The sequence below is a fragment of the Zootoca vivipara genome, chromosome 5 (assembly GCF_965207765.1).
Source record: "Zootoca vivipara chromosome 5, rZooViv2.hap1.1, whole genome shotgun sequence".
NCBI classification, from domain to species: domain Eukaryota; kingdom Metazoa; phylum Chordata; class Lepidosauria; order Squamata; family Lacertidae; genus Zootoca; species Zootoca vivipara.
The window spans coordinates 89,004,368-89,071,207 of NC_142588.1; the positions used below are offsets into that span (position 1 = coordinate 89,004,368).

Genomic DNA, 66,840 nt, shown 5'->3' on the forward strand with positions numbered 1-66,840 from the left:
AAACCCCCGCAATTTTTTGATTGACTTGCCTAAGATCAAGGACAAAGCACCACCTTTCAGAAGTTCCCCCCAGACATCAATTCCACCTTTGAAATCCCAGTACAGTGGAACCTCGGTTTATGAACACCTCGGTTTACGAATTTTCGGTTTACGAATGCCGTGGACCCATCTGGAACAGATTAATTCACTTTCCATTACTTTCAATTGGAAGGTTCGCTTCAGTTTATGAACGCTTCAGTTTATGAACAGACTTCCAGAACCAATTACACTCATGCTTCGGGTTAAGTACGCTTCAGGTTGAGTACTCCGCGGACCCGTCTGGAACGGATTAATCCACTTTCCATTACTTTCAATGGGAAAGTTCACTTCAGTTTATGAACGCTTCAGTTTATGAACAGGCTTCCGGAACGAATTGTGTTCATAAACCGAGGTTCCACTGTACTGTAATGTCCGGGAAAATCTGGACATATGGCAGCCCTACCGGAGTCACATTTCATTGTCTTTTGAGACAGATGGATGCCAGCATCTGAGAAATGCTCAGGAGGCGTCTTATGGGTGTAGAAATACAAGTTCCAAAACACAATGCCCAGCATCTCCTGGGAGAAAACCCTGCCTGAAATCCCAGAGAAGTGCTGCCAGTCAGTGTTGACAATACTGAGCTGGATGGACCCAACAGTCTGATTCAGTATAAGGCAGCTTCCTATGAGGAATCACTTCGGGTCACCAAAATCTAACAAGTTCCGAGCACACGGAAATTGCTTCCAGTGGAGGTCCACCTCTTCCTTCTATGGTCAACTGCCTGACCACTGTAATCCATGTCCTGGCAACCTTGAGGCTGGATTACCGCAATGCTCCCTCCATGGGGCTGCTCTTGGGTCTGGCCTGGGAACTTTGGTTGGTGCAGAATGCAGTGGTTCATCTGCTGATGAGGGCATGTAGCTGACAACATGTGACTCCATGGTTAAGGCATATGCCTCAGCTGCCCTCATGGTTTTTGTATTCAGTCTTCAACTTCCTGAACAACTTACACCCAGGGTCCCTTAAGGGACCACCTGATCACTGAGATCTTCTGTAGGAGCATCTTTGGTTGTCCCCTGCGGCTCATCTGACGTCAACGCAAAACGGAGCAACCAGTGTTATTGGCCCAGTCTTGCGGAACATTCTTCTGATAGAGATTCAGCAAACATCTTCAGTATTAATTTTTAAATGTTTGCTGAAAACTTTTCTGTGCCGCTAGGCTTATGCAGACAATTAAAGGAGGGGAGGGAAATTCTGTTACAGTTAGCTGGTGATCTATGATTTTGGTTTCTGTGTGCTTATTAGTGTGTACATATTTGTTGAGCACCGCTTTGATATTTCGCATGGAATTGCAGTGCATAAGCATTTTTGGAAATAAAAGAAGTAAGTAAAACACACACACACTTCCAGACTCCAGCCTTAGTTCTGGAGAAAGAAAAGCTGTGGGTTCTAATCCAAGAAAGCTGCCGCTACCGTAACATGACTAGAAAGATAGGGTTGTTGTTGTTGTTGTTGTTGTTGTTGTTGTTGTTGTTGTTGTTTAAAAAAAATAAAATCTGAAAAGTTCTAAGGAGTGGCAAATGGGGCACTGCCCCACCAATCTCAGCTTACTCTCATCTGACCTCCACCTGCCTGCCTTCTTAGTCTTAGCCTGTGGCCCTAATATCAGCTTCCTCTCTTTCAGTATCAGTGTTGCTCCTTGTAGAACTTCATAGATGAGCCTTGGGGTGCCTTCCAACCCTATAATTCTATGAATAATAATGATAGCCAAATGGATCAGACCAATGGCCGATCTAGTCCAGCATCCTGTTATCACAGTGGCCAAGCGATGGGGAACCGGCAAGCAGGACCCGAGCACAAGAGCCCTCTCCCGGCAAAGCAGCTGGTTTTCAGCTGCATTCCTGCCTCCGAACCTCAAGGCAGAGCCTAGCCATGATGGCTAGTAGGAAGTGTTCTTGCTAAATAGGAACAATTAGAGCATGCACAGATTGCAGGTGGGGGAAGATGGGGGCGAACAGAGAATTGTTTTATAGTGTTTTTATTTTTTATTTAATTTGTGTACCGCCCTATACCTGCAGGTCTCAGGGTGGTAATAATAATAATAATAATAATAATAATAATAATAATAATAATAATAATTTATTCATACCCCGCCCATCTGGCTGGGTTTCCCCAGCCACTCTGGGCAGCTTCCAGCAGAAAATTAAAACAAAATAATCTATTAAACATTAAAAGCCTCCCTGAACAGGGCTGCCTTCAGATGTCTTCTAAAAGTCTGGTAGTTGTTTTCCTCTTTGACATCTGTTGGGAGGGCGTTCCACAGGGCAGGCGCCACCACCGAGAAGGCCCTCTGCCTAGTTCCCTGCAACTTGGCCTCTCGCAACGAGGGAACCGCCAGAAGGCCCTCGGTGCTGGACCTCAGTGTCCGGGCAGAATGATGGAGGTGGAGACACTCCTTCAGTTACAACATAAAAAGACAATGTAAAAACACAAAATGCATAATAAAAACAAAAAACAAGAACAGCCCGATAATCCCCTCTCCCAACACATTTAAACGGGCATTGGGTGTCAATCAGCCAAAGGCCTGGCTGAAGAGGAACATTTTTGCCTGGCGCCTCAAAATACATAATGAAGGCACCAGGCAAACCTCCCAGGGGAGAGCATTCCATTAACATGGAGCCACTGCAGAAAAGGTACGTTCTTGTGTTGCTGCCCTCTGGACCTCTTGTGGAGGGCCTTAGAAGAAGGGCCTTAGAAGATGATCTCAGGGTCCAGGTAGGTTCATATGGAGAGAGGCAGACCTTGAGGTGTTGTGGTCCTGAGAAGCTTCCATTTGCTTCAATAGCACATTTCAACAAACCAGGGCCGTTTCTGCACTGCAAGAGAACTCTCACTATCAATAATTCTCTCCCACATACTTCTTCCCATGCTCTCCCCATCCCAATTTCTTCTGACTAAGCACCCTTGTTTTGCCCCCTTTCTGCTTGTGAGATTCCATTCTTACAACGATTGCAGGCTGAGCTTTCTTTCAAGCAGCGTTTGTGTAGGCCGCAACCCATTTTTTCACAAAGATTTCCTGCCAATACTTGCAACCTCTGCAGGCACATATATATATATATATATATATATATATATATATATATATATATCCTGTTGCATTATTTATCTTATTTTCTTTTTCACTGGTGTCTGTAACACCTCTCAATTTAATGTCACCGGAACATTTAATTAATGTGCTGTTTGTTCCCTCTCCTGGATAATTAATTGGAGGCGTGCGATAAAGGCAGGCCCTGACAGAGAGAGCTGGCGTTCCCAGCTGATGCCTCCCTCCATCTCCATATATTATTGTTGCCTTCTAGTTTACGGCCCTTCTGCTGGTTTTCGGTCCGTATGACAAGGGCTTTCAGCCAAACCAATTTGGATTCATTTGTCAAGCGAAGATATCGGGAGACAGACATGCACCCTTAACCACTTTGCAAGGAAATCAGGGGGTGATTATGAGGCATTTTACCACACTCTATTAATCTATTAATTCTGCCCCCTTCCTACCTCCAAGCGGTCTGTTTATCTGGCATTAACTCCATCCCTATAAATCAAAAATGCCGCGTGTGGGTTGGAGGCGAGGGACAGCTATTTACAAGAGGCAGTGTAAAGATTGAAGGAGAGCTGAATCAGACCAAGGACCCATGTGGTTCAGCACCCTGTAGCGTGATGGGTGGTGGTTCCCCTATCTCTCATTCTGAATGGGTGCTTTTTGAAAAGAAAAGAAAAGGAGGAGGAAGAGGAGCAGCTCCTTTGGAGGGTATCCAACCGCCCACCTGCTGTTAAACCACTTTAATAGCGTCTATTCCAAATTGGTATAGTCTTGCTTTACAAAGGGTGGTTCTCTATTTCAAGGGGTCCGTTTGCCCTCCTCAAGTGGGCGGCTTTGCAGGTGGGCACCGCCTCTCCCCCTATTGCTGGCCAGATCGTCCTCCTGCCACCAAATTGGCCAATGGAAGCAGGAATTTAGGGGCATGCCCCTGGGCGTGGTGCCAACCCACCAGTAGCGGCGCTTGGCACCACAGCCAGGACAAGGATAAATACCCGGCCAGCAGGGCCTTTGGGCCTCTCTCTTGCTGTGCCCAAGTTCTGGACATGGGACGATGTCGGATCGACACTGTTGTGACGTGGGGTTTGTGATTTCAGCTCTCTTGACAAAACATGCTGGAGACAGTTCTCTAGTAACAGCTCTTTATTAAAGTGAACAAGACTGACTGTGAGGGCAGGAAGGCTACATTTATAGGGACAGGGGACTGGCTAGGAAGGGATACATTTTGGAGGGAACAATATCAGGCAATCACAGTGCTGCCTTTTGGAGGGAACCAATAAGACAGAGGATCCAAATACAGCAGCTTAAATGAACCAATAGTAGCTGTACCCTCTGGAACAAAAGGCAGTTACTTTATCCTAATGCAAATACAGACAATAATAATACAGATATAAAATCCTTTGACTCAATACACAACACCCCTCCCCCCCTAGTGAGCACAGCAGACGTAATCCCTCAGGTACTGTGGGGTCCTACAACTTCTACTTGATCTCCTGACAACAGGTGTTGCAGGTTCTGGATTGGGTGTTACCTGTGGTGGAGGGGCTGCTATAGGGGTTTCGTCAGGAACAGATGGAGTCCCAGACACCTCAGGGTCCCCTACCTGTACCTCGTCATCCTGAGGACTAGCAGACCCTGGTTCATTTGCTGAAGCCCCTGGTGACTGCACCTCTGGACCATTTTCACTCTGGTCTCGCAGCTGTGCATCATTAGCCAGGGATGAATTATCTGACTCCTCCCTGCTGAGCGCCCGGCGCCTCAGCTGATCTATATGTCTCTTCCAAACTTGCCCATTTTCCAAGGTCACATAATAGGACACAGGTCCACTAGCCCGGGTGATCACACCGGCCACCCACCGCGGACCTCGTGAATAGTTCCTCACCCAGACCAGATCTTCAGGGGCGAGATACCTTGTTGTGTCAGTCTCAGCCTGGGGGGTTGCTCTTGAATTACGGTTTGGCATTTTATCTGGGTGGACATAATCCAGCACCGTTACCAGTCTTCTACCTAAGAGCAGCTCGGCTGGCGACTTGCCCGTCGCAGTACACGGCGTCGCATGCTGCAAAAATAACATTCGTGCAATGCGAGCCGACCAGTTACCCTCCATTAAGCGCGCAATGGATTCTTTGGCTGTTCGTACCATGCGCTCAGCCTGCCCATTGGAGGATGGGTGAAAGGGCGCGGATGTGACCCCTCTTATGAAGTTATCAGCCAAGAATGCCCTGAATTCTTGGGATACAAAAGCTGCCCCATTATCTGATACAATGGTCTCAGGTAACCCGTGGGTTGCAAACAGCTGCCTCAACACCTTGATTACGGCAGCTGATGCCATGCTAGGGACCATCGCCACTTCTAACCATTTGGAATATGCATCAACGATAACCAAAAAGACCTTCCCTTGGAATGGCCCAGCAAAATCTATGTGCAGCCGGCTCCAGGGAGTCCTGGACTGCTCCCACCAGTGGACTGGTGCTCTGGCCACTTCTGGCCGCACCTCTTGGCATGCCTTGCATGTTCGTACCCATTGTTCTATGTTCTGGTCCATTCCAGGCCACCACACATAACATCGGGCTAGCGACTTCATCCTGACCATTCCTGGGTGTCCCATGTGAAGCGTCTCAAGAACCCTGTTTCTCAGTGGTGCTGGGATGATCACCCTATCTCCCCATAGGAGACAACCCTTATGCATGGACAATTCGTGCTGCCTTGTCGCATAAGGCCTGAATTTTTCTTCATGCGGACCACCTGGCCACCCCCTCCCCACCCAAGTGAGCACACGGGAGAGAACAGCATCTTTCCTCGTTTTCTCAGCTATATCAGTAGCTGTTACAGGAGCCCCCGGAAGTGTTTCTAGCATCATAATGTGCTCCGCCGGAGCAGGATCCTCATTGCTCCCGCCAGGAAGGGGCAATCGACTCAGCGCATCAGCGTGGCACAACTGTTTCCCCGGCACATGGGTCAAGGTGTACTGGAACCCATTCAGGAATATTGACCAACGCAACATTCTGGGGGAGAGAATTTGTGGCGTTTGTTTGTTTGGGTTGAACAACCCTAACAGTGGTTTGTGGTCCGTTTCAATGGAGAAATGGCGACCGTACAAATAATCATAGAACTTTTTGATTCCTGACACAATTGCTAGTGCCTCTTTATCAATTTGAGCATAGTTGCGCTCCGTGGGTGACAACGTACGGGAATAGAAAGAGATGGGCTTTTCCGACCCATCCGGATCCCTATGACTCAGCACAGCCCCCAGGCCGTATTGAGAGGCATCACATGCCAGGACCAGCGGCTTCGACTCATCATAATGAGCAAGGACGCTCCTGCTACTCAGCATTTCTCGCAAGGAGTCAAAAGCCTTCTGCTGCTCCCGCCCCCATCGCCACACAGTCTTTTTCTGCAAAAGTCTATGTAATGGTTCAGCTACCGAAGCTTTCTGGGGTAAGAATGAATGATAAAAGTTAATAAGTCCCAGGAATGACTGCAACTCCGTCTTGTTCTGTGGTCGTGGTGCCTCGATGATGGCCTTAATCTTAGCATCTGTGGGGTGGATGCCTGATGCATCAATTTTAAACCCCAAGAAATCCACAGTTGGCACCCCAAAACTGCATTTTTCTTTTTTCAGTTGCAACCCCACCTCCTTGAACTTGAGCAACACTGCACGGACACGCGCAACCAGTTCCTGTGGGTCTTTTCCAGCAATCAAAACGTCATCAAAAAATGGCAAGACCCCCGGCAGACCCCTTAACAGGCGTTCCATGAGCCCTTGAAAAATCCCTGGGGCCACACAAACTCCAAACTGTAATCTGTTAACTCTGAACGCCCCTTTATGTGTGACAATAGTCTGTGCTTCCGCTGATTGTGGGGTTACTGGCAGCTGTTGGTAAGCTTGTGCCAGGTCAATTTTGGCGAACACCTTGCCCCCAGCCAGTTTAGCCAACAGATGTGATACGACTGGAATGGGGTATGAGTTTCCCCTGAGTGCCTTATTGATAGTACATTTGTAATCTGCACATATCCTGACTTCCCCATTTGCTTTAAGGGGCGTGACGATTGGAGTCTCCCACTTAGCAGAGTCCACGGGTGAGAGAACTCCCTGCTTGACCAATTTATCCAGCTCTGCCTCAATCTTGGGTTGCAGTGCAAATGGCACTCGCCTTGGTTTGAGTCGGATTGGGGCCACCCCGGGGTCCAACTCAAAGTCAACTGGGGGCCCTTTATAACAACCCAGTTTTCCATTAAAGAGACCAGCAAATTCCTTGCATAATGCCTCGCTCATCTCAGGGCAGGTTTGGATTGAATTAAGCCCTGAGATACTCAGTCCCAGGGCGGGGAACCAGTCAGTGCCCAGGAGACTGGGGCGACTGCCCTTCGCAATCACCAGTTTGAGTACAGCCTGTTTGTCCCGGAACTGTACTCTCACGGCACACATTCCCATAACATGGATGCGGCCTGCTGAGTACGACTGCAAGGTTGCCGGGAAGGGCTCCAGAGGGGGCAACTTACCCCTGGGGAAGAATGTCTTCGCAGTCTGGTCCGACACGATGGTGAATGCAGATCCGGAGTCCACCTCCATGTCGCACTGCTGACCCTCAATCTTCACCTTGACGTGTGCCTTGCCTTGCGCTGGAAACTGCACGGCCCTCCCGTTGATCTCCGTTACGTAGTGGCAGTCCTTTAGAAAATGAGGTGCTGTGGGCGGTCTGCGATGCTCCAGTCTAGGTGCTCCTGTCGCTCCCGACACCGCCGATCTACAGACCCTGGCGATGTGACCCGTCTTTCCGCACGTCCGGCACATAGCATCCCTGAAACGACAACTCTTCCGCTCATGGTTTCCGCCACAACCTGGGCAACTGCCTCGGCGATCTTTGTGCACTGTGCAGGCCTGACGCACCAACTCAACCCCACGGACTGGGCTCTGGCTCGGAGTAGCCTCTAGCTCGTCCATGGCATGCGCAACTTCTATCTGTGGCTTAGTGGCCTTGCGACTGGCATCAAGCTCCTCTCTTTCATAATTCTCCGTGGCGGTGGCCTCCTTCAAGGCTGAAGCAAGGGTAACCTCTTCTTTAGCCACGATGCGTCTTCTGGCTTTCTTGCTGCTCAGACCACCAATAAACCGATCCAGGAGAGTCTCTTCCAGATTTTGGAAGCCGCAGTGCTGAGCGAGCTTCCGGAGTTCAGCCAGAAATGCGGATACAGACTCCCATCCGCCGGGCCATCTTGGTCTCAGTAGGCGCCAAGTGGCTTGTTAGGCAGGCAAGAATATCTTTGAGAGATGTCTCACTCAGCTTCGCTGGAGCAAGTAATGCCTTGGCCAGCTTGAAAGTCTCGGGCCCACAGTAGCTCAGGAATGTGGCCCTTCTTTTGCTGGCATCGGTGATCCCTTGAGCCACTGCAAAGAACTCGAAGCGTTCGACGTAGTCTTCCCAGGTGTGGGGCTCTGATGGCTGGAAGGGCTCCAATACCCTTGGACTCTCCATTGTCCTAGCGGGCAGGGTCGTCTTCTCAGCTGGCCAGTGAGTCTTGTTCTCAGCTGCAATCCGGACTCTGAGGCAGGGCTGTGTTTAACCGCTCCTCAGCATTCCGGATCCCATCCTCGTCGCCAGTTGTTGTGACTCAATACACAACAGACACCTCGATACCTACCACAAGCACTGTGTCAGGAAGATTTGGGGCATCACGTGGCAGGACAGAGTCTCAAACAAAGATGTGCTCTCCCAAGCCCACATTGCCAGCATGTTCACACTCCTGTCTCAGCAATGTCTATGCTGGCTTGGTCATGTTCAAGATGGCAGGATCTATGGGCAGCTGGCTTCTGGCACCAGGCCAACTGGCAGGCCACCTCTGCGTCACAAAGATGTCTGCAAACGTGACGCGGAGGCTTGGAGCATCATCCCTTGCAGACAATTGCAGTGCCTGGAGACAGACAGGTCATGTATTGGCAGTGGTGACCAGAGGAGGAATGACCACTGGCAGAAACTCAGGGAGAAGAAATGCCATGGTGCATCTGCAGCAGCACAACAACTGGATGTGTTCATCTGCCCCAGCTCCCATATTGGTCTCTACAGCCACCGCAGGCACTGCAAGTCTCCAAACGGTTGACTTCATCCCTAAAGGCACGCTCTTCCATTTTCCCCTGAGCTAGATGAATCCCAAACAAGCAATAATTTTAGAATTTGTATCTTATACATATACATTGCTGCAACTCTGTATCAATAGAAGACATAACTCATGTACTCCTTGAGTGCCCTTTCTATGATGATCTCAGAAACAATTACATGCACCCATTACCAACATTACAGAAGGGAAGGTCATCTCTTGCAAAGACCTTTGTTTGTTTGCTTTTGCTGTCAATGTTGAGAGATATAACTCCTATCTAAATTTCTTCTTAGGGCTTTACAGATTCGTGTAACAAAACTTGGGGGGGGGGGGAGGAAAATGATTTATCCACTGGGGTTGGGGAGTAGAATTTATTATTAGTAGCAGTACCGGTATTCCCGTTGTTGTTGTAGTTGTTGTTGTTGTTGTGATGATGATGATGATGATGATGTGTAACGACTGCTTGCTAAACACAATAAACCAAACTGAATGACTATACATATACATAATTGCATGTACAAATCATGTCCACTCTCCCCCCCCCCCTTTTGGCACTGCATGTCTTTCTTTTCTTCTTTTTGACATGGGTTAATGGCCACCCTGCTCATGTCATGATTTGCGCTGCAGCAAAGCAAGGTGGAACTCAGGCTGCTCATAGGAGGGTTTCAGGTGAATGCAGGCAATCAGGGAACACAAAGCTCGTACGTTGCTTCTGCAGGAAAATTAGTGAGTCTTAGAAGCACCAAATCCACGGCCAGGGCCGTCTCAAGCAGGTCGGGCGCCCTGGTGCTGAGGCGCGGAGATTGCGCTGGCGTCCCCGCCCTCGCAGTGCGGCTTCGCAGTGCAGCGCCCCCCCTGCCGGCCCGGCGCCCTGGCACCCCGCGCCACCGGGACTGCACCTAGAGCCAGGCCTGCCCACGTCTGCCTCCTAACTGGGAGCTCTGCACAACAAACATGCTGCTGTGCCTAAGAAGGGACCCAGACCCTTACATGATAGAGCAGGGAAGACTTGACTTGTACTGGGTTGCCTCCCAAGTCAGCGGCCGGGTGAGACAGTCCCTGAGGTCAACATCAGGTTGTAAGCACTTTCCTCCTCTCTGCTTGCAGCTTTTGCAAAAGCACCACCTCCATCAGAGCTGACTTGAGGAAAGCCATTGCCGCATGTGTGGTGGGGCGCTGGCACTGCAAGGCTAGGACTTGCCTTCTGCTAAGTTCGGAGTTCATCTTGCCAGTATAGTGCCATGGAGAAGGGACTCACAACCATAGATGCCCTCTCTTCCCCACCTTAGACCAGGGATGAGCAAGGCAAAAGAGATGCTTGCCTGTTCCACAACTGGATACTTAAGAGTGTCTCATAAGAAGATAAGACGAGCCCGCTGGGTCAGGCCAATGGCCCATCTTATCCAGCATCCTGTTCTCACAATGGCCAACCAGTTGCCTGTGGGAAACTGCAAGCATGATTCGGGCACAAGAACACACTCCCCTCCTGCGGATTCCAGCAACTGGCATTCAAGGGCATTTTTTTCTCCAGCTGTTTAGCCATTGATAGCCCTCTCCTTCCATTATTTGTCTAATCCTCTTAAAAAACCATCTAGGTGGGTTGCCATCACTTCCTCCTGTGGGTTGTGAGTTCCATAGTCTACCTATGCTTTCTTTTGTCTGTCCTGAATCTTCCAATATTCAGTTTTGTTGGATGTCCACGAGTTCTAGAGTTATGAGAGAGGCAGAAAAACATTTCTCTAATCACTTTCTCTGTGTCCGGCATAGTGTCCTGTGCCCCATACAGCAGCTTCCACATTTTTCACAACAGTGGATACATTGATGTAGCATTGGCTTTTCTCACAAAGTGCTGTTCCCAGCCATCTGCACACAGGTGTTGAAACACAGGTATGTTAAGTACCTGGGACGTGGGTGGCGCTGTGGGTTAAACCACAGAGCCTAGGGCTTGCTGGTCAGAAGGTGGGCGGTTCGAATCCCCGTGACGGGGTGAGCTCCCGTTGCTTGGTCCCTGCTCCTGCCAACCTAACTGTTCGAAAGCACGTCAAAGTGCAAGTAGATAAATAGGTACCGCTACAGCGGGAAGGTAAATGACATTTCCGTGTGCTGCTCTGGTTTGCCAGAAGCGGCTTAGTCGTGCTGGCCACATGACCTGGAAGCTATACACCGGCTCCCTCGGCCAATAATGCAAGATGAGCGCCACAACCCCAGAGTCGGTCACGACTGGACCTAATGGTCAGGGGTCCCTTTACTTTTACCTATCTTAAGTGCATGGGTCCTTCAGGGCACACAGTTGTGGTTCACTGCATCATGCAGGGAACCCCAGACCACCCATGCCAAAGACAGTCGCCATGCAAATAGGCACACCTGAGGAATTGGGTATTTGCAAATTCCAATGCAAGCTGAGCTCAACTGCCCCTCCAGGATTAATGCGTGGATCAGAATTTAGAGATCCATCTGCTTCTTCTCTCCCTACAAGTCCTGTGCACTTCTTTGCTCAAAAGAAAATGCACTGTAATTCAATCCACTGTTGAAATGCATCACATCTTTCCTAAAAAGGGATCCATGATGGACTCAATGAGATCTGCCTGTTCAGGTCTTTCCTGGATTGAGGTTAGGATGCATATAGTGTTTAGTGGGTTCATAGTGTTTTGTCATGGACTGGCTGGATGCTGAGGGTTGGTGGGAGACACCAGCTTGGGAACCTTTAAGGCAGGCATGCCCAAACTTCGGCCCTCCAGATGTTTTGGACTACAATTCCCATCATCCCTGACCACTGGTCCTGTTAGCTAGGGATCATGGGAGCTGTAGGCCAAAACATCTGGAGGGGCGCAGTTTGGGCATGCCTGCTTTAAGGGAACTCCCAAAGGAAGAAGGCTCAGAGCCAGGGGACTGATGGTGGGGCGATGATGAAGGGAAAAGAGTGGGAGGACGAGGTGCCAGAAACGGAAGGGGCAACAGGGTTTAGTGAGCAGGGAGAGTCTGTGGCAGAGAGCAGTCCAGAAGCAGAGGCAGAAGTGGAGGCTAGAGAGGAGTCAGGCTGCTGAAGATGCAGCGATGAAGCAAGCCGCTGAAGAATCCAGGGAGTCTCCTTCTCCTGCTGCGACCAGAGCCCCCTCCTCCCGAGTCTCCTAGAACACACAGGGAAATGAAAAGTGCAGAAGAGGGATCGGTTGTGCATGCGGCAGTCTACGATTGCTTGGGGGGAAATGGGATGGGACTTAGGCAGCCGTGGGAAGGCAGGGACCATCAGTCCTCGCAACTGCCTGATTGGGGCAAGAGTTGCTGGGCTTGCTAGGCCTGCACTATTTCAATTTCTTTGAATAAAGAGTGAACTTCGGTGATTCTGGTGGGTTTTCTTCTTGCTGACTTTCACCTGCCTCTGGCTCCTGTCCTTTTTCACACAGAGTATCTTGACAACCAAATAAGCCAGGCCAGTGTCATATTGCACCAGGGCAGGGACTGAGGCTGAGTGACACAGTGCCTTCCCTATGGCTGCCTGGTGAGCCCAAAGCAGAAGGGAGGCTGTGTTTTTGGGTTTCCTGTTCCAGAGCTGAGCCTCCTAGCAGCCACATGACCCGAACTGTAGTCAAAATGTGATCGGCTTGCTGTAAAGTGTGTGTGGTGGGATTTGTGCAGTGTGCAGTCCCCGCACTGTGGTATGCAGATTAGGCTCACCATGCTTTGGAAACTCATTTAATAAACTTATAAATGTAGTAAATTATAAATAGGCATGAAAGATGCTTGAGGGAGGAAGATGAATCCGCGTGGCTCTCCGAGGGGAGGAAGAGGCAGGCGGGGCGTGTGTAAACCGGTTAAACTAGAAAAAGGGAGCTCAGGAAAGGCTTCTGAATGAAGGGAAGAGAGGAGTAAGTTGTAGCCTCAGGCCCAGGGTGTAGAGGGACTAATAAAGACACACAAAACAGTGAAATGTATAATTGGCGTTTTTAGAAAGGGCAACTGGAAAACTTGGTGTAGTGCTGGAGCATCTTCCTTAGGAAGAAAACTGTTATGTACTGAGCTGAATAAGCTTTAAAGGGGGGCTGCGTTGCTAAGCTGTGACCCTGGACTATGACTCCTATCATTCCTGACTGTTGGCCATGTGGCTGGGGCTGATGGGAGTTGGAGTAGTAGTAGTAGTAGTAATAATAATAATAATAATAATAATAATAATAATAATAATTTATACCCCGCCCATCTGGCTGGGTTTCCCCAGCCACTTTGGGCGGCTTCCAACAGAAAAATAAAATACAATAATTTATTAAACATTAAAAGCCTCCCTAAACAGGGCTGCCCTCAGATGTCTTCTAAAAATCATCTGGTAGCTGTTTTTCTCTTTGACATCTCGCCACCACCGAGAAGGCCCTCTGCCTGGTTCCCTGCAACCTGGCTTCTCGCAACGAGGGAACCATCGCTTTTAATTTGTATACCGCCTTTCTATTTTATAATACTCAAGAAGGCTAAGAAGCTGAACGACCGTTCATGTATTGTGGAACAGTGTTAATAAAAAAATGCATTAGTGAAAATTACGGGGGGGGGGGCACACAGATTTGGTAAAATTGCTTGCCCAAATGCATATGTTAGTCAAAGCAACGTACAAAAAATAATAATATGTGTTTGGCAGGAGAAATTTGCCGTGTAACGCTGACGAATTTTCACAAAGTTTTTCTATAGCCACAAATCGTTGTAGAAACGTGGAGAACTGATTTGAATCCAGAAAAAGAAGAAACAGAGAGGGCATAAAACTGACAAGTTTGGCCATATCTCCATCTCATGCATCCTTTCTGATGATGCTCTTTGCAAAATAAGTGAAGTGAAAGGGGAGCATATTCTGGGTGGTAGAACCTAGTCAATGACCAGCAATGGGGACATTTCCCCATGCCCTTAGACTGTCTCAGATAAATTGTCTTTCTCTGGAAAGATCTCAGATCATTCCCAAGTTAACCTGGGGAGAGGTTGCCCAGGGTCTAATCCATACCCAAGCAGTGCCCAACCACCCCCTATGCTGCAGTTGCCAGCTGCCTGACTGTCTCCTTTCTGATCCTCCCTGTTGGTTTCTGCATCTTATTTAATCATGCCTGTCCCTTGGGCATTTCTGGCTTTCATTGTATTTCAGTATGGTACCGTTGCTCTGCTAGCGAGGAGCCTTGCGTCTTCGTTAAGCACAGCTCTGATGATGAGGCAGTTAATTACAAAGCTAATTTACCCATGTAACGCATTAGGGGTTCAGAAACTTCCTTAGAAGTAGGGAAGGAGACCATTAATTACTCAGCTAAATTAACTTCAGCCTCCCTGTGGCGTTTGCATGCCTGACGAAGCGATCATTTATCGGTCTATATGCAAAAAAATGCACACCATCCCTGCATGCATCTTTTCCAAATGCCCGTATATTGCTCGGACATGCTTGTTGGCACGTGTTTCTGCCTTGCGAGAGGCAGAACCCAGGCTGCCTCTTTGTGTTCTACACCTTTACTCCAGCCAAAGGGGATCGGCTCAGGGAAGTTATTAAATCCATATGTGGTTTTGCAGATTTCCAGCGCTCATCAGCAGGGTTGCCACCTCTCAAGACCAATATTTCTTTAATTCCACCACTTCAGTAGGCCAGCTCAATGAAATGAGTGCAAATTTTTAATCGCCTGTTGCTCATGGACACAATCAACGCGGCAGTCCCCCCCCCCCAACTCCCAAGCACAGAGCAGCGGCAGAAAGAAAGGGGGGGGGGAATACTGGATAGCAAGAATAATTTAGCAATTATTTCCCTCTCTTTTGATACCAGAACTCGGGGTCAGTCTATGAAAATGGATCAGAAATAGCTTCAGGACAGACAAAAAGAGCCACTTCGTCACACAATGCAATAGTTGGGTCCCATCTGCACTCCACATTTAAAACAGTATCAAAGCACTTTAAACAGTCATGGCATCCCCCAAAGAATCCTGGGTAGTTTGTTAAGGGTGCCAAGTGTTGTTAGGAGACCCCTATTCCCCTGACAGAGCTACAGTTCCCAGAATTCCCTGGGAAGAGGGGCTTGCTTCTCAGACTACCCTGGGAAGTGTAGCTCTGTGGGGGGAATGTAGGGGGTCTCCTAACCAAACTGCAGTTCCCAGGATTCTTTGTAAGAAGCCGTGGCTATTTAAAATGACACGATAATGCTTTAAATGTATAGTGCAGATGACACCTTTTTGTGACGGAATTTGTTTCTTCAGGATGCACCAATGGCCGGTAGCCTACATGGCTTTTGGGGAGATTGTAACAAATTCATGGTAAAGGTAAAGGGACCCCTGACCATTAGGTCCAGTCACGGACGACTCTGGAGATGTGGCACTCATCTCGCTTTACCGGCCCAGGGAGCTGGTGTAAAGCTTCCGGGTCATGTGGCCAGCATGACTTAGCTGCTTCTGGCAAACTAGAGCAGCACATGGAAATGTTGTTTACCTCCCCGCTGGAGCGGTACCTATTTATCTACTTGCACTTTGATGTGCTTTCAAATTGCTAGGTGGGCAGGAGCAGGGACCGAGCAACGGGAGCTCACCCCGTCGCGGGGATTTGAACCTCTGACCTTCTGATCAGCAAGCCCTAGGCAAACCTCTGGCCATACCTACCAAGTTTCTGTGGGAGAAATAAGGGACCGGACCGGAAGTAGCAGACTGGAAGTAGCGCTGCCGCCATTTCGGAACTGGGCGGAGCATGCTCAGAAGCGACTTTTGATGCTGCTTTGCCCAGTTCCAAAATGGCCGCCGCGCCAGAAGTCGCACTGCAGCCATTTTGGAACTGGGCAGAGCTGCATCAAAAGTCGCTTCTGAGCATGCTCCGCCCAGTTCCGAAATGGCCGCTGCATCAGAATAAACCAGGGAAAAACAAAAAAATCCGTTTTTTCAGCTGAGAACATCTAGAAAAACGGGGGTTTCCCGGGGAATACGGGAGACTTGGCAGCTATGCCTCTGGCTACTGGCCACGATGGCTTTGTGGAACCTCCATATCCAGAGGCAGGCTATCTCTGAATACTATTTCCTGTGAGGCAACAGCAAGCAAAGGCTTTTGGTTCTTCCTGGGAAAGTTTGGTTGGCCACATTTGAAGGCTGGCCTAAATGGAGCTTTGTTCTGATGGATGGGGCAATGGGTCGCTTGGCACAAAGCCAGAAAAGAGGAAATGAATTGCCATAAAAGGGTGGGGGGGGGAAGAAGACACACATGTGCATAGAATTTGCCTATGCTAGTTTATATCTGCGGAGGCTTATTTGGAAATAATTGCTAAAATTTAAACTGAAGTGCATCTGGTGGCAGAGTATGACCAGGTGATCGGTGTGTCCTGCTCCGTCTGCTGCTAGGTGCTAAATGGTGATGGGCATTTTCAAGCCCCCACTGTCTGCTTTCCCTTCTTTGGGTTGATGATCAGGTAGCAGCCCTTCATATCTAGAGGCCTTCTTCAAATAGAGGATTGTCCTCTGCACAGTAGGACACATGGCCACTCTCCCAGCAGGTCTCTTACGCTCTTAGGTTCTCAAAAGTCTTCTTGTTTTCCCTTTCTCCCCTATTAAAGAAATATAATAAAATGTTACAGGTCCTGTGAGTTTCCCAGAAAATCACACCCACCCTCCGGTTCAAGAAACATTTACAAAGAGTATAGACATAATAAACCATTAATTCTTTTTAAAGGGAGCATAAAGGATCATTCAAAGCAAGCTGTTTCACTGGGCTTGAATCAACCCTAAGGTTTAAAACAGCTAGCTCGTTTTTCTAACACTCAAGAGGACAGTTTGCAAGGAAAGTGGGTTATTTTATTTTTTTCCAAAAAAAGAGAGAGAAACAGATCTTTACATGGATAATTAATAAGGGTTTTGTAGAGAAAGGCATTCTTTACCCAAGTCACCTTGTTTGATTTGAGGCCAGGCTGTTGGCATTGCAAACGCTGCTGAGGAAGATGGATGGGGTTTCAATGAGTTTCGGTCCCTGTTGCTTGTCCCTTTCTGGGGAGGAGCAATTTATAACTTGCAAGGCCATCGTTTGACTGCTTGTGAGCTAAAGGAGGAGGAACCTGACGCAAATAATTCTTGCAGGCTTTCCAGGGCGACAGTGTGGCAAAACTGTCCTTTGGTGGCAGCAATGCAGGTGAGGTGAGGAGGGAAGGTGACTGAATACCAGTCATATTAAAAACAAACATGTTTCCCACCTGTTGAATATTAGATGCTCTCCTTAGCATGTTTGTTTTCTCTGCGTAGGATTTTCCTGGGGTTGTGTGAGGGAGTGCTCAGTTCTGCAATTTCTTCTTTGTTTTCTATGTGTCAGGAGCGGGTGCCAGGAATAAATCACATGGAGTAAGTGAAGTTAATTCCTTATTAGGAGAAACAAGGAATGCCAGGCCTAATGAGCACAGCAACTCTTCTTGGTAGGTCTTGCCCCTGTGAAGAAGTTGTCCCCCCACCTTCCCACAGCTGCCTAAGTCTCCATGTCTCCTGGGTCCTTCTCAAGCAACATGAGACTATACCAGTGTGCCTGTCTCTGCTCCACCCCCTGCATGCCTCTTCTGGTCCTGGGAGACCAGGAAGGGGGGGGGGAGCTGGTTGCAGCAGGAGTCGGAGACAGCATGACTCATCTCTGCCTCTTGGCTTCCTTCCTCTCTTGCTTGCATGCTTTTATCCATAATTCTGTTCTGTTTTCACATTGATCTGCATTTAGAATCATAGAATCATAGAGTTGGAAGAGACCACAAGGGCCATCCAGTCCAACCCCCTGCCAAGCAGGAAACACCATCAAAACATTCTTGACATATGGCTGTCAAGCCTCTGCTTAAAGACCTCCAAAGAAGGAGACTCCGTCACACTTCCTGGCAGCAAATTCCACTGTCGAACAGCTCTTATTGTCAGGAAGTTCTTCCTAATGTTTAGGTGGAATCTTCTTTCTTGTAGTTTGAATCCATTGCTCCGTGTCCGCTTCTCTAGAGCAGCAGAAAACAACCTTTCACCCTCCTCTATATAACATCCTTTTATATATTTGAACATGGCTATCATATCACCCCTTAACCTTCTCGTCTCCAGGCTAAACATACCAAGCTCCCTAAGCCGTTCCTCATAAGGCATTGCTTCCAAGCCCTCTTCTGGACACTTTTTTTTTTAAAGGCATTTCTCTCAAAGTACATCCTTCCTCCACACTGTCTGTATCTAAATGCAGGGACGTTTGCCTGGCACCTTCATTATACACCTTTAGGCGCCAGGCAAAAACGTTCCTTTTTAACCAGGTCTTTGGTTGACCTGGTCAACGATCCCATACCCTTTTAAGATGTGGCTCTTTTTGGGGGGGAGGGGGGTATTATTGGGTTATTGCTTTTATTTTTATTTTATATACTGTGATCCTTTTATGTGAACCGCCCTGAGACCTCCGGGTATAGGGCAGTATATAAATTCAATAAATAATAATAATTTTGATACATTTTAAATTTCTGGTTGTGTGGCCAGACCTGAAGAAGTGCGAAATCCAGTGTGTAGTTAAATTCCTTTTTTTTAATTAAAATTTTATTCAATTTTCTTTTTCTATCATTACATACATCTCATATCCATAACATTTATATTACATTCCCTCTCCCCTCCCCTCCTGGGCTTCCCCCAACTTCCACTTCTGATTTGTTTTTCCCTTATTACACACTGCTGTTTCTTAAAAAAAATACATAGTGTGTAGTTAAATTCCAATGTGAGTCTGAGAGGAGGAGGTGGGGTAATTTCGTATCAGGTTTTGTAAAGGACAAAACTCTCAAGTATTACTAAATATTAGTCCAGCGGTATTCAACATGGTGCCCTCTAAACACTGCTGGAATACAAGGACCAAGCAGGCTGGGACTGATGGGAATTGAACAACTTCTGGAGAACACCAGGTTGCTTTGCACTGAGTGTATCCACAGGGAAAGATGCCCACAGCCGGCCCTACCATTAGGTAGAGCGAGGCAGCTGCCTCAGGCAGCAGATTTGGGGGTGTCAGGAAAGAGCAGCAAGTATGTATGTATTTATTTATCTACACATTTATGCCCCGCGTTCTGAGGAACTTCCTTCACAAAGCAGCTTACACCATCCAATAAAAACCTAATATATAGAACTGGCGTTCTTGTTTTAAATGTAAGTTATTAATGTTGTGTTTTTGCTGCCGGATAGGGGGAGAGGTCCCTGTGGGATTTTCTGCCTCAGTGCCAAAATAAATGGACTGGCCTTGGGTATTAAATGCATTGACTTTTAGGGGTGTGGAGGTGCACTTGCTGCAAGATGTCTTGGGGTGGGCAACCCCCGAGATGCTAGCTCTATCTCTCTATCTCTCTCCACATTAATTCCACTTTGTGCGAAAACATTATGGCAGTTTAAGAATGTTAGGTCTCAAAGCTAGGCAACTGTGTGAACAAGTCTATGTGTGTGTGTGTGAGAGAGAGAGAGAAAGAGCACAAAAAGACTAATCTCCCTCTGCTTGCTGAGGAAAGGCTTCCGCAATTCTGTAGTGTCATTTCGTTCCTTTGTTTAAAAATTCATTTTGTTGCAGAATATCCCGGTTCTCTCAAGAGAGCATCACAGAAGGAGCCCTTTCCCTGGTATAATTTGGCTGTCCCTCTTTCCATGGCGAAAGGGAGAAAGTGAGCTTTCATTTCTCTCTCCCCAGCTCCCCGCTCCCCTCCAGACACACATGTCTACCCGATCCCAACTAAATGCCAAGGTGACAGTCAGGGTATTTTCCTTTCGGCACGGCCTGGCAAATTTCTCCCCTTTGCTGCTGCGTTTAAGCGGGGCTCCTTCCCGTCCCCTTAACAAGGGGCTCACACTGCTTCTCTTATTGTCTATTAACTCGAGAGGTGAGCACAGTGGCCTGTGAAATCAGAAACATTGACTATGAAGAAGGAGGACGGGTGGGGGGGGGAGAAGAAGCTGAAATCCCATTTTCTCTCTCCTGCTTGACGGGAAATGGTCTGTCAGTGGCAGGGAGGGCTCTCTCTCGGAGCAGTGGCTGAATTCATTATGGAGGCAATGCTTGCAGTCAGCACTTCTGGAAAGAAATGCCTTCGTAAAACAGAAAGGGTCAAGCTCCAAGCTCACCAGGTCCTTTCCCTCCTTCTTCTCTCTCCTCCCCGCTCTGCCGCCACACTCCCTCACTCCAGGATCTGCTTTCTGTATTTGGAGCTTGGTGGCAGTAGTCATTGTCCCCTCACAACCCCCTGCCTGTTTCTCAGAAGTCAGCTGCTGGGAAACCTAAAGACCCCGCAGCCGCCCTAAAGACCACACACAAGCCCTCCTCTCACCTCTCCCCGCCTTTCGACTCCAAAACATGCCACTTTCGTTCTGGGGATTTGAGTTTCCATTAGTGTCTCTTTGGTGGCCCCTTCTTCTTTACACTGGCATTACCACGGCTGCTTAACTTCCCCGCCTTTCATTCGCTCCGAGGATATTCCCGGGATATTAGCAAGAGTCTGTTATTACCCAAAGGGCACGAACAGTTATGAGACTGTCGGCCTTGTGGTTTGTCTCCCTCTCTCCACCCTCCCCACCTCTCCATGGAAGAAGGGGCCTTCCTTTAAATGGGATTTTTCCACACAACTTTTTCCATTACACCATCGTCCCCAGTTTCTGGAGTTCTCTCGGATCTTAGTTGCCGGTCCTGTCGTTGGACAGAGTGAGGCGACCGCCTCGTGCTGCTTTTTTGGGGTGTCGCGAAACTGTGGCAATTCATTCATGTATGTGCACCGCCATGGAAGTGGCAGACGTGTTCATGTGATTTTCTTCCTTGTGTGTCAAAATAACTTCAGTGGTCTCGGGTGCAAGGCACCTTGACCCATGGTGAGGCCATTTGCCGCTCCATCTGAGGCAACAAACAAAATGTGTCGGGCCTGCCCTGAGAATGACAGCTGAAGACACCCTGTTGGTCGGAGCTGTCCTCACCATTTTGCTCCACCATTTCCTTTTACTTGTGGCTGCCATTTTCTTCCCAGTGACCAAGGAGCGATGAGAGGTTTGAGAGGTGGATGCACAGTGACCGTTGCTGCCGCCCCCCCTTGCAAAATGCCACCCCCGCCCCCTTATGGAAAAAGAAGAAGAAGAAGCAGTTCTAGTCATGCTGCAGTTAATGGTGAGCTCCGGAAAGCATAGGAGAATTTTCCCTCTCCTCCGATAAATTCAGTGAAATGCTCCCCCCAAATATCTCTGTCCAAAAATAGGATAGATAATTTCTAGACACCATTTCCACGCAGCTTCTAATTTCAGGCCCCTTCCCTGGGTTATGTCTGATTTTCGCTGGTATGGATTGTTCAGAATATTCCCCCAACTCTCTATAATCCATTTGCTCCTTGGTTCTCTCCAGGCCCAAAGGTGGATTAGGCTGGATTAACTGCACAAAGCAGGACTGAAATGAAGTTGATGGAGGAAAGAAATGAATTTGTTCACACACACACACACACACACACACACACACACACACACACACACACAGAGATATGCAAAGCTCCTGCTTTGATTTTTTTCTGCTCAACATTTCTAGGTTGGAGGAGAGTCCCACTTCTTTGTGGACATGCCTCACGGCCTTGAGCTGGGGATGGTCCGAGAAATCTGATGGCTGCGAATTCCAGGGTGAGCAAAAGTGAACTTTGTGTTCACCCGGCTTTAGCACTTCTCTAATGTTCCGATCAGTCCTTGGCTTAAAATACAGGCTGTTTCTACACAGACCCTCACTCCTCTCTATCCTTCAAGCAACAGTCCAACTTCAAGAACCAGAACCACAGTTCCATACCCAGCAAGTGTCCCAGAAAATCAGGGACTTTCCATTTTTTTTATCGGAAGAGAAGAGCAGCCATTTTGGTTGCTGTGATCTCGCGTGATTTCAAGGTCTGAGTCCTCCCCCCCCCCAAAAAAGAAAAGCCCATCACTTTTTCTGGGGCTGCAATCTTGCATAGTGCTGTGTATGAAAAGGTTTTTGGGGTTTTTTTGCAGCGGGGGGTGGGGTGAGGAGGAGAACCATGGTGCAAAATAAGGTGGCAAACAAAATGGCCACTATGTTTGCGCAATAAAAAATGGGAAGATGGCGTCCAGGAAGATGGTGACCCAGAGTTTGTCTTCAAGGTGTTGGAGAGTATAATAATAATAATAGTAATAATAATAATAGTAATAAGTTTTTATTTATACCCCGCCCTCCCCAGTCAAAACCAGGCTCAGGGCGGCTAACACCAATAAAATTACAGACAGAAAATTACAGACAGAAAAGAAAAGAAAACAATTAATTAAAATACAGATTAAAATACAATATTAAAATTTAAAATGCAGCCTCATTTTAAGTAGTCCATAAATCAAAACCACGAGGGAGGAAAACACAGGGGTCAGACTGAATCCAACCCAAAGGCCAGACGGAGCAGCTCTGTCTTGCAGGCCCTGCGGAAAGATGACAAATCCCGCAGGGCCCCGGTCTCCTGTGAAAGAGCGTTCCACCAAGTTGGGGCCAATACTGAAAAGGTCCTGGCCCTAGTAGAGGCCAATCTAGCCACTTTATGGCTTGGGATCTCCAGAATATTGTTGTTTGTGGACCTTAAGGTCTTCCACAGGGCATACCAGGAGAGGCGGTCCCGTAGGTACGAGGGTCCCAAGGTATGGAGGTCAACAACACATTCAAACTAGGCAAAAACAATCCAGGAGGGTGCTAAGGAAAGCCAGTGAGGGTTGAGGCCTGAGAAAAGAGGGGATGTCTGGGAAGGGGTGTTTGGCCGAGGACAGACCTAGGGGCCATATTTGAGTCCTGGACCTGAGATTCTCCACCCATATTTTAAAATGTTCCAAAATCCATATAATCAATACCTTCATTAGGCCAAGCTCAATGTGTATTTTGAGAGAAAATATGTTTAGGAATCTAAACAACAGCAGTAGCAGCAATAACAACAGATCGATGCATAAACAGGACAGAGTAGACCTATGGCTTACCAGTGGTTCTCAAACTTTTTTCTCTGGGCCACACTTCCAGAATAAAAATTTGCTCACGCTACAGCGAATGTTTTATTGATAAGAAATACTTTGGGAAACCAAAAGAAATAACTCCAAGCTGTGCTTGATTTATAACAAAGAACATGACTACTTCATAATAATTATTCAGAAAGTATAAAACAATGCAGCTACATAAGAACATGAACCATTCCCAAAATATTGTATTGATTGTCCTTGAATCTTCCTGCCACACTTGCCATTCTCTCCTGCCACAGGCTTAACCCAGACAAAAGTGATAAAAATCCGGGGGGGGGGGGAGAGTCATATTCACTCATCCCCGTCTTAGACAAGCACATTTGCCAGCCTTCATTTATACAAATCAGTTGGCATAGGCTAAGAAGCAAAGCTGCAGAAGGTTCTTGGGCATCTCAGATGAACAATCCCGGGTAGTAGGATTGGGGGAAGGAGGCAGAGCATTTGCTTTGATGTTGAAGGTCCCTGGTTCATTCCCCATCATCTCCAGGTAGGACCAGTCAGTGCAAATAGCACTGAGCTAGATGGACCAATGGTTCCAACTTGGCACATGGCAACTTCCTGTTTTCCTAGCAGAGCTGGGAAACTCTGCAAAAGCAGAGTTGGGTGGAGAAAACCTGAGACCTGGCAAACAGCTGTCAGCCAAAACAGTTGGTACTCTGAGAAACCAGTGCTTATCTGATGTAGTGCAAAGACGCTGGATATGTTTAAACATGGACAATCTTGGATATTGGCATTTTAAGTGGGGGAGCATTAGTTTAGAAGTATTGGATTCCACGATTCCATAATAATTAGAATGATTGTCTTAAAATTCATCGGTGAGATCTGATATTTACAGGGCTTCCCCCCCCCCGGACCCATTTTACTTTTTAAAGAACAACAAAAAAGATTCAAGTGTTTCGCCATATACTTTGTTTTATAGACATTTCATCATGTCCTTGGTATGTTCTCATTATGGAGATTTTTCACAAGTGCACCAAGCAGAACCGAGAAAATACACCACAGCTGCAAGCTACCTTTTTCGTGCACAATAGCCTCAATGTCAAAGTCATAAGATTTCCTGATCCACTGAAGCGGAGCACCTTTCAGTGGGTGGGGATGTGGGGAGCTCGGTCTGGGGTTTGGTGTAGTCTTCAGTGCATGTAAACCACATGATGTTACATCCAGGGACACTGGTTTAGTGTGGCTGGAGGGGAGGTTCCCCTGACCCACATTTGGATAAACTCCCTGCTGTACATTAACACACATCCCTCCTTGCTGGCTCCACACCCTGAGTGGCTGCTCTCATGAACAATTCAAAGGGGCCAGGTATCAGCCATGCCTGCAAAAGACCCAAATCCATTTGCTAATGAACCAAGAGTGACCTGCATTTGGTGATAATATTACTACAGTGATTGAAATATACTCGGAGTCAAGAGTGAATTTCATGCTCTTTATTCAGCTCATAGTCATCAAGGAGGAGAAGAGAAGACGAATGGCTCTTTTCCCAAAACCATCTGCTTATATACATTATTTACACAATGGGCCTTGCGTGATTGGCTACTTCAGGGCTACACCTGTGGGCCAATTATATTGTGGATTGACTTTTGCCTGCAGCCTGATTGGCTGCTCCTACAGGCCAATCAGGTAGCAGATTCACTTCTGCCAGCCGCCTGATTGGCTGCTCCAGCAGGCCAATCAGGTTGCGGATTCACTTCCACCTGGCGTTGGATTGGGTAGCTCCCGCTGATTCTGAATCCTATTGTTCTAGGATTCAGCTCAGTACATAACACCCCTCCCCTCTAAGTTCCAGTCCTGCCCGGGAAGTTGCATTCGTAGTCCCCAAGGTCTGCTGGCCGCCTCCGTGTGCGTTGTGGCCTGGGGTGTTCCTTGGTCAGGGGTTCTGGTTCTGGCTCGTGTTCCGAGGCTGCTGGCTGTGCCGGGGCTGTCTGGTCTGGCGCCACTGAACCACTAGGTTGTAGCTCTGGTTCCGGTGTCCTTCCAGCCTCGGGGCGCCCCTCTGTGCCTACTGCTTCTGCTTCCTCTGCCCACCCCTCTCGCTCTACAGGCCTCACTGCCCTGCTGTCCCCTTGGGACCCCTCTGTCCCGCTCTCCTCCCGGGTTCCTCCTGGGAATCGTCGCCATATCTGGTCGCAGTGGCGGCACCAACATTGCCCCCCTTCCGTTAGTACCTCGTACGACACGGGACCGGTCACCTTGGTGACTGTGGCGGGTACCCATGCTGGGCCTGCCCCAAAATTCTTTGCATACACTGGGTCCTGGGCCACAAATGTCCGGGGGTTCCTGCCTTTCCCCACCACTACCTCATCCTGAGCTCTGTCGGGGTGAAGTCGGTCCAGTCTAGTTGCAAGGCGCCGGCCCATTAGTAATTCAGCTGGGCCCCGGCCCGTCGTTGTGCTTGGGGTGCTGTGCTGTGCTAGAAGAAATGCGGCAAGGCGGTATTCCCAGTCCCCTTGTGTCGTGCGGCGGAGGCTGTCCTTGGTGGTCCGCACCATGCGCTCCGCTTGGCCATTGGTGGCAGGGTGGAATGGTGCTGAGCGGATGTGGCGGATGGCGTTCTGCGCTGTGAAGGTCTGGAACTCCTCTGACGTGAATGCGGTTCCATTGTCCGAGACGAGGGTGTCAGGGAGCCCGTGGGTCGCAAACAGCTTACGTAGTGCCCGGATGGCTGCCGCCGTAGAAGTGGATGGTACCAGTGCGACCTCCAGCCATTTGGTGTAGGAATCCACCACTATGAAGAATGTTTTTCCCTGGAAGGGGCCAGCGAAGTCCACGTGCAAGCGTGACCATGGATGTCGGGCGGACTCCCAGGGCTGGACTGGGGCCCTTGGGGGATCCGGGCGGGATTCTTGGCAGGTCTGGCAGTGTTGGACCCAGGCCTCTATCTCTCTGTCAATCCCCGGCCACCACACATAACTCCTGGCAAGGGCCTTCATCCTCACTACCCCTGGGTGTGTCTCGTGTAGGGCTGTGAGGACCCTTTTGCGGAGGGGCTGGGGAACAACAACCCTGCTTCCCCATAACAGGCACCCCTTGTGGGCCGACAGTTCATGTTTGCGGTTTGTGTAGCCAGCGAATTCTGGCCCGGGGCTGCTGCTGGGCCATCCTCGCCACACCCAGTCCAGGACCCGGGAGATGACCCTATCTTTTGTGGAATGGTGCGCAACTTCTTGTGCCTGAATGGGTCGGTCGGGAAGCAGCTCCAGGGTCATAACCTCTTGCGCAGGCGCTGGGTCGGGGCCTGTTTCTGGTAGTGGTAGCCTGCTGAGGGCGTCTGCGTGGCCCATCGCCTTCCCAGGGCGGTGGATTAGTGCATACTGGTAGCCGGCAAGGAAAATTGACCACCTGAGGACACGTGGAGACAACACTTGGGGGGTCTGCTTCTCAGGGGCAAACAGGCCAAGCAACGGCTTGTGGTCAGTCACTATGGTAAAGGGCCGCCCGTACAAGAAATCATGGAATTTTTTTACGCCCTTCACGATTGCCAGACCCTCCTTGTCAATCTGTGAGTAGTTTCGTTCGGCTGCAGCAAGCGTCTGGGAGAAGTATGCCACCGGCACCTCTCTTCCATCCGGGAGTTGGTGTCCCAGGACAGCGCCGATGCCATATGGAGAGGCGTCGCATGCCAGCACCACTGGCAGCCTCTCGTCGAAGCGTGCTAAGACCGAGTTCGAGACGAGCAAGTCCTTGACTGCCTGGAATGCGGCCCTTTGTCGCTGGCCCCACACCCAAGGGGCCCTTTTATCTAGGAGTCTGTGTAGGGGCTCCGCTACCGCTGCCTTATGGGGAAGGAAGGCATGGTAAAAGTTCAATAGTCCCAAGAATGACTGAAGTTCGGGCTTGCTCTTGGGCGCTGGGGCCTCACAAATGGCCCGTACCTTGTCACCGGTTGGATGGACCCCTTCTGCGTCCACCTTAAATCCCAGAAAGTCCACCTGCGGCACTCCCAGTAAACACTTTTCCCGCTTCACCTTGAGGCCCGCCGTCTGGAAACGGTGCAGGACGGAGCGGAGGCGGTCCTCAAATTCCTCTGGTGTGGGCCCGGCGATCAGTACATCATCGAAGAAGGGGGTGACACCAGGAATCCCTTTAAGGAGAGAGTCCATTAGATTCTGGAATATGCCTGGTGCCACGCTAACGCCAAATTGCAGCCGCTTTACTCTGAATGCCCCTCTGTGCGTCACAATCGTCTGAGCCTCTGCTGTGGCTTCGTCCACAGGCAACTGTTGATACGCTTGGGCCAAGTCCAGTTTGCCAAAGATTTTTGACCCAGCCAGGGTGGCGAGGACATGGCTGACCACTGGCACTGGGTATGCATGGGCCGTGAGAGCCTTGTTTATGGTGCATTTGTAGTCTGCACAGATGCGGACCGAACCGTTAGGCTTGACGGGTGTGACAATTGGAGTTTCCCAGGGGGCGTTGGGCACCGGCTCCAGCACTCCTTGCTCCACGAGCCGGTCCAATTCCTCGTCTATGCGGGGTTTCAGGGCAAACGGGACCCGGCGGGCCTTGTGCCTGATGGGTCGTACAGCGGGGTCTAGCTGTAGGGCAATGGGGGGTCCTGTATATCGTCCCAATGCCCCATCGAAAACCCCTGGAAACTCTTTGCATATGGCGTCCACGTCCACTTGTAAGCTAGTGCGGTTCACCCCGGTAACGGCTAGCCCCAGAGGTCCAAACCATGCCAGTCCCAGTAAGCTAACGTAGGGGCCCTTAACTACCAGCAAGTCCAATTGTTGCTTTCGCCCTCGATATTGCACCCTGAAGGTCCCCACCCCCATAGTAGGGACCTTACGTTTCTGGAAGTCCCGGAGGGTGAATGGGGCCGGCCTTAGTTTGGGACCCCCATTAGGGCACAGTTCCCTTAATGTTCGGGCCGAGATTATGGATAGAGTTGAACCCGTGTCCAGCTCCATGCGGCATGGGGCTCCCTCTATCTGTACCTCTATATAAATTTTCTCTGTGCTGGGATGGGGCAACTGGAATACCTGTGATCATGACACAGAATCCCAAATAATGGGTGGGAGGAGCCGAAATGTGCATTGAAAACTTAAGGAACTTCGGAGGACAAATCTCCTTAGGTCAGCGGTTCGAATCCCTGTGACGGGGTGAGCTCCCGTTGCTCAGTCCCTGCTCCTGCCAACCTAGCAGTTCGAAAGCACGTCAAAATGCAAGTAGATAAATAGGAACTGCTACAGCGGGAAGATAAACGGCGTTTCCGTGTGCTGCTCTGGTTCTCCAGAAATGGCTTTGTCATGCTGGCCACATGACCTGGAAGCTATACGCCGGCTCCCTCGGCCAATAATGCGAGATGAGCGCGCAACCCCTGTGTCGGTCACGACTGGACCTAATGGTCAGGGGTCCCTTTACCTTTACCACCCTCTTTGGGGTGATTGTGCTTTTTAAACTGTAAGTTCTTGCAGTAAATGGTTTGTAATGTATTTTGAATTTATGACCTGGGACGATAGGGTGAAGGGTGGTAATTGTTGCTGTTGTTGTTTTACACCCTGCTCCCTCCCCCCCCCCCCGATAGGAACTCAAGGCAGCCTAAAGATAGAAATAAGAACAGCTTCTATAAAGGGGGGAAATAAATAAAAAACGATTTTGTAATGACTTTTAATGTCACTGTAGCAGGCGCACGGCGTTCCACCCAACATTGTGGAGTGTCTGGCATGTGTGCGTGATGTCTTTACACTACATCAGAGTGCCAACTGTTTTGACTGCCAGCTGCTCTCAGGGTCTCAGAGTTGGGCTTCTCAACCAGGAGGAACACAGGAAGATGTATTGTTCCAAGTTGGACCATTGGTGTGTTTGCCTCAAAATGCAAGCTAAACTAAATTTCTCCTTCATGTGCACTTGAAAGTAAATGGACATTCCCTAATTTGGGGGAAAGCACAATTGTTTTATTTTTGAGGCAATCTGATGCAAAACAAAAGAGCACTCTTATAGCACCACCTAGAATGTCCTGTTGGTTTGTAATATATCCAGATATGGGTTATTAAGACTGCGTACACACTATACTTTTAAAGCACCATCAAACAATTTCTCCCTCTCCATGAATTCTGGGCATTGTAGTTTGTTAAGGGCTGCTGCTTGTAACTCTGTGAGGAGTAAACTATAGCACCCAGAATCAATCCTTTGAGTGACAGGATGTGCTTTGAATGTTTGCAGAGGTGTTGTGTGTACATAGCTTATATGCTGCCGGGAACTTTGCTAAGTGCCCTCCTTAACCCCAGTTGCTATTGCTGGTTTTGGAGCTTTTCTCCAACTGACACTCTTGAAATGACATCCTTGATGGTGGGAACATCAACTTACAAGCACAGGCCAGGTAAGCAATCCATATATGGAGCAGGGGTTTGTGATATGAGACAAGATGAGAAAGGAGGACGGAATATGAAGGCAGGTTCAGCTAGGGTTTGTCCTAGAAGTAAGACCTCCATTGGAGGCAGCAGGTAAACATAGGAATGGACTGGGTCTCCCATTATATAGAGAGTTGGAAATGTGTGAAATTCCCGTCAGATATTCTGCAAAGAGCCCATGAGCATAGATAACTGTGGTCTTTACTTAAGAACAGAATTCTTCCTTGCAGGGCTGAACTATATACAGCTGTTCTGTGAGATCTGCTGTCTTGCACCTGGACCCCCAGCCAAGCTGCCCAGGGTGGTGGTGGAGGACCCAGGTGCTGTGTCGGGTTTAGGGTTAGGGAGAACAGCCTTTAACAAAGGAAGACAATCTTATTCAGCTACGAGTGATCGCCAAAGAAGAAGAAGAAGAAGAAGAAGAAGGTAGGCAATCACTCAGTTGCTTCAGGATCCACCCTGGGATGGGCGAATGATCTGCAAAGCAGCTGGGAGATCAACACACATACGTCTCTTTGTTGTAAAATGGTACCAGACACTTCCATCTCCTCCTCCTTATTTATATGCAGACCTCCCTGGGCAGGCATTTGTATTCCCAACGCTCAGCTTCTGCAGCGTGTTACAAATGTGACACCTACCCGTGACACCTTACTTCTCAGCTATGAGCTATGACAGCGTCGGCATGCATGCAAACAAAACTGCAAGAATGGGCATGCTGATCTCCCACAACAGAGATTGCAGCCTCCCTTTCTAGTAGTTGGCGACAAATTGCTGCTGGTGTGAAGCTCCTGATGCCTTGTTACAGTTTGCAGTCTCTTGGCTGGAGTTATTTTACACTGGTGTAAGATATTGTGCTGACTGAGTTCCTCGGAGGAAGAGCAAGATGCACCTAATTAGTTTGGGATGTGAGGGAGGTGGGCACAAAGGAGAAGGCCTTTTTGGTGTTGGCCCCAAGACAATGGAATGCCTTGCCTAAGGATGTTTGCCACCACCACTGCTTACCCAAGAGAAACAGAAGAGCCTGCTGGATCAGCCCAAAGGTCTGTCTAGTTCAGCATCCTGTTCTTACAATGCCCAACCAGTTGCCTGGGGGAAGCTTGCAAGCAGAAACTGAGGGCAACAGGACTCTCCTCACTTGAGATTTCCAGCAACTGGTATAAATAGGCATGCAGCCTCTGTCAGTGAAAGTAGGGCATAGCCACCATAGCCCATCTGGTCCAGCATCTTGTTCTTACAGTGGCCTTTCAGCAGGCAGCTAAGAATTATTTATTGTTACTGTTTTTGTACTTTGAGACAATAAGCAGGATAAAAAGTTTAAATAAATTAATGAACAAATTAATAATTAAGATAACACATAATTAATCATTTTGTTTGTTGTTCTTGTTAAGACATCTGCTATTTCTCTTTTCATCTCTACTCATCCTATAAGTAGTGCCTGCATGAATAAAGCCTTCGAAGTCCAGAAACTGTAAGTAATTATTCTAACCTAATTCACCTAAGCTGCAAGGTCTGCTAATGGTAAGGAGGGCAGCAATACTAACCTCCCTGCTACTTTGCCCATCCCAGTAAATGAAGGCATCGCTGGTGCCAGGAGACCAGGTGTACACTACTGCTCCCCCCAGCCAGTCACTCCAGGATAGATGAGGCACTTAATTGGGAGTTTTATTTTTATTGTTTATTAGATATATATACCTCCCTTCATCAAAAGACATCAGGGTTTGCATCATACTTTGACAATCCTACTATCAAAGCTTGCCTCCAAGCTGCCGACTGGAGCAGGTTTTAGGGAGCCTGTGGTGGAACTCATTTATTATGACAGATTCACTGGTTCCAGGTTTAGAGCCTCAAAAAGCAGTGTACTTAGAGGTAATTTTACATGGGGTGTGTGTCTTTATCTCCCTCTTTAGGTTACAAAGTGCATTACTTCTCTTGCTTCAGACTGTGGCAAGCCAGCGGTGCTGCTCATTTTGCTGGGCAGGGCCCTGGACCTCCTGCCCAGGCTGCACCCCTGGAAACATTCTGGGACCAGGCGATTTTCCCATAGGATCCTGCCCACCCTATGGGGTTTCCCCCATGTTCTACCAGCATCCACTTTACATTTTGCTTGGACATGGGAGATGACCTTCAAACCCCCATCAAACAGAGTGGCCATATATCCTATGTCCCAGTTCTTAATTGGAAAGTTAGCCTCCAATTGAAGGACTGTCTGTTCCGAGTTAAAGACAAAAGCGGGCTTAGTGTTCTATTAAGTTCTGTTCAGAATAGACCTATTTAAATGAATGGACTTGACTAAGTTAGGTCCATTGATTTCAGTTGCTCTGCTCCGAGTAAAACTTGGGGGAATGATCTTTGGATGAAAGATTTAATTAATAAATCAAATAAATACCACTGGAAGAATCCTAAGAAGGGAGAGCAGGTGGGGCTTTGAAGCTGCCTGTCAACATCGGACTGAGCAAGCAGTCAGGTCACCTGGGCAATGTCTTCCCATTAGGTACTATGTTCTGACAGTAATTGTTACAAAATCCCATCTATTATTATAAAACAGTGTATGCAATTTTCCTGCACGGCACCCCCCCCCCCCGTCCTCATTTTTGTGATGCCTACAATATTCTCCAACATTTCTCCGATGAAAATAGGGACCTCCACTGCTATCTATCTATATATATAATGTAAAAACCTCTGAAGGTCCATTCAACAGAAAAAGGTCCATTTAACACAAAAGCCACTGCAACGCGTGGCAGGGCCAGCTAGTTTTTCTATAAAAAGAGATGCCAGAACATACCATGAACTCTTAGAATGACAACTGCCAGGGGTTCCAACTTGAATAAAAGATTTGAGGGGTAAGCCCCGCCCACATAATCGATCACATAATGTAGTGCATGCACACCATTTGAATAGCAATGCCCATCAACTTTGGGGGTACCCTGCTGCTCTCAAATATTTAAGGTGGGGGGGCAAAGAGCCCTAGGAGTTGGATCCTATGGCAATGGTGCCTACCTGAGAGGTGCCGGAACTGAGTTCCAGTGAGTTCTGGCTGGAAAAAAAGCTCTGGAGATGCCCTATTATTCCATGCTTGCCAACATTTCTCAGATGAAAATAGGGACATCCTAAGGAAAAGCGGGACATTGCCGGATCAAATCAGAACCTGGGGCAGCTTCTGTAAATCCAGGACTGTCCCTGGAGAATAGGGACACTTGGAGGGTCTGTGCCTAAGTGGGCACCCTCTTGTCAGAGGGGGAGAGTCTCTCTTCCCCATAACCTTCATCCTTGTGCAAATTCATCCCCACCCCCTCAAACCGGCAGGCATTAGGCCTGCCAAATTGTTAATCTCCCTGATATGTTAGCTGAAGTGTTTTGTCTGCTGCCTCTTCTCTCCCTCTTCTATTGATTGATTATTTTGCAATATGTTGATTGGGTTGCAAGCCTCCTCTGTTAACAGAAAGGTTTATGGGAAATTATTTCGGCCAGGGAACCAGACAGGCCACGTAAACTTCGGAGGCGCTTTCTGCTTCCTGCTCTCCTTCGAAAGACAAGGTGACTCAGCCAAAGTGTGGGGAAGCCCTGTGGAAAAAGAGAGAGAGAGAGAAAGAAGCCGAAAGAGTTAACTGGAGGGGATTTGGAGTTCAGGCCACGAGGCTGAGAGGAGGACCCCTCTTCTCCTGCTTCCACGCTCTCCGCAGACAATGACGAGGCCTCGGACACTGGCGGTTCTGTTTTGCATCACAAGTTTGAAAAGTCCTCGGAGAGTCTCGTGATTTATGTGAGGTCTTTCGTTCAAGAGAAATAAACCATCCACCAGACCCAAGTGAAATCTACACCACTTCGTTTTCTTGTGGAACCAGGATTTTACCCCTATCTGAGGGTTTCCCCTCCATTCCAAGAAAAACAACCCAGGCCCTTTCTCACAGACGCTTTCTCCTCCATTTCTACAGAGGGGCTGCTGGGAAGGGGGTCTCGCCGTTCCCCCCCCCCTGGAATCATGTGGCGGATTCCTTGCCATTTCATTGGCCCAGTGCTAGAGAGAGAGAAGTCTTCAGTTTACAAATAACAAGCGTTTTTCCTGCCTGTTGTGAAGCCAGAACAGCTGCAAGGAAAGCCAATAGCGATTCATTAGTTTTAGGGGATGATGCCCGCCCCGGCCCCATTTCCTTTAATGAGATTTTCTTTTCTTTTTTTTGTTCCCTCGGTTTTTTTGGTGTTTTATTTTCATATTTAAAGAAATGCAATCGTCCCCAGTGAAGCCCACATTCCCTGTTCCCCCTGGTAACTTGATAAAGGGGAAAGAAGTTTAAACAAATGAGATGAAATGAAAGCCGGTGTGCACTGATTGAAAGAGAAAGAGAGCTCAACTAGGAACCGGCAGACCCGGGTTCGAATTCTGCCTCTACTGTGGACCAACGATCCTTGAGTCTCAGTTTTGCCATCTGTGAAATGGGAATGGTAGGGATGGATTAGACCAGGCACCCCCAAACTTTGGCCCTCCAGATGTTTTGGACTACAATTCCCATCTTCCCCGACCACTGGTCCTGTTAGCTAGGGATCATGGGAGTTGTAGGCCAAAACATCTGGAGGGCCGCAGTTTGGGGATGCCTGGATTAGACTTTAAAAGAGGAGATGACTACTAGCCATGATGGCTACCTACAGTCTGTTTCCACACTTGGAGGCAGAAATGCTTCTGAACGCCAGTTGCTGGAACCCACAGGAGAGGAGAGTGCTCTTGTTCTTGGATCCTGCTTGCTGTCATCTGGTCGGCGCCTGTGAGAACAGGATTCTGGACAAGCTGGGCCATTAGCTTGATCCAGTAAGCTCCCATTGCATTCTTATGGTGTCAGTTGTCTTCTGCCTCACATGAAGAAGACCAAGAAGAACTGACTCCGTCTCTCAGCCTTAGCAGCCAACCAAAACCATACCATGAGGTGGAGAGAGAAAGCCTTTTGTACGGAGAAGGAAGCGGCAGTGTTAAAAGTCATGCTTTTAACAGAGACCTTTGAATGGGAAGGAGGAAGGAAGGAGGGGCAAAGATGAAATGAGAACCAGCAAAGGGACTGTAGCCTGGAGTTTGAGGTGGAGCAAGAGACTAGAGGCCTTGGCAGAAGGAGGAAGGAAGCCAAGTGAAGCCAAAGGGGAGACAAAGTGAAGTGAAACAGAACCAAGGATATCCTGACACCAGAAGAAACCAGATCCGGAAGGTGGACAGGCCGGCTTTAACGAGCGAGACCCTTAGGAGAGGAGGGTGCCAGAGCGACGGAGAAAGAAAGAGAGGAGGGAGAAAAGAGAGCTGAGCTTATTCCATTTCGTCTGGTGCATATTTCTTAATTGCTGGGGGCTCCACTCATTTTCTGTCTGGGAAGAAAAGCCTTTGCTGGACCGGGGTCTTTTGAAGAAGGGAGCCCTGGAAATGGAAACGATTAGCCAGCCAATCGCATTTGGTGCCATGTGATTACATCATCACATAATAGCAGCACGGCACACACTCTGAGAGCATACCTTCTTCAGCTGGTGGGCCTAAGGTGAGAGATGGGTCACGCCAACCTGCCATGACCTTTTAGAGAGAGAGATGGAGAAAGTGAAGGAGGGGGAGAAGATGGAGAGGTGAATCAAAAGAGAAAAAGAACATGGTGAAGGAGAGACAAAGAAAGAAAGAAAGAAAGAAAGAAAGAAAGAAAGAAAGAAAGAAAGAAAGAAAGAAAGACCTCTAGCAAGTCTTTTCTGAGTTTTGATATCTGCCTTGAAATTAGCATGTTTGGTATGGCTGAAAATTCAGACCCCATGAAACAAATCCCTGACCATTCATGTTACTTCCATGCTGTTGAGAGCCCCTTTTTGACTGCTTTTGGAAGGCTTTCCCCTCACCCACCTTGGTAGCTGGTGGGAACAGCAATTTACAAACACAGCCCAGGATTTTCACTTTTTGAAATATGGCAACCCTAAGTTGGCCAAACGGTGCTTTTGTCCAGTTGACTGTAATTTGCTTATGGGCATCCACAAATAACAACATTCTGGAGATACCAAGCCATAAAGTGGTTAGATTGGTCTCGAGTAGGGCCAGGGCCTTTTCAGTACTGGCCCCGACTTGGTGGAACGCTCTTTCACAGGAGACCAGGGCCCTGCGGGATTTGTCATCTTTCCACAGGGCCTGCAAGACAGAGCTGTTCCGCCTGGCCTTTGGGTTGGATTCAGTCTGACCCCTGTGTTTTCCTCCCTCATGGCTTGGATTTATGGACTACTTAAAATGAGGCTGCATTTTAAATTTTAATATTGTATTTTAATCTGTATTTTAATTAATTGTTTTCTTTTCTTTTATGTCTTATTGTAATTTTATTGGTGTTAGCCGCCCTGAGCCCGGTTTTGACTGGGGAGGGCGGGGTATAAATAAAAATTTATTTTTATTATTATTTATTATAAACAAAATGGCCGTGAGTTACTCCAGCAGCAAATTTCATTAAGTGGCAGGAAAGCTAACCCAGGGGGTGTCGATGTGGCACCCATGGGTGTCAATATAGTTGCTAGTACCTCCTATGTTCCCCAGGGAAGGTCTTGTTAAATATCCCTTTAAAAATCCACAATGTTTGGGAGACTGTTCCCTCTCCCAGCTCAGCTCCTTTCGAACCAGCTTAGCTTCCTGTACATTGAAAAACCCCAACACTTAAACACACTACCATTTCAATTTTTGCACCCACCCTCCCTTCCATTCTGCACAGAGAAGGGGTGCAAAGGGCTGATGTCTATGGGTGAGCATGGCTACCATAGGTAACTTTATCCCCATTGATTAGAGATAAGTGGCTGATTGGAAAAGTGGGAAATGCCCAAACCATTTTAAGGCTCTGTCACTTTTTCTATTCATTTTCATGCGGTTGCCATTCTGAGTTATGCCAAACTCCATGGGAGCCATTTTATGTTATGCTGGACACCCCATGGCAACCATTTTGTGACTTGCACCCACAGAGCTTTCTCAAAATTATAAATGTACCCACCGGGCTAAAAAGCTGGGAGACCTCTGAAGGGCAATGAAAGCAAAGAAGAAGAAAGAAAAAACTCCAGTAACGCCATAGAAAAACACAAATATGTTCCTGATTAATATAAGAAATGGTCCCCACAAGGCAACACTTTTCAGCTCACATGAGAACCAAACAGGCAAGTAGTTTTGCTCAGACCTAGTAAAAGTAATATATGAGGGGGGTTTTTTAACAAAAAGAAAGGAAGAGGAGAAATTGGTCCATGTTGCAGGTTGGGGTTAAAGGTGTATCTCCGGTCTGGAAAGTTTAATGGGCATTTCTTTAGAAGGCTGCAGCGATTTGGGAAATGGAAGAGGGTCAAAAGATCAGTGTTGATTTTCTTAAGTAACAAAAATGAACCAAGTGATGAAAATGAAGGTTGGATAAGAGTCTCCGTGCCAAGAGGTTTCAAGTTCCAGGCTCAGAACAAATTCTGCAGATTCATGCAAACAATGCCGGCATTCTTGATATGTGTACACTTGCCCAGTTTTCTGTGTATTCGAATTTTAGCAGCACTGCATATTCATGAAGGAGACTTTACCTTCCCCGTTGAGAACCACAGCTGTAGGGTTCCCAGTCAGTTGCTAGAATCCAACAAATTGTCAAAGTAAATAAAGCGAGAGAACACCGTGCCTGCATACTCTGGACGGCTAGTTTGCCAGTCTTTTTCTTAAAAAAGAGCTTTTTCGATTTCCTCTGTGCAAGTGAATGCCTCAGATCTTACATGCCCTCCAAGTATTTCGTAAGGTTTTGATCCCAGGGCGTTTTGTGAGTTAATCCTCGATGGTTTTCCTGGACCCGCCATCATGGTGACCTCCTTTTCTCCTCCGCTCGGCATTCGGAGATGTTGATCCCGATAGAGAAGAAACGAAGGGAGAGGGTTTCATGGGCTCCTTCCACTCCACACAAGGGAAATGATATAATTGGAACTGTTTGGATTTAGAAATTAAAATAATTTGGGTTTGCTCAGCAAGGTTCACACAACGTCAGCTTCCATCAGGCCGATGAGAAACAGAGGCGCCTTGGGAGTGAGAGGTTTGACAGCTCCCCCAAATAAGACCCTCACTGCTGGGGCAAGTTTCATTTTCCCTTTCCCTGTTTATTGTTGGATTGGAGGTGAGGTTTTCTCGTGTGCTAAACAAATCTGTTTGTACTTTCCCAAAGGGTGGTGGAAGAAATTCTTGTGCAAAGAACCGGCCTGTACCATTGCACCAGGGCAAGTTGAGTTTCTCTCGGAAGCCTTGGAACTCCTGATGCTATCTATGCACAAAAATGGAAAGAGGAAGAAGTCCCAATGAAAGAAGACTGGGGTTATGAAGGTGATGGAATATGCTAAACTCACTGTGGGAATTGGAGTACAAAATGAGAGAGAAATTCCTGAAGAATGGAAATAAGAGGAGACGGGTTGAGCACCCCAGATGTGTATAAGTGAAGATGTGTGAGCTTATGTTTTGGTTGTTTACTCGTGAAATAAAAGTCACATGGGCTTTCCTCATCCCAGTTCTAAGTAACATCCAAATCAGCCTAATGATTCACCCTTTGAACATGTAAACAAATCAGGGGTGGGAGAGAATTCAGATTGAATGTTCTTGAGGTAGTTTTCTTTGCACGCAGACCAGTTCTCAATCACACTGGTGACATGTCTCAACTGAGTTTCTGCTGCAAATGAATCTGCGGCACCATTTATCCCCTTCTTTAATTGTTAATGCAACCTTTGCATAAAATTGGACCTGATAGCGGTCCCCAACTAAGTCATCAGGGGCATCATGAATGCACCCATTGCTTGCAGAAACCTTCGGCAACTCCAGCCAAGTGCCCTTCAGGCGTTCCCCACCTGCCTTCAGGTACATCACCATCATTAAGATCTGGCATTGCCAACATTTTTTCCCCATCAGGCTGTGCTCCTCTGACTTTTAAAGCAGCAGCTTGACCTGCAGTTAATTCTATCTTCATGCTGTTGAAAGCTTCACTGAGCTGATTTCTGTAGAACTTGCAGCCATTAAATGGCAGAGGCAAAGATCAGGACAAATTACATACACACACAGACTGTTTTGGTCATTTGGCAACTTCATAAGGCAGGGGAGCAGAACCGTTTTTCTGCTGAGGGCCACATTCTCTCTGCTGGGGGCCACAAGCCACAGGGCAAAACCAGTGGTGGGGGTGGCAAAATTGGGCAGGGTCACTCCATCACTTTCTCTTCTTCCTTCCCATCCGGTGAGCTGCTGCAAGAGGTACAGATTGGCCCAAAATATGTAACTGATTGCCTGCAGAAGTCTTTCCCTCCCTGTGGAATGACCTCCGTTCAGATGTCAAGGAGATAAAGATACACACCTTTTAGAAGATATCTGAAAGCAGCCCTGTATCAGGAAGTTTTTAATGTTTGATGTTTTGCTATGTTTTTATATATGCTATAAGCCGCCTTGAGTGGCTGGGGAATGGGCAGGGTATAAATCTAATAATAATAATAATAATAATAATAATAATAATAATAATAATAATAATAATAATAATAATTTCACCATTATGCTGTGAGGGCTGTATGAAGGTAGGCAAGAATTATAAACTAGCATTCATTCATTCAATCAATTAAAGGAGTGGTGGGTTTTTTTGGTTTTTTTTTTTAAAAAACCCTACTCATTCAGGAAAAAGAGGGAAAAAGAAAGAAGATCCCAGAGTCGCTTAAAAATCACTTTAAGAAAAAGAAATAGTCCCTGCCATCAGCCTTGCAATCTTAAAAGGCACAGCATAGAAGGAAAATGGATCGGGGAGGAGGAGGAGATAAGCAAGCTCTAGTTCAAGCTCTTAGTTACAAGATTGTTCTAATGACCAGGAGTTCAAGGAAAGTTCAAGGAGAGGAGGCACTAAAAGCTGCCACTGAAAGGCCCTGCATCCCTTCTCTTCCCACCTCGGCTGCAGCCTGATGTAATGACTGTTTCCAGGTGACAATTGATGGAGATAGGAGAATGGTTTTTTTAAAAAAAAGGAAAGGAAAGAATGAGAACTAGAATGAGAGAGAAAGCAAGAAAGAAAGTAATTGGAGCTACATTCTGCAGCTTTTTGCTCCCACAGAATCATGGTATTGTTTAAGCTCAGCCAACAAATAGGGAAGGCTAAAGCCATCACTCTTGGCTCCTCTGAGTTGTTTCTTTTTCTTGCCTTAAGTTCTCCACATTTCCACATAGTTTGTGGGGTTTTTTAAGACCTCGTGAAAATTCATCGGCATTTTTGGAAAGCAGTTCCCCCGAATGCAATTGATGTTATTTTTCACCAATATGTGCATTTAAAAGCACACGTGTTGCATTACGTGACTCGAGAACTGCAAAATTTGGAGAAATGTGAATTTTGAAGGATGCCTGTGTTCCATGCTACATATAGTTTTTAGAAGCTTGAATTCGGTAGGTTTGCCTTTAAATGTCAACCAAAGCCATTCTCCCTTGCCTGCTGCCCTAAGCCATTGGCAAAGGACTTTATATATGGCAATCTCTGGACGAGAAGTGACGAGAAGAATTGTCCCTTTTAGAGATGGCAGAGAAATCTGATCTAGTTCGCTTTTCAAATAAATGTGAGCTTACCTAATTCATCCTTTCCTAGACCACATGCAAACTGAAACACAGGCAACTCGTCTTCAAATTTTGCAGTGCTGTTCTCCACCCAAGTAAAGCGTACAAAAATGCATATGCTAGGGCAAAGCCTACAAAGAAATGAATATATCAGGAAAAATATACTGCAAGGTATATTATATTAGGAAAGTTAATTTGCAAAAAATAAAAATGTGTACATTAAGCAAAATATAACATTGTTTAGTCGTTTAGTCCTGTCCTGTCCGACTCTTTGTGACCCCATGGACCAGAGCACGTCAGGCATTCCTGTCTTCCACTGCCTCCCGCAATTTGGTCAAACTCATGTTGGTAGCTTCGAGAACATTGTCCAACTATTTTGTGACTGCTATCACCATCTGCAATGATCATGGAACCCAAGAAAGTAAAATCTAACATAAAAATGTGTATATGAGAAATCCAACACCCAAATGGTGGTGAATTTTCATGAGGACCTTTGGGGGGGGGGAATAATATCCATCACAAACTGGTGCGGAAATGTGGATAACTGAATGTAATACTGGAAGAATGAGTAGCCCAGAGAAGCTAAAATTGGCAGATGTGCCCATCCCTTAGTCCCATTTAACCAGTGTGCAGGCCAGATGTGTCAGTATCAGGAATTTCTCCTTCTTCTTTTTTTTGAAATATTTTTAAATTAAATTTTCAAATGTTACAAATTCTTTTAAAATACAATCGAAGCAAATCTCTCATATCCATTGACTTCTCATCTACCCTTCCATGGTGTTCTTTTACTCCCTTAAAAAGCTGCTATGTTACTCATATTTTACCTTTGAATTAAAATTTTAATTCTAAATTTTTAAAAATACAAATTCGCATCTGTTGCTATACTTTGAATCCTGCATACATGGCTTTTTCAGCAAGTACCCCCAAAATAACCTCCTCCTCTTTCCAAAAATGGCCAGTCCCCTCCTCCTGCCTTCAGTAAATTGGCAGCCTTTGTAGTATCAGGTATTTAGAAGCTGGAAGAATGTAGCACAGGTTTAGAAAGAGGATCCCAGATGTGCAAGACATCCAGGACTCAAGGTTCAAGACTGGCAGCACCTAGTACTAGGGTGTGTCAAACTTGGGCAGCTGCCTGGACTTCATGTGTGTTTGAAGAGCTGTCTAGATCTTGGAACTAGTCTGACCCCAATTTCTTTGCAGGTACTTTGGAGACTAGTAAAGGTAAAGGGACCCCTGACCATTAGGTCCAGTTGTGACCGACTCTGGGGTTGCGCGCTCATCTCGCATTATTGGCTGAGGGAGCTGGCGTATAGCTTCCAGGTCATGTGGCCAGCATGACAAAGCCACTTCTGGCAAACCAGAGCAACACACGGAAACGCCGTTTACCTTCCCGCTGTAGCGGTTCCTATTTATCTACTTGCATTTTGACGTGCTTTCGAACTGCTAGGTTGGCAGGAGCTGGGACCAAGCAACGGGAGCTCACCCCATCACAGGGATTCGAACCGCCGACCTTCTGATCAGCAAGCCCTAGGCTCAGTGGTTTAACCCACAGCACCACCTGGGTCCCTTTGGAGACTAGTAGAGAAGCTCAAAGGATGGCAAAGACAGTTTTCTCTTTTTTTCTTTTTAAGGCAGGCATTGAACATCTTTCTTGCATTGGGAAGGCTGTGGAAGTCTTGTGCTTGGGGATCCACAAGAACCCAGAACTGGCCTGGTTTAACAGAAGTAGGAGACGGGTGGATCACACCCAGTTGTGTATAAGTGAAGATGCGTGAGCTTGTGTTTTGGTTGTTTACACATGAAATAAAAGTCACGTGTGCATCCAAAGCAACGCAAGGATTCACCCTTTGAACATGTAAACAAGTCAGGGGTGGGAGGGAATTAAGATAGTTATCCAAGGATAAGTCGATCACGAACTCTTCCACACAGTCCCAATATACTCGGCTTTTGCATTTCCAATAGCTCCAGGTTTTGAATCTTCTTGAGGTAGTTTTCTTTGCTTGAAGACCAGTTCTCAGTCACACTAGTGACATGTCTCAACTGAGTTTCTGCTGCAAATGAATCTGCGGCACCATTTATCCCCTTCTTTAATCGTTAATGCACCCTTTGCATAAAATTGGACCTGATAGCGGTCCCCAACTAAGTCACCAGGGGCATCACCTCCCACACTCCCCTATCTCATTATGAATATTTTGCCATTTCCCCTCCATCCTCAATTCAGCTGGGGTGACGATGTCACCGCCGAGCCAATTAACTTTCCAAAGTAAGGCTTTGAAAGATGCTGATATAAATTCTTTTTCTGAAATCAAGCAATCTTCAATCTGCTCATTTCCTTCCTCTGGAGAGATTGTGATACATACTACACAAAACAGCAATTACATTGGATTTGTGTGGGTTCCTCTGAATGTATCTTTTTGGGGAAAAAAATTACAATTCTGCAGTCTGTAGAGGCTGCATGATTTCCTTTTCACAATCTCAGGTCATTGTGTTTTCCCTTCACAAGCAGCCTGAATCTAATTTACAGGCTATTAATTTTCAGAATCACTCTTCTTTTATGATCTTTGTCCCTCTCCTGCTGTGCCAAAGGTTGGTCAGTTGGCGAGGAAGAAATGCATTGCCACCGTAACCCTTGAACTCTGAGCTGCTTAGTTCCGGAGGGAGAGGCAAAACGGAGCGAAATAATCACATTTCTTCTTGGAACACTTTGACAGTTCTGGGGGGTTCGTGCCCCTCCTTGCCCCCTCCCTCAGGGAACGTCTCTTTGCTTTTGTTTTGTCTCTCTCGCCTTGATTCGTTTCCTCGCAAATTGGGGTATGACATCATGTGACGTGATAGTATCAAACCGAGCTGAATTCCTATTTCAAAACACGTTTCCATTCAGTCACCCAGCTCGGCCACTCTGCTGTTTTCTCTGGCCATTTTTCTTAATTAAATGCCCATGAGAATTTCACTTGCGGAGTTTGCACGCACGGAACACCAGGCGAGGCTTTCGTATCTCTAAATTATGAGCAATTGAAATTTCAGATTAGTTCTCGTTCCAAGAAGTCACATTGGCCGCTCCACCTCTCTGAACTTTGGTCTTGGGTCACCTTCTTAATTAAATGCCTGTGAGAATTCCATTTGTTGAAGCAGGTCTCATCGGAGAGGCCTTCGTATCTGAGAACGAATCAGTAAAATTCCTGCTTTGTTCTGGTTGTAAAGGCTAAAATTACAGGACGGGCTTGCTCCCTGACCTATTACCTGGTGGACTGTCACCTGTTCTGCACATCTGTTCTGTCAAAGGTGGGTGGCAAGTGCCATCTTCTCAGGACCCATGTTTTTGGGGGAGCACCAGCGTTCCTAGGGGGCAGCTGTCATGGGCTATCTACTTAACTCTCCTCCCAACAGCTGGGGGGGGGAATGAAAGACTCTTATCTTCACTTATAAATCTGGCAATATCGACCTATTGGGCAGTGACGTGAAGCCTGTATGCACCCCTGTATTCATTTCAGAGTCCAGCTTCCTCGGCCAATAATGCGAGATGAGCGCGCAACCCCAGAGTCGGTCACGACTGGACCTAATGGCCAGGGGTCCCTTTACCTTTATACCTGAATTTAGGCTGCGAGGGTGCAATTTTCCTGCTCAGGAGGTTGCCCTGAGGTCAGTTGCTGGAGCTGGGGGTTCATGAAAACAGACAGAATGTATTATTCCCAGCCATTCCCCCAATATTTATACCAGGCATGACCAATCCAGAAGCTTCATGTTGGTGGCCAATCATAGGGAACGATGCTGCACTCCTCTGCTCCCTTTTGTGCCTGGATAAGGCTCTGGGGTCATATTAGTTCTTATGGGATCTTATTGCAGGTTATTAGGTTCCTGATTCAAGCTCTGGTACCCCTGACAGTAGATCATGTCCTATATCACATCGCCATAAATATATTGCAAGTATATACAGTATGGCATCTGTTAAATCCATCTATCACCAGGCTATCATCTCAGATACCTAATGGTGCATCTAAACAACCACTTGGCTTCATTTCACAGCCCTTGCTGTTCTGCAAGTAACTTTCAAGCATGTAATCTATATTTATATCTCCACACGGACACACACACACACCTGCCCGCTGAAACTACAGGCTCATTTGTTAAAAGGGGGGAGGGAAATCACCCAAAATTATGCTGAATGCACATGCATTGTATTTGTGTATCCCATACAGCCCAGAATAAATATGATGCTGAAAAAGGGGAGGGGTTTACAAAGTAGCCAGATTTGAGGACAGTGGGTTTTAAAAAAGGAAAAAGCGGAGGGGGCAGTGCAGTAGAAAGGGTTAACCTTTTGTCCTGGAGGAGAGCTGGTTGGTGTAAACAAGAGGAGACTGCCTTGGGTGCGATTTAGAATTTGGAAATGTAGATCTGGAGGTTGGAGAGCGCAAGACTCCTGCCCAGAGCAATCCAGGGTAATTGGTGCTTTTGTAACGAAGTACAGGGTTTTGTAATGAAGTACAGGGTACAGTGTTCTCGAAGCTACGAACATGAGTTTGACCAAACTGTGGGAGGCAGTGGAAGACAGGAGTGCCTGGCGTGCTATGGTCCATGGGGTCATGAAGAGTCGGACACGACTAAACGACTAAACAACAACAGGGTTTAAGGTGGCAAACTTCACCCAGTCCACAAATGGATTTCTAAATTGTGGAGGCGCATTCCCCCCCCCCCCGGCCGCCTCCCGTCCTGCCCTTGAGTATCAGGAGCAGGTCGATTTGGTTTTTGTTTTGTTTTGTTTTGGTAAGGTCTGTCAACAGTTCATCAACACAATAAATAAATGGACATATTCCCCACGTTCAAAGGCAGTTCTCCCTCTAAATACCAGGTGCTGGGATCAAACACCGAGGGAGGGCTGCTGCACTTTGTTCCTTGGTTGTGGTCATGCCAGAAGTTTGGCTGGATATTGTATGAAAGAGGTGATGGACTATTAAATGGGTCCATGGGATGTTCCAGCATGGTGGTTATTATGGTTATTGAGCCTGATGGCTAACTGGGGGGGGGTGTCCCCTTTTGCCAGCTGAAGCGAAAGGGAAATGTGCCCCTCACTGGCACCACTGGAATACCCCCCCCCAAAAAAAACCTCAGTGAGAGAGGCTGGGGGGGCACTCCACAAGACATTGCAGCCTGTCTTCAGCTCACCAGGGTGGAGAAGACAGGCAGCAATGCTGTGTGCAGGAACTCCACATTCTCGCCAACCATGGTGAGAGTCGGAGCTCTCTGCAAGGCAGTGTCGCTTGCATTCTCCACCACAGGCAGGGAAGACGAATGGCAACCCTGCGTGCTGGAATGCCCTCCTCTTGCCGACACGAGGGAGGTGTTCTGGCAATGTCAGGAGTGGTGGGCAGGACACGGCTTCTTGCAGTCCCGCTGGTCCTTCACCCTCCCTTATCGGCGGTCCTCCTCTATGGCTAACTTCTTTGAACCCACATCTGTGCCCAAACAACTCAATGCACTCTGGTGACAGATGCCGGAGAATTCCAGCTGAAATGGGAGCAGAAATTCCTGGAGTTTGCTTATGCATCCCATGTGCAGAACGAAAAGCCATCCAGTGAATGCAAACAGTATTTGCTGTAGTTGTTTCTTTCAGTCAGTAATAAATTATTCCCACCCACACCATTTGCATTGCATTCCCATTGTGTTGAAATGAATGGGGTGCAAACTTTCAATATATACTCTTATGAAACTGCAGGTTACTACAATAACCCTGCCAATGTTCTTATCTGTTTACAGTTTGTTTGTAAATATTCCATAAACCATTTCCATTCTTGTAAAAAAAGTTTTTAATCGTGTTTTCTTATTCTTCCGGTAAGTTACGCCATTTCTGCATATTCCATAAGGTTTTTTTATCCATTCTTTGTTTGCTGGGACTTCTTCCCGTTTGGGGGCAAGTAACTTTCTTGCCTTAAGGACCCAGGTGGCGCTGTGGGTTAAATCACAGAGTGTAGGGCTTGCTGATCAGAAGGTCGGCGGTTCGAATCCCTGCAACGGGGTGAGCTCCCGTTGCTCGGTCCCAGCTCCTGCCCACCTAGCAGTTCGAAAGCACATCAAAGTGCAAGTTGATAAATAGGTACCGCTCTGGCGGGAAGGTAAACGGCGTTTCTGTGCACTGCTCTGGTTCGCCAGAAGCAGCTTTGTCATGCTGGCCACATGACCCGGAAGCTGTCTGTGGACAAATACCGGCTCCCTCGGCCTATAGAGCGAGATGAGCACCGCAACCCCAGAGTCGGACACGACTGGACCTGATGGTCAGGGGCCCCTTTACCTTTAACTTTCTTGCCACTGTAGTACCATACATGAATAAGTTTCTGTACAGTTTGGGTAGTTCTGTCCAAAGCTGTCAAGTTCTCCCCCTTTTTAAGGGAAATTCCCTTATGCTGAATAGGCTTCCTCACGAGAAAAGGGAAAACTTGACAGCTATGGTTCTGTCCCTATTAATTCCCAAAAGGAATTCAAAACAAGCCTTCTTGATCACTGGACCCACTATTGGTCTCGTCCGCTCAAGCCACCGGTGCCTGTCTTTTGTGAGCCTAAATCTTTATTGAGGTTCACAGAATCATGCTAAGCTCTCGCCAGCAATACTTACAGCTTAATGCAAGAGAGGATAAAAGAACCTTGGCTCTCCCAGTCAACCTCTTTAATAATTCCCGCAGCCTCTTGCCTAGACCAACTGCCGATATGTATATGTTTGCTTTCTCAAGCATTCTCCTACGTGCGTTTTTATCGGTAAGTGTATTTACAAGGTCTTCATTACTTCCTAATTGTCCGCTGCCTCTTCTCTTTAGTTATCTTCCTAAAGAGCAATTTATTAAAAACAAAACAAAAAAGCAATTTGGTAACAGCCGTTTAAAAGCTATTCATCCACTCCAGACCAGGCTCGTTTGTTAATATCCTGCTCTCTCCGCAGCCTTCCTTTCCCCCCTTGGCACCCATAAAAAGGCCTTGCATTCCTGAAATATACTCGGAGTCGAGAGTGAATTTCATGCTCTTTATTCAGCTCATATTCATCAAGGAGAAGAAGAGAAGACGAATGGCTCTTTCCCCAAAACCATCTGCTTATATACATTATTTACACAATGGGCCTTGCGTGATTGGCTACTTCAGGGCTACACCTGTGGGCCAATTATATTGTGGATTGACTTCTGCCTGCAGCCTGATTGGCTGCTCCTACAGGCCAATCAGGTAGCAGATTCACTTCTGCCAGCCGCCTGATTGGCTGCTCCAGCAGGCCAATCAGGTTGCGGATTCACTTCCACCTGGAGTTGGATTGGGTAGCTCCCGCTGATTCTGAATCCTATTGTTCTAGGATTCAGCTCAGTACATAACACCCCTCCCCTCTAAGTTCCAGTCCTGCCCGGGAAGTTGCATTCGTAGTCCCCAAGGTCTGCTGGCCGCCTCCGTGTGCGTTGTGGCCTGGGGTGTTCCTTGGTCAGGGGTTCTGGTTCTGGCTCGTGTTCCGAGGCTGCTGGCTGTGCCGGGGCTGTCTGGTCTGGCGCCACTGAACCACTAGGTTGTGACTCTGGTTCCGGTGTCCTTCCAGCCTCGGGGCGCCCCTCTGTGCCTACTGCTTCTGCTTCCCCTGCCCACCCCTCTCGCTCTACAGGCCTCACTGCCCTGCTGTCCCCTTGGGACCCCTCTGTCCCGCTCTCCTCCCGGGTTCCTCCTGGGAATCGTCGCCGTAGCTGGTCGCAGTGGCGGCGCCAACATTGCCCCCCTTCCGTTAGTACCTCGTACGACACGGGACCGGTCACCTTGGTGACTGTGGCGGGTACCCATGCTGGGCCTGCCCCAAAATTCTTTGCATACACTGGGTCCTGGGCCACAAATGTCCGGGGGTTCCTGCCTTTCCCCACCACTACCTCATCCTGAGCTCTGTCGGGGTGAAGTCGGTCCAGTCTAGTTGCAAGGCGCCGGCCCATGAGTAGTTCAGCTGGGCTCCGGCCCGTCGTTGTGCTTGGGGTGCTGTGCTGTGCTAGAAGAAATGCGGCAAGGCGGTATTCCCAGTCCCCTTGTGTTATGCGGCGGAGGCTGTCCTTGGTGGTCCGCACCATGCGCTCCGCTTGGCCATTGGTGGCAGGGTGGAATGGTGCTGAGCGGATGTGGTGGATGGCGTTCTGCGCTGTGAAGGTCTGGAACTCCTCTGACGTGAATGCGGTTCCATTGTCCGAGACGAGGGTGTCAGGGAGCCCGTGGGTTGCAAACAGCTTACGTAGTACCCGGATGGCTGCCGCCGTAGAAGTGGACGGTACCAGTGCGACCTCCAGCCATTTGGTGTAGGAATCCACCACTATGAAGAATGTTTTTCCCTGGAAGGGGCCAGCGAAGTCCACGTGCAAGCGTGACCATGGATGTCGGGCGGACTCCCAGGGCTGGACTGGGGCCCTTGGGGGATCCGGGCGGGATTCTTGGCAGGTCTGGCAGTGTTGGACCCAGGCCTCTATCTCTCTGTCAATCCCCGGCCACCACACATAACTCCTGGCAAGGGCCTTCATCCTCACTACCCCTGGGTGTGTCTCGTGTAGGGCTGTGAGGACCCTTTTGCGGAGGGGCTGGGGAACAACAACCCTGCTTCCCCATAACAGGCACCCCTTGTGGGCCGACAGTTCATGTTTGCGGTTTGTGTAGCCAGCGAATTCTGGCCCGGGGCTGCTGCTGGGCCATCCTCGCCACACCCAGTCCAGGACCCGGGAGATGACCCTATCTTTTGTGGAATGGTGCGCAACTTCTTGTGCCTGAATGGGTCGGTCGGGAAGCAGCTCCAGGGTCATAACCTCTTGCGCAGGCGCTGGGTCAGGGCCTGTTTCTGGTAGTGGTAGCCTGCTGAGTGCGTCTGCGTGGCCCATCGCCTTCCCAGGGCGGTGGATTAGTGCATACTGGTAGCCGGCAAGGAAAATTGACCACCTGAGGACACGTGGAGACAACACTTGGGGGGTCTGCTTCTCGGGGGCAAACAGGCCAAGCAACGGCTTGTGGTCAGTCACTATGGTAAAGGGCCGCCCGTACAAGAAATCATGGAATTTTTTTACGCCCTTCACGATTGCCAGACCCTCCTTGTCAATCTGTGAGTAGTTTCGTTCGGCTGCAGCAAGCGTCTGGGAGAAGTATGCCACCGGCACCTCTCTTCCATCCGGGAGTTGGTGTCCCAGGACAGCGCCGATGCCATAGGGAGAGGCGTCGCATGCCAGCACCACTGGCAGCCTCTCGTCGAAGTGTGCCAAGACCGAGTTCGAGACGAGCAAGTCCTTGACTGCCTGGAATGCGGCCCTTTGTCGCTGGCCCCACACCCAAGGGGCCCTTTTATCTAGGAGTCTGTGTAGGGGCTCCGCTACCGCTGCCTTATGGGGAAGGAAGGCATGGTAAAAGTTCAATAGTCCCAAGAATGACTGAAGTTCGGGCTTGCTCTTGGGCGCTGGGGCCTCACAAATGGCCCGTACCTTGTCACCGGTTGGATGGACCCCTTCTGCGTCCACCTTAAATCCCAGAAAGTCCACCTGCGGCACTCCCAGTAAACACTTTTCCCGCTTCACCTTGAGGCCCGCCGTCTGGAAACGGTGCAGGACGGAGCGGAGGCGGTCCTCAAATTCCTCTGGTGTGGGCCCGGCGATCAGTACATCATCGAAGAAGGGGGTGACGCCAGGAATCCCTTTAAGGAGAGAGTCCATTAGATTCTGGAATATGCCTGGTGCCACGCTAACGCCAAATTGCAGCCGCTTTACTCTGAATGCCCCTCTGTGCGTCACAATCGTCTGAGCCTCTGCTGTGGCTTCGTCCACAGGCAACTGTTGATACGCTTGGGCCAAGTCCAGTTTGCCAAAGATTTTTGACCCAGCCAGGGTGGCGAGGACATGGCTGACCACTGGCACTGGGTATGCATGGGCCGTGAGAGCCTTGTTTATGGTGCATTTGTAGTCTGCACAGATGCGGACCGAACCGTTAGGCTTGACGGGTGTGACAATTGGAGTTTCCCAGGGGGCGTTGGGCACCGGCTCCAGCACTCCTTGCTCCACGAGCCGGTCCAATTCCTCGTCTATGCGGGGTTTCAGGGCGAACGGGACCCGGCGGGCCTTGTGCCTGATGGGTCGTACAGCGGGGTCTAGCTGTAGGGCAATGGGGGGTCCTGTATATCGTCCCAATGCCCCATCGAAAACCCCTGGAAACTCTTTGCATATGGCGTCCACGTCCACTTGTAAGCTAGTGCGGTTCACCCCGGTAACGGCTAGCCCCAGAGGTCCAAACCATGCCAGTCCCAGTAAGCTAACGTAGGGGCCCTTAACTACCAGCAAGTCCAATTGTTGCTTTCGCCCTCGATATTGCACCCTGAAGGTCCCCACCCCCATTGTAGGGACCTTACGTTTCTGGAAGTCCCGGAGGGTGAATGGGGCCGGCCTTAGTTTGGGACCCCCATTAGGGCACAGTTCCCTTAATGTTCGGGCCGAGATTATGGATAGAGTTGAACCCGTGTCCAGCTCCATGCGGCATGGGGCTCCCTCTATCTGTACCTCTATATAAATTTTCTCTGTGCTGGGATGGGGCAACTGGAATACCTGGTAGTCCGTGATCTCCGTCGAGTTGCCTTGGTGCATGGTGCCGTGTGACCTGGGGCTCCTGGGTCGGTCATCTGATGCTTGTCGACGGGTGAGTCGAGCCCGACACACCCGGGCGATGTGTCCCAATTTTCTGCACTGCCTGCACTCTGCGTTGCGGAAACGACAGGTCCTCCTCTCGTGGTTCTCCCCGCAGCTTGCACAGTTCCCTCCTTCTCGTCGAGGCTGCTGTGGTGTGTGTGCTGCTTGAGTGCGCCGCTGTACTCGGTGTACTTCCTCCCTGTCAGATTCGGATTCGTCAGTGAGGTCTTCGTGGTAGACCCTCGGTTGGGATGGCGGGGCCGGTCGTGCCTCTTGCGTTGACCTCTCGGCGGCTTCGGTTGCCAGGGCTTCCTCCAGAGCAATCTGGAACGTGAGGTCTTTTTTGGCGTAGAGGCGTCGTTGCAACATCTCGTCCCTCAGGCCACCGACGAGGCGGTCACGAAGCATGTTCTCCAACTCTGAGAAGTTGCATAACCGGGCGGCTTGGCGGAGGGAGGTCACAAACCCAGTTATGGTTTCCCCCGGGGCTTGCCGCTTTGCGTAGAAGGCATTTCGGCAAGCTACCACCGAGGGCTGTGGTGAAAAGTGCTCCTTCAGCCGTTCCATTATTGTTTTTTAAGAGACGGTAGCGACATCTCTAGGTGCAAGGAGAGCCCGGGCGATTTCAAACGTCTCCTCTCCACAGACGCTGAAGAATGTCGCCCTCTTCATGGCATCGTTGGTGACTTCTTTCGCTTGCAGGAGGAAGTTGAAACGGGCGGCGTACCCTTCCCAGTCTCCTGATGCTGGTTTGAATGGCAAGAACCTGCTGTCGGTTGCCATTCTGGGTTCCTTGGGTCCTGGAGCTGAAGCCTGGATGCACGGTGCGATGCAGCGGTGCAGCAGGTGGCGGTGCTGCGGTGCAGTGCGTGGTGGCGGTCAGCTCAGCAGGATCCCACCTTCGTCGCCAGTGAAATATACTCGGAGTCGAGAGTGAATTTCATGCTCTTTATTCAGCTCATATTCATCAAGGAGAAGAAGAGAAGACGAATGGCTCTTTCCCCAAAACCATCTGCTTTATATACATTATTTACACAATGGGCCTTGCGTGATTGGCTACTTCAGGGCTACACCTGTGGGCCAATTATATTGTGGATTGACTTCTGCCTGCAGCCTGATTGGCTGCTCCTACAGGCCAATCAGGTAGCAGATTCACTTCTGCCAGCCGCCTGATTGGCTGCTCCAGCAGGCCAATCAGGTTGCGGATTCACTTCCACCTGGAGTTGGATTGGGTAGCTCCCGCTGATTCTGAATCCTATTGTTCTAGGATTCAGCTCAGTACATAACAATTCCCTTCAACCTTTTTATTAAGTCAAGTTCTCTTTAATTGTCTTATCTTTCCCCCTGTAGCTTTCAGTGGACTCTGTGTAGATCTCTTCTCTTCTCTCCCTCCCCCCTCTCTTTCCCACCCTGCTACAGGCCCTTTCTTTTTGCCACTAGATCATGGGTCTCCAAAACAATCCCATCAAAAGCCACTTTGCTCCTACTGTAGGAAAGCCCCTCAGGTGCTGGTTTACCAGAGATGATACTCCGGTAGCACTAATGCTAATAAAAATATGTATTTATTCTCTGGCTGCCTTATGCAAATGAGTCCCATCCAATGGCTTATTCAACAAGGTCCACTAATCTATTCATTATAGTCACAGCTTGCAATTTGTCACAGATGTCCCGTGGTCTTGTCCCTTCCCTCTGATTGGAAGCCTGGGCAATTTTATTTAAAGCAGGATAATAATGAATGATGGATGAATTTTTCATATAAATCCTTTATCTTGTTGGCATAAGTCAGACTTTCGGGATTTGTAAATGTTTCTGACATATATTTATATAGCCTCCTTGTGATCACGCACTAGTGGTTACTGACACACAAACACACACGCAGAGCATAAAATGGTTGGATGGGCACACAGCTTAACTCTTAGCTAGAAGTTTTCTCGTCTTTCTGGCTGGTAGTAAAGGCGAAAGGCTTGCAGCACCCTTCACCCCCGTCCCCAGCTCTTGATAATATAGTCATACCTCGTGTTGCGTTAGGTCCATGTTGCATCTTTTCAGCTTGCGAACATGGCAAACCTGGAAGTGCCGGGAGTGCTCTATTGTGCTCCGTGCTTGCACAGAAGCGCTGCTTTAGTTGCAGACTTTTTGGGGTCCGAAAGGCACCCCGGAACGGATTGTGTCCACCACTAGAGGTACCACTGTAATGAGAATATATAGGAGGTGAATATATATAGGTGTATAATGGGAGAAATTTGCATTATAATGGTGATGAATTTTCAAGACCATGTTCTTCAAAACAAAACAAAATAAAAGACACAAACTGGTGTGGAAATTTAAGACCAGGAAAACAAGAAATGAAAAGAAATCAAAATTGATAAACCACCCAACCCCACCTGTCACACCCTAGGTTTGAATCCTGAATGTTTTTGCCTGGGTAGAAATTAATCTTATTAAGTTGATAATTCAGTTTATCAAAAGATCCCAGGGTGGTGTACTACATTAAGAACACATTTTTTGGAGCATAAAAATAAGAACATAATAAAAAAGCATAATAATGAACAGCATGATAATAATAAAAGCATAATAACAGTTGTCCCCACACAGCTGTAACAAGCCATAGATTAATGAATGGCCAAAAGGCTGGGTAAAGAGGAATGGAATGATGGCACCAGGTGGGCCTCTCTGGGGAGAGCATTCCACAGATGGGGAGCCACCAGGGAAAAGGCCCGTTCTCATGTTGCCACCCTCCGAACCTCTCAGGTATGGGGATGGGGCATAGAGAAGAGCCTTGGATGATAAGCAAAGGTATGTGTGGGTTCCTATGGGGAGAAGTGGTCCTAAAGGCATTGAGGTCCTGAACCATGGAAGGCTTTATAGGTCAGCACCAGCACTTTGAGTTGAGCCCAGAAACCAAACGACAGCAGGCGCAGTTGGGTCAGGATCGCCGTTATATGCTCAGACCCGACCGTCTCATACTGGTGAGCAATCTGGCCAATGAATTTTGCACCAGCTGAAGTTTCTGAACCGTCTTCAAATGCATCCCCATGTATTACGAATTGCAGTAATCCAACCTAGAGGTTACCGGAAAGTGTCTTTGAAGTCTGAAAATGCCTCTTGTTTGCCTGGAGGGATGACAAAGAAGGATGTGTGAGTGTGTGGAGAAAATATCCTACTGAAGCTGAGGCTCCAATACTTTGGCCACCTCATGAGAAGAGAAGACTCTCTGGAAAAGACCCTGATGTTGGGAAAGATTGAGGGCACAAGGAGAAGGGGACGACAGAGGACGAGATGGTTGGACAGTGTTCTCGAAGCTACGAACATGAGTTTGACCAAACTGCGGGAGGCAGTGCAAGACAGGAGTGCCTGGCGTGCTCTGGTCCATGGGGTCACGAAGAGTCGGACACAGCTAAATGACTAAACAACAACAACAACACAAAGGTAAAGCTTCGAATGGTTGCCTCTAGCCCCACCCACTACCGACATGTGGCCCCTGGAAGGCTACCCAGAAGGGAATATGGCCCTTGGTTCCCCACTTTTGGCCTTTGGACATAGACTCTGGAACAAGGCTTGGCAGAACACTTAGGGATGGGACTAACCAGCCATCATCAATGGAGTTAGTTTGACTGAACAGGGGCTGAGTGCCATTGATAAGGGTTCACTCAGGATTAAATGCCAGTAACTGGTCAGTTTTAAAAAATGGAGCAAGCTAGGTCTGCCGTATGTCCAGAATTTCCTGGACATAGCTGGGATTTGGCCATTGGAAACAGTGTCCAGGTGGAAATTGCTGAAATGTCCAGGAAAATCCAGATGAATGGCAACCCATGTTGGAAGTGTCGTTTTGGGGGAATGTCCTTTAAAATAGCTCAAAAACTACATTTTTGAAATAGGGCAACCCTAGGTAAGCCCTAATAACTGTTGAGCAGATAATAAAAGGCATGTGCCTCTGAGCATATGCAGATTGCTTTCCCCTCACCACTAAGTAGCCATAGGCAGGGCCTTTTTAGTTGTGGTGCCTAATCTACAGAAGCTAACTCCAGTCTCCCATGACATCCACTCCGATGCCTTTTGTGCACCAGAGAAACACCTTTTTATTTAGCCAAGCCTTTTAAATACTGTTTAAAGCAGATTGAATCCCCTGCAGCTATGTCCTTACGTTTAAAGTACTCTGCTGTTTCAGCTGGGTTTCAAAGTGGTTGCAATGTTTTATTGTTTTGTTTTCATTGCTTTTATTGCCGTGAGTCAAAGTGGGAGTGGAAATTCTGCCACATGGTATGTCACAGCCAAAATAAATATAAGGCTAGCATTGCACTCTAATGCAGATTCTGCGAGATAGCAGAAGTCTTGCTGGCCAAATGAAAAACTCAAAACCTGAAGAATATTTCTGATTTCGCACTCATTTGGGAGATTCGATGGAACGGAACCCCAGGTCAGAGAGCAATAGAGCAACCAGTAAATTTCAGCACATGGTTGCGGGAGTAAATGAGAAGAGCCCTGCAGGATCAATGCACTGTCTAGTATAGGAGATTCTGTTTCTTTCAATAATAATAATAATACCCCAGCCAGGTCCCTCTGAGAACCCCACATGCAGGACAGGAGGCCAATAGTGTAACATACCTGCCAAGTTCCTCCTTGAAAAATAAGGGATCAGACCGGAAGTAGCAGGCCGGAAGTGGCGCTGCCGCCATTTTGGAACTGGGCGGAGCATGCTCAGAAGTGACTTTTGATGCTGCTTTGCCCAGTTCCAAAATGGCCGCCGCACCAGAAGTTGTGCTGCAGCCATTTTGGAACTGGGCAGAGCAGCATCAAAAGTCGCTTCTGAGCATGCTCCGCCCAGTTCCAAAATGGCCGGTGTGCCAGAATAAACCTGGAAAAAACAAAACAAAAATCTGTTTTTCCGGCTGGGGGCAGCTGGAAAAACGGGGGTTTCCCGGGGAATACGGGAGACTTGGCAGCTATGTAGTGTAGTGAATAGGAGCTAGAAGAGGGTATATTTATTAGATACTATCCTTCCTTCCTCACATTTGTGTGTTCAGCAGAGCGCCCTGTGCAGCTGAAAAGGGAAGCCGAGATGGGCTAGTTTTAGCCTTTTAGTTAAAGCAATCCAGAATGCTTTAAGGCAAACTGGATTCTCCTGGTATTCCCCCCTTTTCTCCTCCTTAAAAAAACAATCACACAGTCCTGTAAAAGGTAAAAATAGCATTTACTCACTCAGAATGCTTGTCCAACAGATACAGCAGCTTTGTTGAGGCAGGCTTGAAATGGTAAGTTGGTTACAAAGACATACTTAAGTCTAGCTTAAAACGGTGTCTGAGCTGGAGCTGGAGCTCAGACTTCGTAGATGTTCTCACATTGTTGGCAGAGCAGAAAGAGATGGAAGGAGTGGAAGAGGAAGGTAGGAGAAAATATATAGCTATGCGCTCCCCATGTCAGGGCACAGAGGGAGTGTCTCTCATAGGGTTCTCTCTAGCAAGTTTGCAAGAAAACTGTGAGCTTCAGCTCCTATCTAGGAAAACATGAGTTGTTGGTTTGACTGCCTTTTAACTATCCCACAAATAGCACCCGTGCACATAGGGTTGCCATATTTTGAAGAGCAAAAAAGAGGACACATTTACCAACTTCTACTTTTAACTATGGGTCGCTATGACGACTCTGCCCACAAGAAAGAGGACGCGTCCTGGAAAAAAGAGGACATATGGCATCACTACCCTGCAGTGGCCACTTCCACACTCCCAGAAAAGAATAAAGGGATACTGATTTGCACAAAAATTGCACATGGCAATTTATATGGGTAATCTGCCTCCTCTCCAGGTGCTACTGTTGATGGGCAACTTCATGGGTTGATCTCCCTTTGTGGGTTCTTGAACCTTCAACTGTGCTTGGACCAAAGAGCCCTTCAAACAGAGGACTCCTTTCCGCAGCAAGACACATGGGGACTTTGCTATCACCTGCTTTTCCAGCAGCGAAGCTTGTTGCGCGCTGTGTGTTCTTTCCTCCTGCCTGCACTGAAACTACTTCCAGCTGACTTCCTTGGGTGTTCCAGGGTTCTAGCATTCCCGGTAGGGTTACGCCAAATATTTACAGAATCAATTTCCAGTGAGAAGGTTGGGGCGGGGGCAATGAAGATCCCACTGAAACACAAGCCGCGGTTGGTTGCTTTGTATGTGTATGCGTGTTGGGGGGTTGTTGGGTCAGATTAGCCATATTGATTCATAGGCAGTTGGCACGGATAGGTCATTGACTTGTTGTGCTGTATATGGGATAAAGAGGAACCAACTGAATGCAACCAACCAAGCTCTGGATGCTCTTAATCTCCCGCAATGCACATATATGAAAGAACTTTATTCCTCCCTCTCTCCCTCCGCTTCTCTTTCCCTCCAACCGCACAATATCTATGACAATAGTGTCTCATACCGAACATAAACAAACTGTGGAAAAGACTCTATGAATCAAAAATAGAGACACTGTATGTACTTTTCCTTGTTTGTTTGTTTGTTTTCTTACACAAGAAAACCTTTAATAAAAACTGTTTTTAAAAAAATGAAAAGGGGAACCCACAAGCCACCCTTTGTGGAAAGTAAAATGGTTTTCTTGGGAACCACAAAGTGCCACCTCTCCGTTTCTGGGCAAAGAGCTTTTCAAGAGAGGGACCATGCAGTGTGTGTCACCCCCCTTTTAAAAGTTGGCAACAGCCATGCTAACAAGGCTAACAATCTGCATTCCACCCTGTCGGCAGTTTTCTTTTGCCAAGCAGGGCCGGTTCTATCATTGGGCACAGCGCAACAGCTGCTTCAGGCAACAACTGGGGGGCAGATGGGGAGTGGGTTTTCTCAGGATTAAGGGGTTTTCTCTGGACGGTGGTTGTGTGTGCTGCGTCCCAAGTGGTGGTGGCACTTGCCCTTCTTTTGATAGGAAATGCTCGGGGGTGGGCAGCAACAAAAAATGGGAGGTCACGGAGGGTGGGTTGGGGGGGTGAAGAATGTACCTATTTTTTCTGAGGAATGTTGGAGGGTATGTATTTGGGTGCAGTTGAGGACACAGTCCCATTGCCCTTGTTTATGCAAGATTGAATTGCCAGTCTCGTCCACTTCTGGATGATGATTGACCAGCAAAACATATTGGGCCAGCCAAGTTGCCAAGCAAGGAAGCATGCATTGTATCAGGCGAAACTATTGAGTCTTTTAGCCAAATTTGGTCTCCTCTGATTGGCAGCAAGTGCTGATTTCAGGAATCTGGGAGTCACCAAACAAGGCACCTCATTGGAACCCCTTAACCTATAAGATGGATGAAATGAAACCTGAGCATTTAGTTCATTTAGGAAGTGTCTGGTCTTCTTGGGCACCTTTGGAGAGTGAGAGTGATAGCACGGTTAGAGTAGTGGACCTTCTTGTGTCCTTGGGATACTAGCAAATCCCTGACTTTGCCCGGTCGACTACAGTGGCTTTCCTTTTGAATGTGGAATCTTCTGCATGCTAAGTACCTATTCTCTCATGACACACACACATACACATTTATGGGGAGCATCCACACTAATAGTCACGCTATGGCTTACCCCCTCAAAAGTAGCAGTTGCCATGCTCACCTGTGTTCTTCATGGTCCCCAAAATTGCTGGGAACGGATTCCTACTTTCCACAGAAGGCTTTGCAAAATGGTGTCGCCCAGGTTTGCTCAGCAGTGAACCTGACAGGCTCGCCTCCTTGCATGGCTGGTCTTTAGAACTCAGCTCCCTTCCCAATTCTCCATTTTCCAGCATTCCCTCTGGAGAATTCGGCTGGCAGTGAAATTGGGGCTTTCTATTTTGTTTTTTAACCGTGTTTGGCAGCCCGGCCCGGCCCCCTCTGTTGGCACAGTTTGGGTTCTCAGCGACTTTCGCTTATTATTAATGTTTCTGCTTTGCTTATCCAAGTGCTTATAAGGTCCAATACATTTCCCGACCTGTCCTTACACTATTGTTTGGAAAGATTCATTAGGACTTCGCCTGGAAATTATAGTGACAGATAGAGCTGGGTAATTTATGGCTTTTCTTGAAGGTTGCACAATTATTAAATAAGTGTCCTTCCTCCCCTTCCCTTTTTCTCCCCTCCCTCAGCCACTTGTTGGAAGTAAACAATGCATCTAGCTGTAGAAAAACTAGCTGTTGAGGAAATCAAATACTGTATCCAATATGAGCCCTGAAGTGGGTCCTTCAGGAGCTTTCACTCCCTCACTCCAATACACACACAATCCCACACTTCAGAAACAAGAGTCCTTGCTTGTTAATGTCTCCAGCCAATTCTACTGTCCAGACTGAGCCTCTGTAGAGACGGCTCTGTAAACACCCCAAGTTAAACATTCACCTTGACCAATGAGAAGAAACAGTGGGGCAATGAAACCCACCTCCCAAATTAGGGATGGGCTGCGCAATGCTACATGCAGTCATGCTGACTTGGCAGGGACTCCTGGGTCCATATTCTCAGATCAGCTGTGAAGTTCACCAACTGATCTTGTGGTGGCCAATGATCTTTAAGCCTAATTCACCTCAGAAGGTTGTTGCAAAGAGCAAATAAATCCATGCATGCTACCTAGAGGAGGGCCTGGATGCAAATGGACTACATGAATTGGTTGTCTAACTTGTCTGCCATTAGCATAACCTGCAATTTTATTTTATTGTATGGTGATTGCACGCAATCTGCAGAGGCATATGGTCGCAGTTGGACTCTGCTACAGGACCCAGGTGGCGCTGTGGGTTAAACCACTGAGCCTAGGGCTTGCTGATCAGAAGGTCAGCGGTTCGAATCCCTGTGACGGGGTGAGCTCCCGTTGCTCGGTCCCAGCTCCTGCCAACCTAGCAGTTCGAAAGCACGTCAAAGTGCAAGTAGATAAATAGGAACCGCTACAGCGGGAAGGTAAACGGCATTTCCGTGTGCTGCTCTGGTTCGCCAGAAGTGGCTTTGCCATGCTGGCCACATGACCTGGAAGCTGTACGCCGGCTCCCTCGGCCAATAATGCGAGATGAGCACCACAACCCCAGAGTCGGTCATGACTGGACCTAATGGCCAGGGGTCCCTTTACCTTTACCTTTACAGGTTGTGTGTTTGAATGCTCCCCACATAAATAATTACATCCACACAGGAAGTTAGCATACTAAGGCTACAATTTCGTGGACTTGGTCATTTTCTGTGTCGAGTGAGCCATCATTATCATCATCATTATTTGGGAGACCATTCAGACATGCGGCCTTTCATTGGCACAGCTAGAAAAAGCTGTAGCAAATGATTATATGGATTGTTGTGTAGCATTGCTGCTCCAGGTCCTCAAAGTGCACATGAGTATCCTACGCATAGTGGGTGGTGTGTCTGTGTATCTTTTTATTCGCAGCCCTGCTCACAATGAATGGGTCAGATGACCAATTTCCCCTGAGGAAAACCTGGAATTTTGCACAATATAGCCAATGTTTAGTAAGGTACATGTAGCTTCTCTCTCTTTTACAAATGGAGCAATCAGCTTCATAAGAATTGTGTAGCACAAGGTTTATTCAGAAGTAAGCCCCACTGTCTTGAGATGGATTTACATAGGAACACAGGAAGCTGCCATATATGGGGTCATGATTTTGGTCTCTCTAGCTCAGCAAAGCAGAGACATCACCTTGCTGACAAAGGTCCATATAGTTAAAGCTATGGTTTTCCCAGTAATGATGTATGGAAGTGAGAGCTGGACCATAACGACAGCTGATAGCCAAAGAATTGATGCTTTTGAATTATGGTGTTGGAGGAGACTCTTGAGTGTCCCATGGACTGCAAGAAGATCAAACCTATCCATTCTGAAGGAAATCAGCCCTGAGTGCTCACTGGAAGGACAGATCGTGAAGCTGAGGCTCATGAGAAGAGAAGACTCTCTGGAAAAGACCCTGATGTTGGGAAAGATGGAGGGCGCTAGGAGAAGGAGACGACAGAGCATAGCTGCCAAGTTCTCCCTTTTTTTAAGGGAAATTCCATTATGCTGAATAGGCTTCCTCGCGAGAAAAGGGAAAACTTGGCAGCTATGCGACAGAGTCTGAGATGGTTGGACAATGTTGTCGAAGCTACCAACATCAGTTTGACCAAACTGCGGAAGGGAGTGGAAGACAGGAGTGCCTGGCGTGCTCTGGTCCATGGGGTCACGAAGAGTCGGACACAACTAAACGACTAAACAACAACAAAAGCTCAGGACAGTATTGTCTACTTCGACTAGAAACAGTTCTTCAGGGTCTCTCCCAGCCCTACCTGGAGATGCCAGGGATCAAACTCAGAACCTTCTGCATGCAAAGCAGCTGCTCTTCCAGTGAGCTACAGGCCTTCCCCTGCGCATAAGAGCGCACAATGCTCTGAGCATCTGAGAAGTGCTTGTGCCTCTTCTGTGCTGCTATCACAGCTCTCTCCCTTTGTTCCTTTAACCCGCTTCATTGCAGATCAATATCTTTATATGAAAGTCGCTTCTTTGTTTCCTTCTCCTTCTTCATACGTGTTTGCCTCTGGCATTCCCTGAACAACGAGCTGTTCTCTTAAAAGCAAATCAACTTTCTGGAAATCCCCTGCAAGCAATGTTTTCCTCTTTTCGTTCAGTTATCCTGAAGTCCAGCCTGCCCTTCCTTTCGTGGAAAGGCCTGTTGCTCAAACAGAATTTCTCCCCTGTCCAGTCCTGACATGCCCAGGAAATAGACTACGGATGTTACTAATCAGCAGATTAATCAGAGACGTCAGTGTGTTTCCTGAGCTATCTGCCTAATGATTCCCAAAGACTGCTACAAAGCAGTGGCAGCCTTGACAGGGTACAGTTTTCTCCCCACGTCCTCCCTCCCTCTCCTCTGCTGCTGCCCCTGTCTGCTAGTCATGCTTTCATTCGTGCATATTCCCTGCCCAAGGAAACTTGCTTGGCTCTACAGGAGGGTAAGGCAACATGTGTCAATCCAGCTTTTGGTGGCTTCCAAACTGCCTCAAGCATAGCCTCTAGGACAACCATCTCAGGTCTTACAATTGGCAGAGAGGCCTTGGGGGTGGTGCAGCCACTGGGTGCCACCCAGTTGGCACTGAGCCATGGCAGGGTCTTTTTTGTGGCAGCTCCCCTTTTGTGGAATGTACCCCTCTCCCCCCGGCCCTAGTGACATGCATCTGTTTCCTGCATTATTAACTTCCAGGAGGAATTTAAGAACATTCCTGGCATTTGACAGCAACAAGACACTCTTCCTGGCAATCTTGAAATTATTAGCTGTGTTAGAGATCTCCACACATCATATTTAATAAACATTATGGGTTTTGCTAAGAAAACCAGCTGCATGTGTTTCTTGAGATGTAGAGAAGGCATTTGACCGGTGTTAGGGGACACCTTATTCTCTTCACATGGCTACTGTTTTCAGAGTTCCTTGGGGAGAAGGATTGATTGTTAAAACTGCTCTGGGAATTGCAGCTCTGGGAAGGGAATAAGGATCTCCTAAACAACTCTCAGCACTCTTAATGAAGCACAGTTCTTGGGATTCTTTGGGGATAGTATGACTCTTAAAGTGGTATAATAGTGCCTCAAATGTACCGTGCAGATGGGGCCCTGGATGAATAAGCAACAAAATGGCATAAGTGATAAGAAATGGGAAGGTTAAGAGTCTGGGGTGTTTCTTCATTTTAAAAGCAATAGCCAAATTTAACATAACGTTAAATGTATTTTTGCAGTTTGTGTGTACATTTTTTTAATGCCAATCGCTGGAGGGAGGAGGGAGCGGATCTGATCATGACGGGTATCAAAGCAGGTGGGAAGGGGGAATAGTTCACCCTTTCCTCTCCTGCTGTGGTCCTGATGAAAATCACTCCTTTGAAGCTGCTGTTTGCACTGGGAGTGAAACTGTTATCAGTGCCCATGGTCTTTCTCCCTTGCTTTTAATACAAGAATTCAGATTCTTCCAGTGAAATAATTTGGCAAGAGATTCAGGACAGGCAAAAAAGAAAGAAAGTACTTTTTGACACAAGAGAGAATTTATGGACTTGGCTGCCCCAAGATCATAGCTGCCAAGTTTTCCCTTTTCTCGCGAGGAAGCCTATTCAGCATAATGGAAAATCCCTGAAAAAAAGGGATAACTTGGCAGCTATGCCCAAGATGCAGTAATGGCAACTAGTTTAAGATAGTTTTAAAGGAAAACAAGACACATTTGTGGAGGATTAGGCTATCAGTGGCTACAAATCGGGACTATATTGAGATTATGATGGTGAATGCCAGTTGTTTGGGACTCACAACAGTTTGAACTGTTTGTGGCCTTCCTAGAGACATCAGGCTGGTCACTGTGAGAAAGATGATGCTGGACTAGTTGGGCCATGAGTCTGTTTTGGCGGGACTCTTCCCATTTCCCATGTTCTTAGTTGCTGACCAGTTGCCCGCCCGCCCCCCCCAACGGAGGCTCTGATTTGTGTTGGCAGAGTAGCTAAATTGCAGGTAGGAAGCCAAATCGTGTGCAATACTGACTCTCTTCTTGAAATTAAAACAATGTCCAAACACTTGATAAAGTATTCAGAAGCTTTTACTTGCAGAAAATATAGCAAAAGAAGAATATGTGCAAAGTATTTGCATTCATGTGCTTATCCTAGCATGGCCTTAAGTTTTTCTTAGCTGGAGATTACAGCTTCCTCCCCCCAAGCATTCACACAGAAACACCAGCACTCCTCTCCTCTATTGCATTAAGAGAGAGAGAGAGAGAGAGAGAGAGAGAGAGAGAGAGAGAGAGAGAGAGAGAGAGAGAGAGAGAGAGATCTAACACTGTCTCTATTTCAATGCTCATGGAGATGCAGCCATTACAGTCAAGTCGCTCATGTGCAAAACAAAATGGAGAATCTAATAAGGTACCTCCCATGTGACCAGAGTTAACCAATCACACGAGAGTTACCGGGGAACATTCCAGAATCAAACACGCAGTAATGCATTTAAGCATTACCAATTTCAGTGAATTAAATCACTATACTTAACACTTTGCACCTCCAACAGGTGGGGCACACCTTTCTCGGACCCCAAGTAGTGAAAACACCTTCCAGGGTTCGGAAGTGCGCAGGCCCAGTTTGGCCACTTTCAAGACCTTGAAAGGGTCTCTGCCCAGGGGCAAAACCCAGAAGAGCTGGCCCCAGCCCCGCCGAAGGCTGCAGATGGAATTAGAGTCGCCTCGGCCAACTTAGGAAACAAGACACTTTTTTTCTTCTGTTGCCGCCTCTGCCGCAGCCGAGTTTGCTTTTGTGCCAAGTTCTCAAGGCTGAAGATGACAGTGTTATGGAAAGCAGGCCAGCTCATGTCTTCAAGCACAAGGCTGTGGTATCAAAGGACATTGCCACACGAGCCTGAGAGAGCGAGAACGGACACCGAGTTGTTCGTGAGACTAGGCAGACTGCTCCGCTCTGCCGCCTCCACCCAGTTCTGTATCGCTCAGACCTGTTTACATATTTTTCCTCCCCAAGTATCCTTTCCACCAAATTCCTCCTCTCCCCCCCCTTTCCCAGCCCACCGCCCCATCTGCTCTTTGTGAGGCGCTCTGAAAGGCCCGAGTGTTTACCCTGGATTGAGTTTGTGGTATTTCATTTGGCTTTGCAGCGAGGCCCCCCTCCCTCCCCAGGTTGTAAGGGAGAATTCCCCAAAGCCATCTCCACGGGCTGCTTTGTCCGGATTTCAAGGCCCGGGGCCTGGTATCTTTCACGTGTCAAGTTTGCTTAACTAGCGGAGTTGCCAAGTCAACCCGCTTCCCGGCATGCCATGCTGCAAGGTGACAAGTTGCTAATGTTTCCTCAGCTGAGTTTTACAACTGTGCTTCCCTTCGCAAGGAGGGGGAAAGGGGAGAAGGGCGGTGGTGGGTGGTGGTGGGGGATGTATGTATATAAAAATCAAACCAGCACCTTGAAATTCTTCATTTGGTTTTGCTTGAGAGGGGTAGGGAAACGGACACACACAAAATTCGCTTCAAATGCCGCTTCAGGTGAACTTTCGGCGGCACCTAGAGTAAATACTCCATTTAAATGAACTGCTAGAGCTGCTCTGCACCTCGTAGGAAGTTTACTGTTGCTTTTAGAGTGCCTGGTATTTTGAATGTTCTTTGGGATGAGAGGGGATTCCTCTCGCTCTCGGGATCTGACTACAGTACTGAGTGCTATCTTTGGGCCCGTGACAGGATTTCGTTCCAAGCCAGACCATCTTGTCATCGTGGTGTTTTTATTGTGGTTTTATCATTTGTACAGAAGGCTGCGCTGAATTTTTGGCCGTAAAAAGCCTTGGGGGCGAAGGCAAGGGGGGAACTGGGTTTTGTGTGAAAAGCTTTGTGAACTCCCTTCCTTATCTAGCTCGTATTTTATCGGCTGCCTGTTCACAGCTGCTTTCTCCCCAGGTCTGCAGCTTTGGTTCATTAAAAAAGAAAAATTCAAAGCACGCATTTCCTTCTGAGACAAACCCAGGAAATTAGAGATCACCCTTTCGTGCATTGAGAACACTTGTGGTGGGGTTGTGGGTAGCACTGGCAAGCCCCACTGTTTCTGATGACATGCGTACCAGCCCCACAGCCACCAGTTGCCTGCTCAGTACCCAGGGGAAGGGGCTCTGTGCATAGCAGTGTGTGCATTGTACCATGGGCACTTCCATTGTACCATGGGCACTTCAAGCCAATCTGGATTTCCCTCCATATGGAGGAACCACGTCAGTACCTTCACCCATAAAACCAGATTCTTTAAATGATACATGCAATATCTGCATGCACTCTGGGCAATGCAACTTCTCCTTGCCTGTGGCTCTTTGTGTGGCCCGATCTGCAAGGGACAGGTGATTAGGTGGCCAAAGGGACTGGTCTCGGTTTCCCCCAGCTGTGCCATTCCCTGCCCATCAAGCTCCAGTAAACAAATTCTAAAGTCCCCTACCAGCTAATCATAGCATTGATGACAACGACATCAAAGGAACAGTTACATTAGCATAAAGGAACATACAGCCTATGATGTATGAGTCAGTGGTGGAAATCTAAGCACTATCAACCTACAAGGAGCCCATCATGACCTTGCTGTTTGGCGAATAAAGCTCCCCAGCTCCACTAAAGCCTCCTGAGCTCCACTGGGGAATTCTTTCCCTAGCTGGAGGCTGTACCTAAAACCTGGGAAAAGCAGGCCCTTTCATAGAAACATAGAATTGTAGAGTTGGAAGGGACCGTGAAGGGCTTCCAGTCCAACCCCCTGCAATGCAGGAATCTTTTGCTTGAACCCACAACCTTGAGATTAAGAGTCTCGTGATCTACCAACTGAGCTATCCCTCCAGTACTCAGAATTAAGGGCACTCAAAGAGGCCTCCTGTGTCTCTTCTGTTGTGACGGAACATTTTAGTTCCCTTTTGGCAAAATTTGCTCAAGAGAGGGTTGTGTCTGCCAGCTTCTGTTTTGACTTGAAATGGGCTTATCAGACGTATGTAAAGGCAAGAAGCGGGCAGGGGGAGTGCCGACCCACAATGGCACCCACCTGATAGGTGCTGAAACTGCACTCTGGTGACTCCAGCTGGGGGGGGGGGAAGCACTGGCTAGGCTACCTCCACACTGGAGTGCTGTACTTGCTGCTCACTCATATGTATGTCCTGCAGAACTCAACCCAAAGCAAGAGATCTCAAGCCCAGAAACCTTAATCCCAAACTGCTCAGTGCCTGTTTTATTCCATCTCGTATGATTTAGCGCCATGACGCTGCCATGAATCACTTTCAGCGTTGTGTAGGTTTTACGCCCCTATGAAAAGCAGGGCTGTATTTCTGCTGCTTTTGTAAAGCTCTGCAGAATTTATGCCCACCACTCTGTATTAAAGCATGTGCACGCCTTATTCAGTTCTCTGGGATTTATGCCCACTTTTGCCTACGTGACACAGTGCTGTGGCTCTGATGAAGGCACAAAGCAAGAGCTTGCTCATATCAGACATGAACTTGCCCTGATGGCGATTTTGGACCAGAGGAGGGGCTGAGATGGGAAGGTCCCCCCTCCTTGCCTATGCCACCTTGCCCCCCACACCTTCAAGTTCCAATATCCATGAATCTCTGAGCAGGGGGAACAATTTCGCAGAATGGAGGGTGTTTGTGAAGACATTCAACGCTAAGAACTTGTGACAGCTTGTGAAATGAAGAAATGAAATGTTTCTCTTCCTCTCCCGA

At 48.0% G+C, this 66,840-nt stretch overlaps 1 long non-coding RNA gene across 1 annotated transcript; it reads right to left on the reverse strand.

The window, feature by feature from the left end:
- Window positions 1-31,159: 31,159 nt before the first annotated feature.
- On the reverse strand, window positions 31,160-58,591 carry LOC148685773 (uncharacterized). The gene is made up of 3 exons (XR_015949910.1): window positions 58,285-58,591; window positions 52,728-52,903; window positions 31,160-33,077 (listed from the first exon to the last, which is right to left on the reverse strand). It is a non-coding gene; the product is annotated as an uncharacterized LOC148685773 (long non-coding RNA).
- Window positions 58,592-66,840: the final 8,249 nt, after the last annotated feature.